General features: G+C 37.9%; 1 protein-coding gene across 2 annotated transcripts; it reads right to left on the bottom strand.

Annotated features, from left to right (window-relative positions):
• Positions 1–27,207: 27,207 nt before the first annotated feature.
• LOC141590895 (beta-amyrin synthase-like) lies at positions 27,208–56,560 on the bottom strand. 2 transcript variants are annotated; one of them, XM_074411409.1, is made up of 18 exons: positions 56,360–56,560; positions 54,796–54,981; positions 54,562–54,651; positions 54,196–54,393; positions 48,176–48,260; positions 45,567–45,733; positions 45,183–45,374; positions 44,948–45,061; positions 44,647–44,769; positions 44,351–44,473; positions 44,159–44,257; positions 43,908–43,964; positions 43,254–43,300; positions 42,602–42,745; positions 42,035–42,212; positions 28,057–28,134; positions 27,595–27,678; positions 27,208–27,479 (listed from the first exon to the last, which is right to left on the bottom strand). In XM_074411409.1, exons 1-18 carry the CDS (start codon positions 56,558–56,560, stop codon positions 27,339–27,341), a joined length of 2,307 nt encoding a protein of 768 aa, XP_074267510.1. In that variant the 3' UTR covers positions 27,208–27,338. The 2 variants fall into 2 exon arrangements, with proteins under 2 accessions (XP_074267510.1, XP_074267509.1); XM_074411408.1 differs by lacking the exon at positions 56,360–56,560 and having other exon boundaries at positions 54,796–54,987.
• Between the last annotated feature and the right edge of the window lie 755 nt (positions 56,561–57,315).

Raw genomic sequence — 57,315 nt, 5'->3', positions numbered from 1 at the left:
GGACCCGTGAGATTGCGAAAAACAACTAGTAGCGACATAATTAACTAATGGAAAGCGAGTACCTTTCTTTGAAGATGTAGACAGAACTTGATGAACACCTTGTGTGGGGTTTATTACTCGAGTAGATTTGCAGAGATAATCTTTCTTCCAGAATGGTTCAAATTTTTGTCGAGCTCCTCGACCTTCTCTCTGCTCGTCAGTTACCACTACTTCCTCACCTTGCTCCGAATTTTTTACTCATCCCGCATCGTCATCAGCTACTACAGCAACATCATAAACAACAACCCCTTCTTCTCGTTACTTAAATGACTGATCACTCCCCCTGACGTCAACACTCTCATTACGACCTCCATTAGACGGAATTTCAGCAGTTTGGTGGACTTCTTCGTCATCATAGGGTATGCCAATTTGATCGAAAGTTGCCTTGTCCATACCTTCTTATAATTCAATTTCCTCACTATTGCCCGCAAGTGAAAAAACATGTTCATAAAAAATAACATCCCTCGAGACCAAAAGTTTACGTTGTCTGAGATCATAACAACGCCATCCTTTCTTTCCGTGCAGATATCCTATAAAAATGCATCTCTTACCTCTCTCCTTTAAATTTGTCCTTTGGTCTATCTTTTTTATGAGCATAACACGGCACCCAAAAACACGAATTGCATCAAGACACGGCTTTGTACCATATATAAGTTCATAGGGAGTCCGACCATTGAGCACACGAGTGGGAGTACGATTTATTAAAAAATGCAGCGGAAAGTATACATTCTCCCCAAAATTTCAACGGAAGACCAGCTTGAAAACGCAGGGCACGTGCCTTTTCCAAAATATGCCTGTGTTTTCGTTCTACCCTTCCGTTCTGCTGAGGTGCATCGATATTGCTAGTTTGGAAAATTATTCCAGTCTCACTATAATAAGCTTTCATTTCTCCCAAGAGAAATTCAGTACCATTATCACTTTGAATAATTTTAACCTGTTTTCCGAATTGCATAAGAGCCATGTTGCAGAAGGTTGTCATCAAACTGGCTACTTCACCTCTATCCTTCATCAAATAAACCCAGACTCCCCTACTACAATCGCCAACAATAGTAAAGAAATAATGCGCCCCTGACAAAGTTGCGGTCTTATATGGTCGTACCAAGCATATAGAAATTGATTGTCATTTTATACGCAAAAAAAAAAACTCCTAGATAATACAGTTGCTACATCGCATGTTAAGAGTAAGGAGCAAATTGCGGACTTGTTTACTAGGGCGCTCGATAGCGAAGCATACAAGTTTTTTTTTTTTTTTTCCCCGGATACAGGACCCCACCCTGCTAGGCGCCTGTACCATGTGAGTTCTTTCCCGCGGGGATTATTCCCTCTCCGGGCGTCAGGTCCCCAGGGAAAGTGTTCATCTAGGGAATCGAACCCAGGACCTCGCAATTCCTCCTTAGGAGGTTTTGAGGTTACCCTGGAATTCCACTAGACTCACACATCTTGGGTAGCATACAAGTGTTTACAGGTTAAGTTGGACATCGGTTTGCCTAGTGCTACAACTTAAGGGGGAGTGTGAGAATATAATATTGTAGGCATAAAATATCTAACATATTATATTGTATTTACGTAAATATCTTAGTTACCTAATTTATATGGAGTTGTGAGAATATAATATGTTACTCCCTCCCATCCAAGCCAAAGGTTACATTTCACTTTATTACGCTTGCCGAGACGCGTTTTGCAACGTGAATATCTTTAGTTGCACATTATTAAAAATTATAAAAACTTTATATTCTTTTAGCATTTATGACGAGAATCAAACAAGATCTCGCATGACTATGTTTTCTATTATACATTACTAATAATACCAAAGATTCTCTACAATCATGACTAGTGCCAAAAAGTCAAATGTAACCTTTGGTTTGGATGTAAGGTAGTAGATATTTTATGCCTACAATATTATATTCTCACACCTATACATTCCTTGTTTTTTACTCCCTCTCATCCACTCCAAAGATAACATGGACCCATTTTTCCTCTCACAAAAAGTAGGTTCATGTTATTTTTAGACTGAATGAGAGGGAGTATAAAGTAAGAAAATTAAATTAATCCGCTAGGATAGCCACCAACATATCTCCATATTTTGGATGAGTGAGGTAAGTTGAAGCCATCGACTTTCAAACCAGCTCGATAGAGTTCGACATGAATGCCCAATACATGGTATAAAGTGAGCGACTTTGTTGATTTCACGAAAATAATGTTTAATTATCATTTCCTTGAAGAAATAAAAGTATAATATTACATCTTTGCAAATACTTGAAATTTTCCAAGAAATATGTCAAGTTGTACGAATAGAGTTAATAACACATAAATTATAAACATCAACACTATTAGCTTTGAAATTTCCTTTCTTGCTATTCTTGGCCCCGATGGTGGGTATAGCTGCTCGGGTATCCATGGTGATCATAACTTGAAACCGGATTATTTTGATAGTCCCGCATTTGGGATGTCTGAGGGAATGAATACCAAGGAGGTAGGTGCATGTTATGGAGGCTACTTTTCAAGGTAATTCAGGATCTTCGGGATTGCCCGATTAATTATGATGATGATGAGAATATGAGAGATAATGATGGTGATAGTGAAAATGTTGGCGATGATGAAGAGGTTGACTATGATGATGATGATGATGATTACTATGACTAAGTAGCTTTTGTTTACTTATCTTGATTTGGAGTACTGGTCAAAAATTTCTAAAATAACTCCCTTATGAAAACCATATTTCTAAAATAACTCCCTTATGAAAACTTTTTAATAATTTACTCCCATAAAATATACTTAGGTCAAAAATTGCACCCAAATTGACACTCCGGTGTAAGATTCCGTCAATTTTTGAATTTTCTGATTTTAAGTCTAATTTTTGGACGAAAATGCCCTTATTACTCTTTTATATACTTAGTTTTCTCTCTCCCTTATACATCAATTCAATTCATTCATTCTTATATTTTTCCAATTGGTAAAATTGTCCATCTAATTTTCAGTAATTAGAGGTTACAACCCAGAAATTAAAGTTCCTAACCCAAAAATGTTGATCCTATAATCTATTATCTTTTGAAAAATTAATGCATTCTCACTATTGTCATTGGTGGATTAATTTACAAGATAGAGTGATGGCAGCTTTTGCTCACTAGGAACCTGCAGAGCAAATGCTAAGATCGTATGAGAAGCCAACGCTCATCCAGTTACATGAAACAAAGAGATGAAATAACACACGAAATCTGGGCAAAGCTTAACAAGATAGAGACAGCTATCAAGAACCAATCATAGATACACATGCATTTGAAACAATTTCTCGAACATAATCCTGAACCATTTCTTCACCCTGAAACACTACGACACTGAACCTATCTAGGAATACCAGAATTAATAATGCACGTGCAACAGCTATTGTTGAAGTTACAGTAAGAATGAAATGGTCTTGAGACTCTTGACTGTGAGGAACCTTGTCGAAACAATTACTGTGACTTGATAAGGTTTCATACATCACAGAAGCACAGAAATTCCACTGTCAGTCGGAAGCTTAGACACATCCCAATACACTCTTGTGACTGATCCTTCCAAATGTTGTAGAATATTTGATACACCGGATTTAGAAATCTAAATGAAAAGCGGCAGTGAAAAAATATTCACGAAGAAATACGTTCTCCACAAGTTGCACGGTACGAAATTCTAATTCGTATCGCGTTCATGTGAAGATAACATAAACCAGTGCCTAACATCTAGAATAAAATCGTAAATGTTGACTGCCAAAGAATTTATTTTGATGAATTGGATCAAAGAATTTATTTTGATGAAGAATAGATTGGATTATATCTGGGTTCATTGATTCAGCATCATCATCATTCATCATCACACACCACAACCAATTGGAAGAACCCAGAAAGCGATGTCCCAATCATCAATTGGAAGCTTGTTTTACAAATCAATTGGAAGCTTGTTTTACAAATGGGGAAGAAGATATGAAATTCATATGAGCCTCAACCAACATCAAATCAACTGTTTTCTCTTCTATTTTTCTACCCAAAAACACTCGAGCGATTTCACTGACCACCAACCAAATTGGGGTTATATATGAACCCAGAAATTATGAACCCAGAAATTGGGATTAAAAACCCATAAATTGGGGTTAATGAACCCAAAAATTGGGATTAAAACCCCAGAAATTAGGGTTAATTTCGAACCCAGAAATTGATTGCGCTTTTGGCGAATTTGGTCTCCATTTGTCTTTGCGATTTTGCTTTGAATTAGTAGTGCTGGGTGGTACCAGGTGATTTGGTTCAAAATTGGACCAAAAATGGTGATTGATCTTCATTTTTGAGAGCTCAATTTGAAAAAAAAAGAAAAGAAGAATGGAAAAGGCAGGGGCAAAACGGTCACAAAAGATGATTTTCACCGGAATTTTCAAATGGGGTGCAATTTTTTACCGGAGTACATTTTATGGGAGTAAATTATTAAAAAGTTTTCATAAGGGAGTTATTTTAGAAATGTGGTTTATAGAAGGGAGTAATTATTAATTTACTCTTTCTATTATACATTTTTTTTATTCACTTTAATAGCATTTGTATTGTAGTTGGTTGGACCTTGCGCCACAAAATCATTAAGGTGTGCATTGTAGACAATATAGGTCTATGTTAGTTAGTAGTTTAATAGGCTTATAACTAACTTGTAACTAACCACTAACTAAGTCGGTTAGTCAGTTAGAAGTCTAAGTATATAAGCTAAGCTCCTTCATGTAATTAGACTACTTTTACTCATAATATTAAATCAATAATATTCAATGCATTTTATCTCTTTATAATCCTCTCTCTAAATTCTCTCAACAACTTAACTACAATAACAATCATCTTCATCCTCTCCTTCATCAATGGAGGTTTGATGGTTTATATGGTATCAGATTATTAAGATCCTATTATCTTACGCTTCCGCACAATAAAATCTTCTATTTTTTCTTCTTTTTTCAATTTCTCATAAACTTTCTTTAATCTTGCCTGAAGATACATGGTACTCGCCATTAGACGATCCTCTGTTTCTTTCTCAGACTGATCAACCAAGCTTGATTCTATCGTCTTTTCTCTTTGATGGCTCGAATTTCATTCAATGGCAGCGAGAGATCATCTATGCTCTTCTTTCCAAGAACAAAGTTAGGTTTATTACTGGAGAATGTTCTTGCCCTCCTCCCACTGATAAGAAGCACAATTCCTGGGTAAGGTGTGATACTCTCGTCTCTCGTTGGATTAAGAATTCTATTGCAAAGCCATTAGTTAACAATTTGCAGTATGCTTCGTCTGCTCAATCTCTATGGTCTGATATTCTTGAACGATATGGTCAGTTAAATGTCTTGGATTTATATGCTCTTAAAAAGGATTTGAGTAATATTTCTTAGGATACTTCTTCTCTTCTTGATTACTATGGTAAAATCAAGAATTTGTGGGAGAACATTGACACAATGGATCCAATTCCTCAGTGTACATGTGGTGCCATGAAAAACTGCACATGTCAATTGCTTAAAAGACTGTTAGATAAAGAGACACAGACCAAGTTAATACAGTTGTTAATGGGGTTGAATTTTGGGTTTGAACAGTTGCAAACTCATATTCTTACCTTAGATCGTTTACCACCCATAAATAAGGCATTAGGGATGCTTCAAAAGATTTAATTAATGATGTAACTTCTGATGTTGCTGTGGAGTCAGATGCAGCTAAGAAGAGGACTCAGTCTTATTCCTCCAAAGAAGAGGCTAGCAAGAAACGTATTAAAGATGATGCTTCTGCTGGTCCTGAAGATGGGAAGTATTTTGAGTTCTGTGGGAGGTCTGATCATACAATTGATGAGTGTTGGAGACGTAAGACCTGCACTTTTTGCAATACTAAAGGGCATATTAAGGAAATGTGCTATAAATTTAAAGCTTTTAATGCTAAGAAGGGTAACCCCAATATGGAGGCAGGCTCTTCTAAAGCTGCTAATAATGCTGAGTTGGTTTATTCTGATCAAGATTATCACTACTAGGATGTAGCTCCTTTTTCTGTTGCACAACCATTGATGCATGAGTATGCTGCTGGGAATTCTTCTTTGGGACACTCTGGGAATAATCAGGTGTCTACTAATGCTCATGTCTCACCAGATTTTGTTCAAGGGATAGTCAATTATGTTATAATGACAAAGGTCTTACAAGCACTTAATGAAAAGACCGAGCCTTCTAATTCTACTTTACAGTCCTCGGTCAACTTTGCTGGTATGTACCTATCCTCACAAGCTTGTGCAGTTAATAATTCAATTTCTAAAATGGATTGGATTGTGGACACAGGTGCCTCAGACCACATGACTTCTAATTTGTCATAGCTTCATGACATAACCTATTTACCTAGACATGTTTATGTGGGCTTGCCTGATGTAAGTGTTAAAATAGTCTATAAAACTGGGACTGCTAGAGTTACTGATAAAATAATTCTGCATAATGTACTCTTCATTCCTGATTTAAACAAAATCTTTTGTTTGTGGGTAAATTGATAGCATCAATTGGCTTACGTGTGTTGTTTTTGGATGCTCATTGTATATTTCAGGACCCTACAAGTAAGGACATAGTTGCTTTGTCTAGGTGAACTGGGGACCTGTATAAGCTCAGGAGTAATAATGCTTGTAGTTCTATAATTACTTGTAGTTTTGTCAATAAGGAAGTTTCTGTAAATAGCAATAAAAATTTGAGTCAATCTCAGAATATAAGCTTACTACATGCTAGATTAGGTCATTCTTCCTTGGATAAGATGAGACATGTAAACAGTGACCAATTAAGAGGAATAAAGAAGTTTACTTGTGATACTTGTGTGCTTGCCAAACATCACATTTTGCCTTTTCCAAAGAGTAAATCCTATGCTAATGAATGTTTTAAATTGGTACACATGGATGTATGTGGTCCTTATAAAATTCCAACTCTTACTGGTGCTAGATCTTTTTTAACCATTTTGGATGACCATTCTAGGTTGACATGGACCTTTTTGATGATAATAAGACTCAGGTGCCTGGTTTAGTCAAGGGTTTTGTGTCTTATGTTGAAACACAATTTGATAAAACCATTAAAGTGATTAGATCAGATAATGGGACAGAATTCTTTCAAACATATTGCAAAGATTATTTTACTGATAAGGGCATTGTGCATCAAAGATCCATTGTTGGTAGACCACAACCGAATGGAAGAGTGGAAAGGAAACATAGATATTTATTAGATACTGTTAGAGCTCTTCAATTGCAGTCTAAGGTTCCTATTAAGTTATGGGGTGAATGTTTACTTACTGCAACTTATCTAATTAATAAAATGCCCTCTGCTGTTTGAAAGTGGAGAAATCCATATGAGGTTTTATTCAAAGAAAAGCCTAAGTATGATGAGCTTAGGATATTTGGCAGTTTGTGTTTTGCTTCTATAAAACATAGCTTCATGACATAACCTATTTACCTAGACATGTTTATGTGGGCTTGCCTGATGTAAGTGTTAAAATAGTCTATAAAACTGGGACTGCTAGAGTTACTGATAAAATAATTCTGCATAATGTACTCTTCATTCCTGATTTAAACAAAATCTTTTGTTTGTGGGTAAATTGATAGCATCAATTGGCTTACGTGTGTTGTTTTTGGATGCTCATTGTATATTTCAGGACCCTACAAGTAAGGACATAGTTGCTTTGTCTAGGTGAACTGGGGACCTGTATAAGCTCAGGAGTAATAATGCTTGTAGTTCTATAATTACTTGTAGTTTTGTCAATAAGGAAGTTTCTGTAAATAGCAATAAAAATTTGAGTCAATCTCAGAATATAAGCTTACTACATGCTAGATTAGGTCATTCTTCCTTGGATAAGATGAGACATGTAAACAGTGACCAATTAAGAGGAATAAAGAAGTTTACTTGTGATACTTGTGTGCTTGCCAAACATCACATTTTGCCTTTTCCAAAGAGTAAATCCTATGCTAATGAATGTTTTAAATTGGTACACATGGATGTATGTGGTCCTTATAAAATTCCAACTCTTACTGGTGCTAGATCTTTTTTAACCATTTTGGATGACCATTCTAGGTTGACATGGACCTTTTTGATGATAATAAGACTCAGGTGCCTGGTTTAGTCAAGGGTTTTGTGTCTTATGTTGAAACACAATTTGATAAAACCATTAAAGTGATTAGATCAGATAATGGGACAGAATTCTTTCAAACATATTGCAAAGATTATTTTACTGATAAGGGCATTGTGCATCAAAGATCCATTGTTGGTAGACCACAACCGAATGGAAGAGTGGAAAGGAAACATAGATATTTATTAGATACTGTTAGAGCTCTTCAATTGCAGTCTAAGGTTCCTATTAAGTTATGGGGTGAATGTTTACTTACTGCAACTTATCTAATTAATAAAATGCCCTCTGCTGTTTGAAAGTGGAGAAATCCATATGAGGTTTTATTCAAAGAAAAGCCTAAGTATGATGAGCTTAGGATATTTGGCAGTTTGTGTTTTGCTTCTATGCCCCCCCCCCCCCAATGGATAAGTTCCAAAAGAGAGGCAGAAGGTGCTTGTTTATTGGTTATCCTTATAACTAAAAGGGTTATAAATTGTATGATTTGGATACACATACTATTTGTTCAAGCAGGGATGTTATATTCAGGGAAGGGGTTTATCCTTTTCAAGTTTCAGTTCTGAATAAAGAGCCTAATACCTCACCTGCAGATTGTGTTATACCTAATGATTTTCTGCAGTCCATAAACACAGAGGTTCCTTCTACATCTTCTATTTCATCAGGGGTATTAAAGGATCGTAGTGTTGCAATAGAAACTACTGAGGTTATTAATGATATAGTTAGACCAACTAAGCCACCTGTTACTGAGACTACTGTAACAGTTCAGGCATCTGATAATGCTGTTAATACTGGTCCTGTAGCTATTATCATCAACCATATAAAGATGACAAATGGGTTCTTGCTATGAATCATGAGTTGCAATCACTTGATGCTAATAACACTTGGGAATTAACTACCCTGCCTTCAAATAAAAGGGCCATGGAGAGTAAATGGTTTTATAAAACAAAGCATAAACCAGATGGTTCCATTGAGAGATATAAAGGAAGGCTGGTTACTAAGGGTCATAACCAAATCAAAGATAGAGACTACAAGTTTACCTTATCTCCTGTTGCAAAGTTTTCAACAGTCAGAATAATATTGGCGCTAGCAGCTATTAAAGGTTGGCCATTGCATCAGCTGGATATTAATAATGCATTTCTTCATGGTTTTTTGGATGAAGAAGAGTATATGAAACCTCCTTTGGTTTATACACTTGCAAAGAAGGGGCAGGTCTGTAGGATAAAAAGATCACTGTATGGCCTCAAACAAGCCTCAAGGCAATGGAATCTTGAGTTGACTAAGTATCTCATGGATTTTGGGTTCGTTCAATCTAAAATAGATTATTCTCTCTTTACAATGCCAGATACTGTCACAAAGAAGTTCTTGATTGTACTAGTTTATGTGGATGATGTATTGGTGACTGGTGAAGACACTACAACAATACAGCAGGTGAAGGATCAGTTGCATTCAAAATTTACCATCAAGGACTTGGGATTAATGAGATATTTTCTGGGATAGAAGTTGCCAGAAATCAACATGGTATTTTATTAAACCAGAGAAAGTATATAATTGATATAATACAAGATGATGGATTTGAGGAATCAAAAAAAGTTTCATTTCCTATGTAAAAAAGCCTTAAACTATCCACTGATAAAGGACAGTTACTTTTAGAACCAGATAAGTACAGAAAACTCATTGGCAAAATGCTATATCTTAGCTTGACTAGACCAGATATCTTATATGTAGTGCAGCATTTGAGTCAGTTTTTGAGTGCTCCTAGAGATGAACACTATGTTGCAGCTCAGCATTTGGTGAAGTATCTGAAAGGCACTATAAATGCAGGGCTCTTCTACTCTGCATCAGCTTCCTTGGAGTTGCAGGCCTACATAAATGCAGACTGGGCAGCATTTGCCTTTAGCAGCAGGTCCCTGAGTGGGTATTGTATCTTCTTAGACAGCTCTCTCATATCCTGGAAGACGAAAAAGCAAAAAACCGTGAGTAAGAGCTTTGCTGAAGCAGAATATAGAAGCATGAGTTATACAGAAAGTGAGTTGGTTTGGACTGCAGGCATATTACAAGAGCTGCAAATTTCCAATTCCTTTGTACTATGATAATAGAGCTGCTCAATGCATAGCTCAACATCCTGTCTTTCATGAGAGGACGAAGCACATCAATGTTGATTGCCACTTCATTCGAGACAAGCAAATGGAGGGGTTTCTAAAGACTCAACATGTTAGCACCCTCTCTAAATTGTTTTCTCCCTCCCCTCTCTTTAAAAACACAAAAAAAAACTCTAACCCTCCTTGATCTGCCGCCTCCTCTGTCTACACACTCCGCTCTTCTTCCCCTACGCGATCGCCGACGATGGATCTTTCCCAAGGCCTTTCTCCGACGATCCTTCACATCTCCTCCCCCATTTGACCCGTCTTTTGATTTCACCCTTTTTTGTTTCATTGTTCTTTCTGGCGGATCTCGGGTCGGTTTCTGTGGGTTGTCGGGCTGATCGGTTGTTGTCGCTGCTTCCTTGGGATTCCTGCCCTTTCGATTCCTTGTCCTGTCACCGGTTTCCTTACATGCAACCTAGGGGGTGATCCCTTTTTCCCCCCACCCCTGATAAGTCTCTTGTTTCCGGCTACATATCGGATTCTTTAAGTTTATTTGGGTTCGTCTTCCGGTGCTTCTCGTTTTGCACATGGTCTGGATTTGATCGGACTTTTCATTTTTTGTCGGTTTTTCCGGCGTCTTTGTCGGTCAGATTTGTGATAGTGGTGTTAGGCTGTTTTGTGTTTTGTTTGTTGGGTCGGCTAGGGACTGAGTGGTGATCCTCCCATTTCCCCCACCTTCGGTCCTTAGTTCTTACTGTGTTGGTCTATGAGCATAGCTCATCGGGTCTGTTTGGGACCGATAGGTGATCCCCCTATTTCCTCACCTTATCGGTCCCTTCTCTTGTGTGTCGTTTATGTTTATTGGTTTTTGCATATAAGGCAGTGGTCCTGGGAAGAGTCTCTTGGTGAAATAGGTGTCCTTTTTGGGTTTTCTTGGTGCTTGCTGATATGTCGCTTCTTTTCGCGGTTGTGTTTGTTGAGTCCGTTTTTTTAGGTTGGGATGAGGTCATGGAGGATGGGTCTCCCTTTTATGTGTCTGGTAGGGGATGAAATGGGTTTTTGGCTGTGTTGTTGGTCATGTCGGATGCGGGGGTTTTCGCTACTAGTTGATGTTTGTTTTTTGTTTACCTTAATTACTGTTTTTCCAAATAAAACCGTTTCCTAACTTTATCTTCCTAGATTTAGTTGGGTCAGTCTATTTCATAATTAGTTATGGGTTAATAAGGAAGTTAGTCACTTCACACCCGGTGGGTGTTATGTCCATCTCCCTCCTCCGCCCTGGTGAATTGGATTTGAGCAGTGACGTGCGGATTGGCTTCGCCAGAAGTCGCTGTTTCCTGGCTTTTTTTGACTGGCTTTTGGTTAATGAATTGCTTTGGGCCTTTCTTCTTTGCATGGTGGATTTCCTGATGTGTTGGTCTTTTGGTCAAAGGGTTCGATTTCTAAGGTGTAGGAGATTTATCTCCGCCGATGGCAGACTTCGTCGTCTCGCTCATCTCTTTTTCTTTCTTCGTTCTTTTCGTAAGAGCGGAAGTGCACCTTGTCATTGTCACTCTGCGGCTCATTGGCGTCGATGTCTTCTGGAAGTCAAGTTTGCTTTTGAAGCTGGTTCGGTTGTTCGTGGCCCTTCATCTGCCCTTTTCCATCCTATGGTCGCGGATTTAGCTTATCTTAATGTAGTAGCTTTAGTTTTATTTAATATTTATGTTTTGCTTAGGTATGACTTTGTAGTGCTAGTTATAGCTCTCGGGTTTCTGGTGCTACTTTGTCGAGTAGCTTACTTTGTTGTTGATAGAACATTTTCAGTTATTCTCCTGCTGTAAAAAAAAACATGTTAGCACCAAGTTGCTGTTAGCTGACATAATGACTAAACGTCTAGGTACCAAGTGAACATAATTTTCTGGTTGCCAAGCTTAGTCTACAACTACCTTCTTGTAGTCCATCTTGAGGAGGGAATATAGACAATATAGGTCTATGTTAGTTAGTACTTCCTCTGTTCCATATGATAGTTTACGTTTGCTTTATGCACGTATGCCAATGCTTGTTTTATTTTGCTCATATATTTAGTTACATATCATTAAAAATTATAAAAATTTGATATTCATAATGCACTCGGTAAGACGATTTAAAAAAGATCTCACATGACTATCTTTTATGTTATACATTAGAAGTTGTATTGAAGATTCTTCTCACTTATGAATAGTGCCCAAAAAGCAAACGTAAACAATTCAATGGAACGGAGGAAGTAGTCAATAGGCTTGTAACTAACTTGTAACTAACCACTAACTAAGTCGGTTAGTCAGTTAGAAGTTTAAGTATATAAGCTAAGCTCCTTAATGTAATCAGACTACTTTTACTCATAATATTGAATCAATAATATTCAATGCAATTTATCTCTTTATAATCCTCTCTCTAAATTCTCTCAACAACTTAACTACAATAACAACCATCTTCATCCTCTCCTTCATCAATGGAGCTTTGATGGTTTATACGCACCTTAACCATATTGAAGTGTCTTTTATTGTTCCCTTAACGAAAATCCAAATTAAGAAACACATTTTCCAAAAATCCTTCCACTTAAACTATTTGTTTCCTTTTAACACTTGCAAAATTGCTTTTGATTTATCCGTCGATCTGGTGATGAAGCTAGATAGGGCCGTCGTTTGTCTCATGAGTCATTGGATGTCTCTGATTGTCTTTGGCTCAGGGGTTCAAATATGGCTGGCATTTTATGTGGATTGGCATCTACGTCCCAGCTCCTTGCCAAGAATCCTATAAATTTCCTTGACTTTACCCCAAACGTACATTTCTTTGGGTTCAACTTTATTTGATATATCCTTGGTGACCTGAATGTCTCTGCAATTTTTTTGAGGTGGTCATTGTCACCCATGCTCTTGATAATGGCGTCGTCTATATACACGTTGATTTTCCTACCCTTCTGCGCTTTTAAGGCCTTTTCCACCAGTTTTTCATATGTTACTTCGACAATCTTTAGCCCAGAAGACATCATCTTGTACATTTACGTGCCAGGACTAGTAATGAAGGCCCACTTGGGCTTGTCGTGTTCCCAAAGGAACACATGGTGGTAGCCTAAGAATGCATCAAGGTGAAAGAGCATGGAGTGTTCGCTCGATGAGTTGACTAGTCGGTCGATCTTTGGTAACAGATCGTGGTACGTAGGGGCGGGCTTTTTTTAGATTCGTGAAATCCACGCACATGCGTCATACCACGACGCCTTTTTCACCATCACCTTGTTGGCCAGCAACTCGGGGTAATCGCACGCTTCAATGAACCTTGGTTTTAAAAACTTGTCAACCTCTTCATTGATCGTCATTTCCTCCCATGCGTAAACATTTCTCTTCTTTTGCTTAATTGGCCTGAAGGTAGGGTCAACATTTAGCTTATGGACGATCACATCCTTGTTCACACTAAGCGTTTCTTCTGCTAAATCTTCGTTAACTTCGCTTTGAATTCCTCGTCGAGGTCTTTACCTATGAATCTATGATCACAGGTCGGGCAGGGCTTAGCTCGATCATCATTGTCTCCACCTCCACCCTCGATAGTGATCGATTTAAGTCGGTGGGAAATCACTCCTCGGGGTCAAAGTCACTGCCTTTTGAGATATGTCCTTTCTTGGGTGAGATCACATCATATATTGAATATCGGTGTCCCACTTTTAACTTCTCGAAATGCATCGCGTTGTATGACTTGGATGACTTTTGTTCCCCTATAGATTCTCCGTCTTCCCCTCGTCTGACATGTATAATAGGGTCATTAATCTAATGGAGACCAGTGAGTGGATCTCATCCAGGGTGGCTCATCCTATTAGGCGTGGTAACCGGCATGGCGTCGACAATGAATGCAGATATGGCATGTATCCTTGGATCCCCCACTCCGAAGTAAATGGGTATGTCAATTACCCTCATGGGTGTCAGTTAATGAAGCTGTCGCAACCCTATCAAAAATAAAACCAACTGGATCTAACTTATGCAGCAGAGGTAAGTCAGGTATCGTATCCACATGGAGGCAGTCACTATCTACTCGTTATCTAGTCTGTCTACGGTCACTAAGCAGGAGGTTAGAATTGTTTAAACTAAATTAATAACAGAATTAAAAGCAGTGAAAAGATAAAGATGTGATCAAATGAGAGAAGAAAGTGCTAGGATTGTCGGTTCACCATGGTTTCCTAGGGATGCAAAACTAGAGTCAAAGGTCGGCATAAATTCGTCTACAGGGTAGTGAAAAGGTCTATTCGATCCGCTATTCGCCCTAAAACATTACTAACTTAGCTTTCACCCTCATTAGAATGCCTTAATGTTCACTGCAGGTCTTACCCCTTTCAATCTTTCGATCCAAGTCAAGGTGTACCAAAGTTAATCAGCTAAATGCGTCGACTCAAGCTACTAATTACAGTTAATTGCAATGATTAACAACACAAACCAAATTCAGCCAAAGCTAATCATCTAAACCCAATCTCCTTCATTACCATGGCTCCCCTATACCCTAGCACAAGGGATCTAGCTACGCATAATAATGAATAAAGCAATAAAGAGAGATAAAGCGAGAACAAACATAGTAAAAAGATATAAGCAAAAGAGAAATAACATAAAAGAGAGAAAAGAAATTACTGAGATCCGGATATATGAAGGACAAAGTAACGTTGAACAGGATGAGTTTTTGGTAAAAGTGTAATACTACGGATTTTATAGGCTGGTACTCGACCGAGTATGGCCTACTCGGTCGAGTAAAGTGTGTTGGGTATTCTGTTTGGCTACTGCCCAGGAATACTCGGCCATACCGAGTAGAGGATACTCGGCCTAGTATACTCTATACTCGACCGAGTATCCGGTCTGACGGGTAATATTTTCCGCGGTTGATTTAGAAAGGATTAGAGTTATATTAAGACGTGTTTTACAGTTTCTAATCATTTTACAAAACCTAAACTACACAACGTAACTCTAATCCTCTCCAAATCTCTCTCTCATTTGCGTGGATTGTTCGTGAGTCTAGCGACTCTTTCCTTGCGTCGATTATGTCGGTAAGTCTCTGATGTCATGAGTCTCATTAAGTTGTCTTTTAGGGTTTTGCCCTAATTATTGTTTTGGGTTAATTTGGGGGTTTAGGGTTTGGTCATTATATGTGTGTTGATTGTTGATTATAATTGTTGTAGGTGACGATGTGGTATTTGTTATGCAATTGTATGATTGATTGCAGCATAGCGGATTGCGAAAAGGTAGGGTTTCCCTACTCGGTCTCTGTTTGTTGATTTAAGATGTGTTTGTATTACAATTGTTGTTATCTGCTGATCATCGGAGTGATTGTGTTGTGGTGGTGGTTGTGATGTTGTGGTGTTGTGACGATTGTGATGTTGTGGTGTTGTGACGATTGAGATGTTATGGTGTAGTGACGATTGTGGATGTTATGACGATTGTGATGATTGTGGTGGAGTCACTTGCGGGAGTGGCTTCACACCCTAGTTCGCTCTTCGTGGAACCCGTCACGGGAGGGGATGTGTACATTAAGGGACAGGGTTATCGCTCGTTGACGAGCGGGATTTAGGTGGGGATTGGCTGCGGTCTCCCACTGGCGGCGAGGATTACCTGTTGCGATAGGTAATCTGGCAGGGCTACACCCTTCGGTGTGTAGTCGGTTACTGTGTGAGTTTGGGAGACCGGGGATAGTGGATGATCAACTGGTTACTTATCATATTTGTCTTATTTTAATTATGCAGTAACTGACCCCGTGTTGTTGTTTTGTAAAACCTGCGGTGATCCATTCGGGGATGGTGAGCAGATTATGACAGGTAATATAGATGTTTAGCTATGGGACAGTCATGGGGAGTCATCACTTCGAGTCTAGCTTCCGCTGTTACAAGTTTAGCTGTCTTTGATTTCAGTTGTATTGAGGTCCTTACATTTTTATTTGAGTTGGTCTGAGATAATGTAATTGTTAAACTCTTTATACTTTAATAAAGTTATTTTTGTTGGAGCTTGTATCCTCCACAGATTAGTGAGATAACATTTGTAAATCTCTTACAGGTTCACAAGGGTATACTTCGTATATTTAATCAGTTGATTAACGTTTACCTAATAACGGTTGGCTTGCTAGAGAGTTTGACGTTATTATCATACAGATGGCGGTGATCAACTGGTCCCTAAAGGTCACACCTATAGGTCGTGTTTGAGAAATGTGGTTATAGAAATATAATTACATTGATGCCCAAAATGACTAAAAAGTTAGTCAATGTGTTGATGAGATAATTATTTAATGAAAATTAAATAATATTAAGTTGAGACGAATTAACTGTCAATTCGTAAAATAAATATAATAAGTTATATTTAATTAAATATATATAATGTTAGTTTGACGAATTAATCATAATTGTAATTAAATATAATCAGTTGTATTTAATATCAACAAGCTGAATGTGTCATAGTGGTAATAGTGAGGGTACACATACCAAGAGGTCATGGGTTCGATCCTCTCTAGATGACAATTCAACACATATTATATATTTTTGGAAAGACCAAAATAAGGAAAATACACTCCTTATTTTCGGTCTGTTTGGCCGAAAATTAGGAGGTTATTTCTTTCCTAATTGATTCCAGATTTCGGTCTATATAAAAAGAAAGGTAGAGAATTATTTCTAACCTAATACTTTTTCTGACCTTGCCTCCTCTTTCTCATCACAAGAACACAAAGACAATAAAATTTTACAGAAAATTTTAGATTGATTTCTAGCATAATCAAAGGGCATATCTCAGATCGTCTTGGGTGCAACTAATAGGCGAATATCAATTCTTAGGCCAATTTTGCTAGGACCTGAGGTTAATTCTAAATCCTTTTACTTTTGTTTATGTATTTTATTTTATGACCTTAGATCATCTTTGTTAAATCGTTATAATCCTTCATGTTAAAGGGAAGTATACAGATTATTTCCCACAATTTTGGATTGTTGCTTTTGATATACTAACCTCGAGCAACCGAGATGGTAACAACCTTTCATACTAGGGTAGCCCTTGGTAAGGTACCTTGGTATGAGGGGGTGTTACAAAGTGGTATCAGAGCCGACGATTCCGGCACCTAAAACTAATTAACCCAATGAACTTAGGGAGTCTAAATAAAATGAACCCGGGGAGAGTTGTTTGGAGCTACCGCAAAGACTTGGGAACGTCCCGAAGTCGCATTAAGGCCCTTACGATCTCAAGCCGGTCACATGAGGGGGGGAACTGTTGTATGTTTGAATCATGTGTGTTAGATACCTATAGTTTGAATCTTGTGTATGGTTGGATGAAATGATGAAAGAAGTGGAATGTGATAGTAGTTGAAAGATGTATCGACGATTTGTTGACGTTAAAACTTTGAGCATGGAATATGTTGGCATGTTAAGTGTTGGAACATGGTAAAATATGAAAGGTGAATTGTGAATTCGTATACGATAGATCTTGAGCATGATGAATTGTAGTTGTACATGTATAAATGAGCATGATGATGTTAATGTTTGGTTTGTTGGTAGTAGCATGTGATTAAGGTCATGCGTCTATATATATATATATGAATGTCGTATTTAATTTTCATGTAGGTATGATAAGAGTTCAATTATATATTGGTTTCTTGAAGTATTGAGTTGTTGTTGTTGCCTTATGCATGTTCAAATTATTTTGGTTTAGAAAATTCGATTTGTATGAAGACCGATTATGGAAGGGCTGTCTTAAAACTGTCATAAGTTGAGTTCTAGAAATGATATTGCTGTAATTCCAATTGGAGCTGATATCTTGTCTTCTTACGATTCTAACGATAGGTCACACGCCCAGATTGACCAAGTAACGAGTGAGATATGACTATTTTCCGAAAACTGGACGGTGCTGAGAACTGTGCTGATACTCGACCGAGTAGACCCTACTCGACCGAGTATCTTTCATACACGACCGAGTATTCCATATTCGGCCGAGTAATCTCTCTGTGATAAGTCTGTTTAGCTTCTGGAGTCGTGACTCGGCCGAGTAGTCTCATTACTCGACCGAGTATTCTATACTCGACCAAGTACGCCATGTACTCGACCGAGTACCTCTTTGGGCAGTCACTTTGAGTCGATGGCTATGTTCTTACATTTGTTTTGAGTCATAGGGTTGGTACACATGTATGTTTTGGGTCTTAAAGCATTCCTGACGGTCTTGATACGTAAGTTACCAAATGCTATGATAGGGAGAATGCCGGCTTATGAGGGATAGGTGTTGGATATAAAGGACATGAGTTATATGTGGTTGTGAGGGATAGTGGAACAAGAAAAGAGTAGATTGATGAGCTAAATGAGGCTAGGAACATATTTTGTGAAATATGGTGAGTGTTATAGTCGTGTGTTGAGTAATATAAAAGTAAGGGTACATGGGAAGGGTAATGTAAGTATAAAGAAACGTGAGAATTAAAGATTGAGAGAAGGGATACGAATAGTGCCATATTGGGATGTGTAAGGATTTATGGAAGGAGACGTTTAGGATTATGTTGGTTAGGGATATATGTAATGAAAGGTCGTTATAGAGGGATGGAAACGAATGGTGCATAATGAGATTGAGTTATGCCGCGATGGGTAGATAGTGGTCGAGTTTGGGAATTTGGAATATCTAGAGGTGAGCCTAGTGTGTAATTCTTTGGACAATTAATGGTATGAGGAGAATTTTAGTTTCTAGAGATACGAAAGGGAGATACGACTAATTGAAGAGTAACCGTTAGTGTGTGGACTTGATGGTGACAAGGGTGTGTGAGAAGCGAGATGAGAGGGGATAAGTGAGAAGAAAGAATGAAAAGATATTGATACAAATTAATGGAATTTGAGTTGTGGAACAACAAGAAGTAATCGGGATTACTAAAGAGTTAGGTAGGAGAAGGAAGGAGATGAATTATTAATCATTATTATTGGATGGAAGTATGTTGGGAGAACATTGAACAAAGTTATGGGACATGGAAATAAGGAATCATGGAAAGGCAAGATAGCATTATGAGAGGATGTGACTTATGAGTTAATAGTTATATAGGAATTCAGGACGACATGTTATCCATCGGTTTTGAGATATTAAGGGAGTAAGAAGCTGGCAGAGTGTTTACACGATATGAGATTTTGGTGGAGAGTTAGGTGACGACGCAATAAAAGGTAGAATTGGAAATAATGTTGAGGTAAATTTTGTTGATGGATTTGATGTTCGTTATTTGGGATGATAACCAAAATAGGAAACAGATTGTTATATTAAGAAGTGATAGTAAGAGAGTAGTCTAGTGGTTAAGGATGAGGTTAAATAGGGAAGTTAGTCGTTCTAAAAAGGTTGTTTTTGTGGAGGCTTGATTGGTATGTGTGGACTTGAGGGAGTATAAGATGTGGATATATGAGGTATTCGCTGGTAGTTGGGTACTGATGATATGGCTACGTTCGCCGGGTGGTGATAATTGGGTGTAGGAGAGGATATGTTATTAAGGGCACCTGAGTTACGTCCGGATGAAAGATATTCATTATCAAGTGCTAACTTACGTGATCAGGATTGGCTAGTTAGGTTCGATTATGGGTCCATGAGGTGTGTAAAACTTTGTGTGAGGTCCTGACCTTACGAGTAATGGTATGGTGAGATAGTTATGAGTCGTTATTTGTGTGTTACGCGTCATATGTTATACTTGTATGTGTATGTATGATAACTGTAAGTAATAGCGTGAGGTTCTGGCCTCAAGAGTCATAGTATATATGGTATTCATAAGGTTATTACCTGTTATTTTGTGTAATATGCTGCGCTGTGATCTAGTAGAGCAGTTTTAAGAAAGTCCTGTGGTCAAGGAGGTTGTGCTCAGTCAGTGTTATGAGATTGTAACAGTTGTGATGGCTATCGATATGGTTGTTGTATCTCGAGTGGCGATCTAGGCACGGTAAATCATGTGGTGATCCGAGTATTTTCATGGTGTCATAGATTGTTGTTAGTTAACTGCTATTTCCTGTCAGTGTCGGTCGGGGCATATAAACCGTTGTTTTGTTTCCCGATGTTTCTTACCAGTTTCGGTATGGGTATGGCTCTATTGGTTTTTATAGAGTATGATATGAAAAGAGAGTTGGGTATGGTTCTGTTGTTGTCATGGTATAGTAATAATCTGTTATGGGACACAGTTGTGAGAGGTTGTGAAGTACTTTTGATCCTGTTTTAGATGAGGCATTGGTGAACATAGTTGTGGCAAGAGAATTGTGGAGCATGTGTGCTATGGAACTGGAAACTACAGGTGGTTTAGCACTTTGTTTTGGGACAGTGAGTACGGAGTTTTGTTAATTTGTATCATTTTAAGTTAAGGGTGAGTTTAGTGATAATAAAAGAGATGAACTTGAGAAGCTATAGTGGGTATGTGTAACAATTGTGGATTGTGAGCTAAGATCGTGGAGATGAGTGTATAAGTATATAGAAGTATGTTGTTTCGCAGTAATGTGGAAGGAATGGAGTGGTAATTGTATTGAGGATTTTATGATATATGTTATGTGAGTACAGAATAATTGGAGACACGAGAACTGTTAGAGAAAGAGACCCCTGGATATAGGATTGGTTGTAGGTCTAGAGGTTATAGTAGGTGATCGTTGACATGCGGTGGTAATGAGGATTATGGGAGGTATAGTAAAGGACCTAGTATAAGTGAGTTACGAGGACGTAACATTTATCTTAAGAGGAGTAGGATGCAACAAGAGAGTTTGATGGTCATACAGGTTGCAATTGGAAGTTTGAGTGTTGGTGTAGTATAAGGATGGATTTGTGTGATGGTCGATTTTATTACAGGTAATGGCAGTGCTCGTAGTAGTATGATGTTTAGGAGTATGAGTAAACTTCGATAGTGTTAACGGATTATGTGATGATGTTTATGTGCGTGAGTAAACTTCGAGGACGAAGTTCGTTTTAAGGGTGGTAGAATGTAACATTCCATTTTGGTGGTTGATCTTGGCTGGTAGATTGTCTTGGTATTGAGTTTGTTTGTGAACCTAATGGAGGTAAGACAGAGTTGGCAACACTTATGTTGTGGGTATCCGATAGTATTATGGAGTTAGTATAGGGAGACTATGCTGTAGTTGAGACGATATCGTGAGCCTTGTTGTGGAAGGGAGCGTGGTTGGTGGAGTTAGTGTTAGGTGTCCATGTTTTATAGGTTGGGTTGGAACTTCGGGGACGAAGTTCTTTTTAAGGGGAAGACCAATACTACGGATTTTATAGGTGGTACTCGACCGAGTATGGCCTACTCGGTCGAGTAAAGTGTGTGGGGTATTCTGTTTGGCTACTGCCCAGGAATACTCGGCCGAGTATGGGTAATACTCGACCGAGTAGAGGATACTCGGCCGAGTATACTCTAAACTCGACCGAGTATCCGGTCTGACGGGTAATATTTTCGCGGTTGATTTAGAAAGGATTAGAGTTATATTAAGACGCGTTTTACAGTTTCTAATCATTTTACAAAACCTAAACTGCACAACATAACTCTAGTCCTCTCCAAATCTCTCTCATTTGCGTGGATTGTTCGTGAGTCTAGCGACTCTTTCCTTGCGTCGATTATGTCGGTAAGTCTATGATGTCATGAGTCTCATTAAGTTGTCTTTTAGGGTTTTGCCCTAATTATTGTTTTGGGTTAATTTGGGGGTTTAGAGTTTGGTCATTATATGTGTGTTGATTGTTGATTATAATTGTTGTAGGTGACGATGTGGTATTTGTTATACAATTGTATGATTGATTGCAGCATAGCGGATTGCGAAAAGGTAGGGTTTTTCTACTCGGTCTCTGTTTGTTGATTTAAGATGTGTTTGTATTGCAATTGTTGTTATCTGCTGATCATCGGAGTGATGGTGTTGTGGTGGTGGTTGTGATGTTGTGGTGTTGTGACGATTGTGATGATTGTGGTGGAGTCACTTGCGGGAGTGGCTTCACACCCTAGTTCGCCCTTCATGGAACCCGTCACGGGAGGGGATGTGCACATTAAGGGACAGGGTTATCGCTCGTTGATGAGCGGGATTTAGGTGGGGATTGGCTGCGGTCCCCCATTGGCGGCGAGTATTACCTGTTGCGATAGGTAATCTGGTAGGGCTACACCCTTCGGTGTGTAGCCGGTTACTGTGTGAGTTTGGGAGACCGGGGATGGTGGATGATCAACTGGTTACTTATCATATTTGTCTTTTAATTATGACGTAACTAACCCCGTGTTGTTGTTTTGTAAAACCTGCGGTGATCCATTCGGGGATGGTGAGCAGATTATGACAGGTAATACAGATGTTTAGCTATGGGACAGGCATAGGGAGTCATCACTTCGAGTCTAGCTTCCGCTGTTACAAGTTTAGCTGTCTTTGATTTCAGTTGTATTGAGGTCCTTACACTTTTATTTTGAGTTGGTCTGAGATAATGTAATCGTTAAACTCTTTATACTTTAATAAAGTTGTTTTAGATTGTTGCTTTTGATATACTAACCTCGGACAACCGAGATGGTAACAGTCTTTCATACTAGGGTAGCCCTTGGTAAGGTACCTTGGTATGAGGGGGTGTTACAAAAAGAATTGATAACCTAGACCTAATGACGTCTTTCCTTTATATAGGAAAGATATTAATTATTCACCACGCAACTTAAAATAAATCTCGCGAGAAAATCTCACGTCAGATAGCAACCTACTCGATCGAGTACCACCATTTCAGCACCTCTCGATCGAACACAATAACTATTCGATCGAGGTCTTCTCATCAACACAAAGATTTTGATCGAGCATATAGGCAAGTAAAAGCTCTCGATCGATGATTCACCACTGAAGTCAGCTCCTTTGAACGTTGAATTGCTTACAAGACGACTTCACGCATCCCGAGGCAGTATTATTTCCGCTCCGAATCCACTCATATCCTAAATGCAAGCTAAAAGGACAGTTTCAGGCTCAATTCCGCTTCTTTCAGGTCCATTCCTGCAATTAAAGCCAAATGAACCAAAGTAGACTATTCGGGCATTTCGTAGCTTAAAACTACGGGAATTGCATAGAAAATACGTGCATAAGAGGCTCGAGACACTATATAAAGTGCACGTATCATCAGTCATAAATCTTGTTCCCTGCGTACTATATAAGGAAGACGTGGCTTTGGCTCCAGTACATTCAATTGATTAATTGGGATTAATCGGGCTGACCTTTGAACCATGACTGTGTTAGCCCAGAGAGTATAGTAAAAAAGACCCTACACTAAACGGTGTCTTCCAGATCGGGCATTCTCATATGGATCTTATAAGCCGGTAAATGAACGTCTAGGTCCCTAATCCCATCAAATTGGATCGTCGGCATCTTCATTTTGGCTAATGAGAGTGTCATGATCTTCCTGTCCAAAAGAATTGGGGTATGGAGTCGGCGACTTCCATTTCCTGGTGTCTTTTGTGGTCGTCTTTCCTTGCTTAGACGGTTAACACAAACTTTGGTTGTTCTTAGGTCATGGCCGTATTGGACAATAGTTCCTTAAACAGAGACTAGCTTCGACGAAGCTTGTTATTCAACAGTATAACATGTCTTATATGCCCATGTCACCAATTTCCAATTATCCACCCGAATTCGTTTTAACAGGAGCCACTTTGGATACAGAGGCTGTGAACTCTAGCACTGTGTCGAGCGTGATAACAATTTTCTTCTACGTATTGTCCACCTCGGTCATCCTGGTCGTGGACCTCAAACAACCTTCCTAGAATGACACGACTCTGCGCCCTTCCTTTGCTCCTCACTAGAGGTGCAGACAACACTTGGACTATAGGTCCCATTGTTTGAAGGGTTTGGATAATATTCATCGTGGTTTCCAGCTACTGTAGGCTAAATTGGTTCGTCGATGTGGCGGCCTCGCCTCTCCGCTTGGGTATCAAGGTGTTGGGCTCTCTCTTTACCTTTTTCTCGTGCTCCTCTATGATCGTGTGTATGTGTGGCTGCACATGTTGCTCATCCGATTAAGGCGAGCGGAACTAATTATCGGTGCGTGGGGTAGCAGGAAAGCTTCTCGAACCCTCGTCCTGGAGTTTTCCCTTGAGTCATGATTCTACGATGCGTCCCTTTTTGAAGAATACCTTTTTTGTTGAAGTATTAATATTTGTGAGTCTTTTTGTAAGAAATTCTCATAGACGATGTCAAATTGTTTCGGTGAAAAATAATCAAGTGTTGTTTAATACATATAATGACTAATTAACAATATAAACTAACCAAGTAAGGATTAAAAGTATGGGATGTAAACAATCAAGGAAAGGAACTAAGGTGTCATGGGTTCCTAGGGGATGATCAGGGAAATCCACAAATATGAGACTAAATTGAGTTGGGGTTCTAGAAAGACTATGGGTTGAGTCTTTCGGTCTAACAACCCTAACTAGATTAAGTCGGTTTAGCTCTAGTATACACCCGTTCAACCCACCAACATAGTTCAAGTTCTAACACATCCTAAGATTTTCGATCTTATAGAAGTGCATAAACGTGAAGAATCATACAAGTTGTCAAGCAAGCATTTCATCAAACATGTAAGGCTCACCTCACGGTCGCAGAGTTGCCCATTTTATCCCTACTTAAGCCCAAAAGTACAAGAAATTCTTATTAAGTTACCCTACCCTCCCCCCATTTTGACTCTCACCACCGCAACCGGCAATCATAGCTCCCATCGCTGAACCTATAACCTCTTGGCTACCACTACCATTGAAACTAGAACCTTTAATCTCTTGGCGGGGTGTGTTACGATGGTGGTGGGTCCGGTTGTTATAAATGGTATGAGAGAAACTCTGCGACCGTGTGGTGAGCCTCTGGTTAGGAGTTCCTGGTCACGCATGTAGCGGAGAAGGATTCGGAGCTAGTCTGCGGTCAGCTTTGAGGCACAACGAGGACGTTGTGTTCTTTAAGTGAAGGAGTTATTGACACTCCGTGAGATTATGAGATTAAGTTGTCCTACGTCGTGAAAAATAAGAAGCTTATGATATGTTTATAATAATTTGTATACACCACTTAGTAACAGACTTTGTGCTTTTGGGCTTAAGTAAGGACAAAACGGATCTAAGGTTAAATATCTCATCTCTAGATGGGGTGTGTTAGGACGGTAACAGGTGGGATTGTTATAGTCACACTTACCCATAATAAACCGGTACAAAATGTAAAAAGAAAAAAAAAAACAATTTGCATTCAGAATTGTCGTGAAACCTTGTATTATTACTTATTGCTAAATAATTACAATCATTTCCTAGTAAAGAGTATAAAAATTACATCATTAAATTCACACTGAAAAGACTTCCTCCAAAGGTAGAGTATTTTTTTTTCCTTTAAGATTTGTGGCTTCTCATTCGAGTTTCAACATTCTAGAGAACGTGTGTTCTGTATTCACTGATTGCCCACATGAGAAAAATATTCTTGTGCATTGGATAATGTAACATGCAAGTTTTGATTGATGTTCCCGTAATTTTCTGTTAATGTCATTTTGCATTAGACGATGTCAAATTGTTTCAGTGAAAAACAATTAAGTGTTGTTTAATACATATAATGATTAATTAACAATATAAACTAACCAAGTAAGGATTAAAAGTATGGGATGTAAATAATTAAGGAAAGGAACTAGGGTGTTATGGGTTCCTAGGGGATGATCAAGGAAATCCACAAATAAGAGACTAAATTGAGTTGGGGTTCTACAAAGACTATGGGTTGAGTCTTTCAGTCTAACAACCCTAACTAGATTAAGTCGGTTTAGCTCTCGCATACACCCGTTTAACCCACCCACATAGTGCAAGTTCTAACACATCCTAAGGTTTTCGATCTTATATAAGTGTATAAACGTGAAGAATCATACAAGTTGTCAAGCAAGCATTTCATCAAACATGTAAGGCTCACCACACGGTCGCAGAGTTGCCCATTTTATCCCTACTTAAGCCCAAAAGTACAAGAAATTCTTACTAAGTTACCCTACCCTCTCCCGACATTTTGACTCTCACCACCTCAACCGACAACCATAGCTCCCATCGCTGAACCCATAACCTATAACCTCTCGGCTACCACCACCATTGAAACTAGAACCTTTAATCAATGGTATGGAAGCAACTAGAACCTTTAATCTCTTCGTGGGGTCTGTTACGATGGTGGTGGGTCAGGTTGTTATAAATGGTATGGGAGCAACTCTGCGATCGTGTGGTGTGCCTCTGGTTAGGAGTTCTTGGGTCACCCATGTAGCGGAGAAGGATTCGGGGCTAGGCTGCGGTCTGCTTTGAGGCACAATGAGGACGCTGTGTTCCTTAAGTGAGGGAGTTATTGACACTCTATGAGGTTATGAGATTAAGTTGTCCTACATCGTGAAAAATAAGAAGCTTATGATATGTTTATAATAATTTGTATCCACCATTTAGTAACAGACCTTGTGCTTTTGGGCTTAAGTAAGGACAAAACGGATCTAAAGTTGAACATCTCATCTCTATGTGGGGTGTGTTTAGACCTGGCAAAACGGGTCAACGGGTCGGGTTCAGGTCGGGTTAATTCGGGTCAATTCGGGTTTCTCATTGATTTCGGGTTAACTCGGGTCGGGTTTGTTGTCAGGTCAGTTCCGGGTCAAGCGGGTCGGGTTGTTTTGGGTCGGGTCATTTTCGGGTCAATGAATAATAGAGAAATTGTCATTTCAAGTCTTTTCGGTTCAAATAGAGGTATATTTTGTCGGGTCATTTTCGGGTTTGGTGGTTTCGGATCGGGTCATTTTCGGGTCAGGCCAGTTCGGGTCAAGAAAGCTCGGGTCATGTTCGGGTCGGGTCGGGTCAATTCGGGTTTTCGGGTCACATTCGGTTGATGTAGTTCGGGTCACTTCGGGTCTCGGGTCAGCTTTTTTGGGTCGGGTTGCTTTTGCCAGGTCTAGGTGTGTTACGACGGTAACAGGTGGGATTAATTATTATAGTCACACTTATCCATAATAAACCTGTACAAAATGTAAAAAGAAAAAAGAAAAAACAATTTGCATTCAGAATTGTCGTGAAACCTTGTGTTTATTACTTATTGCTAAATAATTACAATCATTATGTAGTAAAGAGTATAAAAATTACATCATTAAATTCACACTGAAAAGACTTCCTCAGAAGGTAGAGTATTTTTTTTCCTTTAAGATTTGTGGCTTCTCATTCGAGTTTCAACATTCAAAAGAACGTGTGTTCTGTATTCACTGATTGCCCACATGGGGAAAATATTCTTGTGCATTGGATAATGTAACATGCAAGTTTTGATTGATGTTCCTGTAATTTCCTGTTAATGTCATTTTGCATTAGGATTTTAGGAATAATACTCGTAAAATTTACTAGTTTTAACTAAGAAATAATAAAGGAATGTAGCTTTGAACTGAATAAGTATCTTAGTTTACCTGTTGAGGAAAATCGCCATTTTCTAATTGTGCATTGATTAACAGTTTTGCTGCACGATGTAATGGAATTGGATCCCTTTCCATCTGATTAATAGTAAATTCGAATTATGAGATTATAATAGTTAAAGATAAACAAATAATCAAATTATGAGATTATAATAGTTAAAGATAAACAAATAATCAAATTATGAGATTATAATAGAACTTGAGATAATAGTCTTATGTTAGGTTAATTAAATTCCTCTCAAAATTTTCAATTATGGATCAGAATTATCATACTATTTATTAAGTTGATTTAATTGTTATTTTCTTCAATTTGGATGTTTAGAAAGACAGATTTTTTTTTGTTAATGAATTGTAAGGGAAAGAGGAGATGTGTGCGGTTTGATTGAAAAATGAGAGTAGTTAATTGGAAAGTAAATACTTCGTACAAAAAAAGGAGTAATAGCCTAATTACAATACCTGTTCGGTGTGAATGAGACCCATCAATGCCCATGCGGTTTGTGTTATTTGGGATCCGCCATCTAGTGGCACAAAGTCCTGTGTATGGTAAATTAAATAAACGTAAAAATCTGGGTATTTTATTATTCATTCATGAGCGAACATCATCAAGTACATATGTTTGATATTTTTTTGAAAACAATATTTAGTAAAGAGTATTCATGAAATAGTATCAGCAAATGTATCTTCGAAATAAAGCCGTGTAGACCACAATGTCCCTAAAACATAGATTTGGAACAAATACACCATATCGTATTGGCGTGCTTTGCCCTCCTGCCCTTTGGTGGTCATCAAAGCATTGTTTCTTGTTGTTAGAGCCATCAAAGCATTTGTGTGGTTCTATCAATCTATGCATAAAATTTGTTGCTCTCTTTTAACGATTTTAAGTTACAACGAAATAAATGTGCCAATTTTATAATTAAAGTGATTATCTTTTTTCTTATAAAAAAGTACCCATCTACTTATTATTAGAAAGTGGCCATTTAAGTCATCACTTTATCATGAAAGATCACTTTTTATCGAAAAATGGTCACATCTATCTCGTCATAACTTACAACGGTAATAAATAAGAATTTGCACATGTCCTCCCAAACCATAGGCTTAAACTAAACTTGTAAGACTCGTCAAACTTGAGATCTTAGGGCCATCAGACTTTAATACAGAATATATCTTGACCAAACTTTCAAATAATGGTTAAAACTCAATCAATAGTTCTTGTTAGACTATATAAATAGATTAAGGGTAGAGATCTTGATGAAAGATGAAGACAAAAACCGTGAGGTTGAAAGTTTTACACGAGGAATGCACTAATTATGAAACAGTGTTGCCCGTGGAAAAGTAATAAGATGACAAACAAACAAAAGAAAAATAAAGAATAAAAGAATTTACATGATTCACTATCAATTTAATCGCTAGGTCCATAGTCTTAAGAAAATCATTAATTTCACTACGTAGGGAGAGTATTACAAATTACTACAAAAGATGGCTTTTAAATTAAACCTTGCCTTCTCAAGTTTTCTCTCTTTCCCACTACATCAAAGGCTGCACCTATTGTTTTTATATATTTATTCTACTCTATAAACTTACTAGGGGATGTGAACACACTAATTGACGACTTTAACAACCATAGATTGTTTCTTTTAAGTTAAAACTTTTAGGAAATAAGACAATTAAAAATCGATAGATTTATAAACAAAACCTTCATCTTCGATCAAACTCTCACGTATCCTAATGTACTCAAAGAGTCACATGTCTAATAATTTTTACCTTGACTCGAACAATCACAATTCCAAACCAATTTAATTTATAGACCATATCAGCTCCATCTTAGCAAAGATGACACGAACACCATAGCTAGAACATGGCCCGCGTAGGAGTCTAATGCCTACTATGAGGCATGGACACCTCCATCGGGGCCCTTCTCCTATGTTCGCGCTAGAACACTCACACACTCATCATGGTAATTTCACGATTTCATTATAACGCCCTAGTTAAGTGGTGAATCCATATATGATCGCGTCTCGATCAAACATCTTCTTGCTTAGACTTGTTGCTTGAGACACAACAACTAACATCAAGTACACAAGGCACGGAATCTCCAAACCATATCATAACTTCTCTAAATCACCACGCCTACTGTGACTCACATGTCTACCACCTCAATGGTTAGACAGTGACATTCTCCTAATCAATGTCTTACCTTGAAAACGATACAAGTTACTGACACTTGACATTACACTATGAAACGACGTATGTGAGTCCTTGTAGATAAACAATAATCTACCAACTCCTTGAAATCAAAACGCCCCGCGGTCTAACATTCGTAGAGAAATAAGATTACTCTTAAGTTGAGAAACGTGATTTAGACCCTTGTAAAATCTAACCTTTCTATAATACATCGAAAACTTCACAGAGCCTACTAAAGCGCCTCACATACGGCTAGAGGCGATCAAAATGGCCCAAGTCCATTGGCCCAGCTCAATCCAACTCGCTTTTTCGCGAGGCTTCGGCGTTTTATATAGGCCTAAAACAACCATAGGCCAGTGCAAAAGAGCCCAAAGTAACTTTGCTCCTGGTTTGGGCCTTAATTTTGGTCTGACCCAACCCAACGCCCATTTATTAAGTAGGAGATATTTAAAAATAACAAATCTTTATTTATGTGTTTTTATGACGAAAATACCCCTTGATTTCTTTAATTTTCCTATAAATCCTGAACTCCATCTCGATTGCTCACCCTTTAACCACCTTCCATCACTGGTGTCCACCACCAATTACCACAATCCCTCGCCCAAACTCAAGCACGAAACTCGTCGTAATTCAATGCCTTATTGCATTACTAATTTGTCCCCAATAATTTTCTTCCATAATGATATTTGCTGCAGCCTTATTGCTTCCCTAATCACAGCCTTCATGAGAATGGGGGAATGGAATCTGATAATTTTCATTACTAATTTGTCCCCAATAATTTTCTTCCATAAAGATTTTGTGAGGTGTCTTGTTAGAACACACTTGGTTGATGATGCCAAGTTTCATTATGATTTAATTGTTTACCTCTTAGTAAGTTTTAGCAAATTGAAGCATCCCATGGTTGCTTAAAGAAGTTCAAGATGATCAAGATAAAGGACAAGTCAAGCATGCCCATAGTCTAGAAGAAATGTTGTAAACGAGGTAGTTCAACATATTTCTTTTACGCATAAGTTATGGCAAAACCATGCAACAGTTCATGAGACTGTTGCACCATGGTTTCTGGTACCAACGTATGGAGAATTTTCGGGAAAATTCACAAGTGTTTGAAACTCTTTAAAAAGCTTTTCTATGTTTAAAACAAACACTATTTTAAACTGAAGAACAAAAGGAATATGTTTGCACAATATCCAATCCCATGCGTGCAAGTTGATTTCTTTATGCTAAAAACAAGACTTATGTTTTCTTTTACTTTATAGGGAACACTCCCTTGTCTTGAAAGAAATGCAGCCATCTTGAGTCTCTCAAATATGTTTGCTCTTTATATTTCTAAAATGAAAACACACGCTGCAAACTTATGGGTGTTAGATTAAAGTAGTAATAAGACACTTCTCTTACATACTACCTTTATCTATAAATAGCCAACTCATGTTTTCATTTATGGTAAGACTTGGAAAGAGCATTCACTGTAAACACTTTGCAAAACTTTTCAAAGATTAAAGGCTTTGCTCTTCAATCATTTGCAAAACTGTTTTCTGTTTTTCAAAAGTCTTCACTGTTTTTCAAAGCCGTAATAATCTCCAAAGTACCGTTAAAAATCACATTGCATAAACGAATATGTTCAATGATTCTCGTGTTTAGGTCTTAATTGTAATCTCCATGTTCTTAAGTGAACCACCGAGATTCGACTCGTAAACCGTTGAGATAGAACCTTAAGTCTTGAAGCGGAGTAGCCTCGAGCAAAGAGAAAGTCTTGAAGCGGAGTAGCTTTAAGCATTGCAACCGGAGTAGGTTGGCGAGTTATTTCATTGTAATGGTTTAGTTAAGTTTGAGTAAATTTCTAAACAAGCAATAAAATAACGGTTGGACGTAGGCTCCGGAGTAGGAGCTGAACCAATTTTTTAAACACTGTATTGTTCGTCTATTTACTTTCGTGTTCTCTTATCACTCCTCTTTTACACGTTGATCTCACTCTCAGTGCCGTGCAACAGTCTCTCATACTGTTGCATAGACCTGCTGTACCGTTTGTAAACTTACAATCCATTAAGTTTCTCAAACTCGTATTAACAGATCCTACTTGTGTTAGTCATTAACCAAGTAAGGGAGAAAATTTTTAAAAGGTACACCTAATTCACCCCCTCCCCCTCTTAGGTGTTTATCGTTCTTAACTCTTCAATTGGTATCAGAGCCTCGGCTCTTGATATTGGTTAAAACCAAAGAGTTGATCCCCTAGTTATGGACGATTCAAAACATACTAAGTATCCCATCTTTAAGGGAGAAAACTATGCCTGGTGGAAACATCGCATGGAACACTATGTTAAAAGTACGGACTACGAGTGTTGGTTGATCATTCAAAATGGTCCCTTCAAAATTGAGGTGACTAATGCCGATGGCACTAAGTCTATCAAAAGCGAGGACAAATATGTTGAGGCCGATTATAGAAAGGTCGAGAAAAACTCTAAAGCCATGCCCATCCTTCAATATGGCATCGGTGAACAAGAGATCAACCGGATATCCGGTTGTGACTCGGCAAAGGAAATTTGGGACACCCTAAACCTTGCTTATGAGGGAACGTCACAAGTCAAAAAATATCGTGTTGAGCTTCTCATGCAACAATATGAGATGTTCAACATGGGTAAAGATGAGTCAATTAATAATTTCTCTTCTCGTTTCTCTAGTATTGTTAATGACCTCAAGAGTCTAGGTAGAAACTTTGAATCCGAGGATGTAGTACGTAAAATTCTTCGTAGCCTATCTGAGAAATGGCAACCAAAGGTTACGGCTATTGAGGAAGCTAAAGACCTCTCTTTGCTATCCCTTGATGAACTTATGGGCTCACTCATGGCTCATGAGTTAACTCTCATGAAGCGATCCGGTGAAAGCTCTAAAGGGAAAGGACTTGCTCTTTATGCTCTCTCAAGTGATGAGGAGGATGAAGATGATGAGTTTGCAATGTTCACCAAAAACATTGTTGGCATGATAAATGGTCGAAACTCACAAAGGCCTAATAACTATACTAACAAGCGACGCTTTCCCAAAAGAAAGTCTACCTCCACTGTTGGTTGCTTCAAATGTGGTGACAAAGGTCACCAAATCAAAGAATGCCCAAAGTGGAATGACATTAAGTCTAAAGAAAAGCGTGAGTTTGCTAAAAGAGAATACAAAAGCAAAGTAATGACTGCCATTTGGGGAATGTCTGATTCTCGAGGAGGACGATGTCCTTGAGGAAGAATTGGATGCCAAACTTAGCATCTCGTCTCAATCAAGCAATGATGTTCCAAAGTCAACAAAGAAAGAAAATGTCAAATGTCTTATGGCTCATTCAAAGGACTCGTTTCGATTCGACCTTGAGGTAAATAAACTCAAGAAAAAGGTTCGATCTTTCTCTAAAGACAAGATCTGTCATCTCTTAGATCAATTCATTGATAAGTGTCGTATCCAAAGCAATAAATTAGAGGCTATGCAAACTGAAATTGAGGATATAGCTGAAGAAAACGTTGTTTAAAAGAATGTCTAAATGAGGTAGATCAACCTAGTTCATCATTGAGTCTTGAAAAGGAGATTAGAAAACTCCGAAAACAGAATCTGTTTCTTGCTAAAAAGGTTGATGAAATACATATAACAAATCAGTACAAAGCTGCATTTGGGTCTAACAAGGGAGAAGACTCTCTTGACAAAACTGTGTCCTCACTAACCAAAGAACGTGACCAACTCTTGATTGATCTTGCAACATGTCAAAATGAAAACAAAGATCTTGTCAAAATATCTGAAATGCTAAATGATGAGTCAAGTCATGCTAAAAGTGCCTTAGATCGAGTACAAAATTCAAATGATGATCTTCTAGTTCAAATTGAAACTTTGAAAAGGGTTGAACAAATCCATGCAACAAATGATGAAACTGTTGCATCTGAGTCTATGAAGGAAATTGAGACTCTCACAAAACATGTGTCTTCACTAACTAAAGAACGTGACTCCATGTTAGCTGACCTCACCTTGTGCAAAAGAGATAACAAGCAACTTGAGCAAATTGGATTATTGCTTAGTGATGAAGTAAAGCATGCTAAACATGCGTTCGACAAAGTAGGTAAACTAAATCTTGATCATCTTGCTAAAATTGACAAACTAACTAAAGAGCTAGATGAAGCTAAGATGTTCTATTTGAAATGGGAAGGAAGTCAGAATGTCTTGGAGTTTCTTCTAAAACAATCTCAAGAATATGAAAACCGTGCAAAAAATGGTGGACTTGGTTTCAAGTGTAACAGTTCTACGCACTGTTGCACTCGGAATCAAGACCCAAGCATAACTGATTTTCGAAGAAGAAAGTATGCTGGCCTTCCTGAGTACATTATCTGCAATTACTGTGGAAAAACTGGTCACGAGTTCAATGGTTGTGAAAAGAGAGTCCTCGACCTAGAAAGAAGTACTAAAGTGGTTAAAAATGTTTATACTAGAAGGAAAGAAGTCAAGAAAGGTGTCGTCAAGAAGGAACCCAAACTTGTTTGGGTTCCTAAACTAACTGTTTAATTTCTTGTAGGCATTAGCGAAAGGCAGCAGCAATTGGTACTTAGATAGTGGATGTTCTCGTCACATGACGGGAGATGAAAACCAATTCCTTTCGCTAGAAGCCTACGATGGTGGCATGGTGACCTTCGGTGACAACAAACGAGGTGAAATCATTGGTATTGGAAAAGTTGGTAAGTCAAGGTCACTATGTGTCGACAAAGTGTTGCTTGTCAAAGGTTTGAAACACAATCTTCTAAGCATATCACAATTGTGTGATCGAGGTAACATCGTTGAATTTCTTGCTAGTGAATGCAGAATAATTGATGGAAAAACAAAAGAACTCATTCTTCAAGGTAAACGTGTCAAAGATGTTTACATGACTAACTTATACTCATTGTCAAGTCAAACACTATCATGCATGAGTGTCCAAAAGAATGACCCTTGGCTTTGGCATAAACGACTTGGTCATGTAAATGCTAAAACACTTAACACCCTTAAGAGGCTTGATTTAGTTGATGGCATCCCTAACATCAAATTTGAATTCAAATCACTTTGTGACGATTGTGTTAAAGGCAAACAAGTAAAATGCTCCTTTAAATCCAAAAAGATTGTTAGCACTTCCTTACCTCTTGAACTTATTCACATAGACTTATGTGGACCAATGCGTATTGTTAGTAAAGGTGGAAGTCGCTATATTTGTGTCATTGTTGATGATTTTACAAGATTTGTTTGGCTTCTTTTCTTAAGCTCTAAAGATCAAACTTTCGATGAATTCTTAATTTGGGTTAAAAAGGTCCAAAACAAATTTGGTTATAAACTTGTCTCCTTGAGATCCGACCATGGAACCGAATTTGAGAATTTATCATTTGAGTCCTATTGCAATGAGTACGGTATTAGCCACAATTTCTCGGCCGCAAGAACTCCTCAACAAAATGGGGTTGTGGAACGAATGAATCGAACTCTTGAAAATATGGCTAGGACAATGCTCATTAGCTCTAAAGTACCAAGAAATTTTTGGGCAGAGGCTGTGAACACATCTTGTTACATCTATAATCGAGTCATGATTAGAAAAATCATCGAGAAAACTCCTTATGAATTACTACGAGGAAGAAAACCTAACATCTCACATTTAAAATGCTTTGGTAGTAAATGCTTTGTGCACAATAATGGAAAAGATAACCTAGGCAAATTTGATGCTCGTAGCGATGAAGGTGTTTTTGTTGGTTACTCTGATCATAGTAAAGCTTACAAAGTTTATAACAAGAGAACCATGAAAATGGAAGAAAGCGTTCATATAATATTTGACGAATCTAGTCTCTTTGTTTCAAATACACAGGTTAATAATGAAGAGGATGATGAGGAAGACGATGACTTCGAAATTGGAATGATACGTCATGACATGGATCAAGTAGTGGAAGAAGGCGAACAACAGCTTGGAGCCACCAGCATCGCATGATGAGGAGGCTGACCAAAATTCAGGGGGAATTAACCCTCCCCCATCTCAAAATGAAGCTAGCTCATCCAGGGGGAATGAGGAGTGTAGTGAACCAAACACTAACCAAATTGAAACCAATCCACAAACACACTCACACAATATTCCCCATGCAACAGTTACTGACACTGTTGCATCAGAACCAACCGAAACAAATGAGGCCTCTAACATCCTTGTTCCAAAGAAATGGAAGCATCAAGGCTCCCATCCTCTATCAAACTTAACCAGTGACCTTACCTCAGGAATGAAAACCAGATCATCACTCCAAAATCACTGTGCTTTTGAAGCATTCATTTCACAAATTGAACCCACAAATATCACAATGGCACTAACCGATGAATATTGGGTCATGGCTATGCAAGAGGAATTGGAGCAATTTGAGAGAAACAAGGTATGGCATCTGGTCCCTAGACCATCTCAACGTACTGTAATTGGTACGAGATGGGTCTATCGCAACAAGCTTGATGATGTTGGAGAAATCTTAAGAAATAAAGCTAGACTAGTGGTACAAGGGTTTAATCAACAAGAAGGGATTGATTACGATGAAACCTTTGCACCAGTAGCTAGGCTTGAAGCCATACGAATGCTCGTAGCTTTTGCATCTCATATTGGCATAAAACTTTTTCAAATGGATGTTAAAACTGCTTTCTTAAATGGCTATCTTGAAGAAGAAGTTTTTGTCGAACAACCCTCGGGCTTTTTAAACAATGAGTTCCCTAATCACGTATTTAAACTTGACAAAGCACTTTATGGTTTAAAACAGGCTCCCCGAGCCTGGTATGATAGGCTTTCCAAATTTCTATTAGAAAATGGCTTTGTACGTGGTTCGGTTGATAAGACATTGTTTATCAAGTCACATCGGAGAGAACTGTTGCTTGTGCAAGTATATGTCGATGACATTATTTTCGGTGCAACTAACAACATTCTTTACAAGTACTTTTCGGATCTTATGAATTCTGAATTTGAAATGAGCATGATGGGAGAACTTGGATTTTTCCTTGGTCTTCAAATTAAGCAAAATGAAAAAGGGACTATGATTCACCAACAAAAGTACTTAAAAGAAATGATAAGTAAGTTTGGGTTAACTAGCTCGAATCCTATGCCTACACCTATGATTGCCAAGCTTAATCTGGACAAAGACGAAAATGGTAAGAGTGTTAGTGAAAGGGTATATCGAGGTATGATCGGTTCATTGCTTTATTTAACCGCTAGTCGACCCGACATACAATTTAGTGTATGTGTGTGTGCTCGTTTCCAATTAAATCCTAAAGAATCACACTTCAAAGCCGTCAAACGGATTTTTAGGTATTTGATTGGAACACAAGGTTTATACCTTTGGTACCCAACTCATTATGACATTGATCTTGTAGGATTTTCAGATGCAGATTATGCCGGGAGTTCATTGGATAGAAAAAGCACCTCGGGTATTGCCACCTTCTTAGGACCGTGCCTTATCTCATGGGCATCCAAGAAGCAAAATACCGTTGCTCTATCCACGGCCGAAAGTGAGTACGTAAGTGCCGCTCTTTGTTGTGCTCAAATTCTTTGGGTACGACAACAATTGCGTGATTACGGTCTTATTTTCGAAACTACTCCTATATTTTGTGATAATACAAGTGCCATTAACATCTCGAAAAATCCAATACAACATTCTAGGACTAAGCACATTGATATAAGGCATCACTTTTTACGTGATCAAGTGGAAAAAGGAAATATATGTCTAAACTTTTGTAGAACGGAAAATCAAATTGCGGAATTTTTACAAAACCGTTAGAAAGGGAACAATTCGTAAAACTTCGGTTGGAAATTGGTTTGTTAGGCGACATGTGACATAAAATAAAATTATCTTTCCTATATGATTGACTAGAGATTAAATGATGCATATGTGTTCTCAAGTTTAAAATGTCTAAATTGCCTTATAACAAGTGTGCCGAAAAACAATTGCATTGGAACTCTATATTTTGCATTAGAATTATTGTGCATTGAGTCTTGCGCCTACTACTTTATGTCTAATCCAAAGCACATCCTACACTATGCTTCCACCTATGCCATCCTTGTCCCCACTTTTACTCCACCTCAACTCTTACCCACTTCCTCTTTATTACTTCAACCGTCCATCAAACTAAATCCCACTTTCCCATTTACCCACAACTCAGTTCAACACTCAAAGATTCCCTCAAACTCTTTCATCTCCCAAAACCGTCAAAACCATCACCCACATAAATGGCTCCCAAAAATTCAAAAAGAAGAGAACTTCAAAACCTTCGAAATACCTTCAACCCCAAATACATTGCCCAGCAAAAAATGGCCACACAGTCCGCTGCAAGTACTGAAAAATCCGACAAACCTACCCCGTCTCCTACCAAACCGCCAACAGTCAAAACAAGTGTTGCACGGAAAAAATCCATGGCTGTCAAAGGAAGAGGCCGTGGTAGAGGAGGCCGTGGTGGATTAAAAAGAAGTCCACCAATCTCCTTAATGTTGGACTCCAATGTTGATGTTGATTCCGAGGAAGACGAGGAGGTAATGGTTACTACTGTTGTTGAAGAAGAGAAAGAAAAAGAAGTTGTTGATGCTGTTGAAGAGAAAAATGATGATAAGGAAGAAAAAGATGAGGAAAGAAAGAAAGAAATTGAAAAAGAAAAGGAAACAATGAGCGAAAACAATGCTGAAAAAATTGATCCCCAAAATCAAAATTCTGAAAAGGAAGTCATTCATGAGAAAGAGGCCACTCCCAACATTGAAAACATCAATGAACCCCCAAATGAAGACACTGTTGATGATGAATTCGACCCTCTTTTTCCCAAAAACCCCAAAACAAAATCCCAAATCAAAATCACCGAACTGTTTGGTAATGATGACGATACTATCAATGAAACCCCCACCCAGTCAAAGACAAAATCCACAGTCGGTTCCAAAAGAAAGAAGGAACCTAAGTCACGAACGGCTAAAAAGCCGAGGTACCAACGGAGGAAGGAGGTGATCCTTCCAATGGAAGATGATGATGTCATTGAGAATAAAATTCCTCTCAATACATGCACAGAGTTGACGGTCACCACTCATGATGAGGCATTCAAAAACGAGGTCCTTGCTCATCTCAGCTCTCTTGACCTTCCTGATGACACCCTCAGGCTCTGTCTCGGCATACTTACATGTTGCTTCCACAGTGGGAGACGCTACAAGAAAACATGGTATGATTCTTCCCCGGCTTTTGCATTCTTCAAAACTGCTATTATTGGTCAAGGGTGGTTTAATCTCCTCGACAAACACTCTCCGGTTTACCTGTCGGAGTTAATTCAGTTCTATGCAACTGTCAAAGTTGATGTTGCATCTGGTAATCTCTCGGCATTTATCAACCAAACACCCTTTGTCTTGACCATTGACCAACTTGCCTCTTACCTTGAGGTTAAAGCCGAGGGTCTTACCACTTTTCCTAAGACCACCTGGGGTGATATTGATGAAACCATGGCTAGTGAGGTTATGAGAACCCTTCGACCCGACAATGGCAGTGGCACCACCAACATATACGCCTATGAACTTCAAGCCCCTCACCGTTTCACCTTTAACCTTGTTCACCGAGCCATCTTACCAAGTAATAACAGTAGGGGACGATGTTCTCTCCTTGAGATGCTTCTTATTCACCACATTATCAAACATCGTCCCATCAACCTACCCCAACTAATCCTTCACTGCATCAATGAGATTGCCCCCGACCTCCAAAAAGGGAAATTTGACAAGAAAACCGTGATTCCATACGGTATGTGGTTGTCCATTGTCTTCATGAAAATGAAGACAGTCATGAAAGGTAGCCCCGGTATTGAAAAACTCAGTGATGACATGACCATGGGTTTGCTTTCTCAAATGACTTTGGCAATCAACAATGGAAAGTTAACCCGCAAGTTCTCGGGCAGAGGTAAAATTGGTGCAACAGTTAGCTCAACTGGTGAAATGGGTGTTGTTCTCGGTAAGTTAGACAAACTTATGAACATGGTGTCCAAATTGGTGGTGGACAATGAGAGTCTTAAGGAAGATGTTGCTGAGCTCAAAACCTTGAATGAAGATCTTATTGAGCGTGTGCAAGCTCTTGGTGGTCATGTGTCCGAGGATGAATGAGGCATCCTTACCTACCCTTGCCTTCCTATGCTTTTGGCTCTCTGTTCTTAATTCTTATGCAAACTTTGGGCTGTTCCTTTTCTCTTATTTTGCACATTTGTTGTTGGTTTAATTAAGTACTACTTGAACATGTTTCCGTCCTTCTCTTGATGATGTCAAGAGGGGGAAGTAGTTAAATTATGTGTTTATGTGTTAACTAACAACTCTTCGGCTAACGTTCACCGTAACTCTATCTTAGCTATGATGATTAAACGTTCTACTTAGGCCAAGCATGTTGACCCTCACTCACCTTGATCATGTTTAATTGTCATTCTTACTATTTGGCTCAAAGACCGACTCACCATGGGCTTAGGGGGAACTTCACATATTTAAAACTTGCCATCATCAAAGGGGGAATTTGTTAGAACACACTTGGTTGATGATGCCAAGTTTCATTATGATTTAATTGTTTACCTCTTAGTAAGTTTTAGCAAATTGAAGCATCCCATGGTTGCTTAAAGAAGTTCAAGATGATCAAGATAAAGGACAAGTCAAGCATGCCCATAGTCTAGAAGAAATGTTGTAAACGAGGTAGTTCAACATATTTCTTTTACGCATAAGTTATGGCAAAACCATGCAACAGTTCATGAGACTGTTGCACCATGGTTTCTGGTACCAACGTATGGAGAATTTTCGGGAAAATTCACAAGTGTTTGAAACTCTTTAAAAAGCTTTTCTATGTTTAAAACAAACACTATTTTAAACTGAAGAACAAAAGGAATATGTTTGCACAATATCCAATCCCATGTGTGCAAGTTGATTTCTTTATGCTAAAAACAAGACTTATGTTTTCTTTTACTTTATAGGGAACACTCCCTTGTCTTGAAAGAAATGCAGCCATTTTGAGTCTCTCAAATATGTTTGCTCTTTATATTTCTAAAATGAAAACACACGCTGCAAACTTATGGGTGTTAGATTAAAGTAGTAATAAGACACTTCTCTTACATACTACCTTTATCTATAAATAGCCAACTCATGTTTTCATTTATGGTAAGACTTAGAAAGAGCATTCACTGTAAACACTTTGCAAAACTTTTCAGCATTAAAGGCTTTGCTCTTCAATCATTTGCAAAACTGTTTTCTGTTTTTCAAAAGTCTTCAACTGTTTTTCAAAGCCGTAATAATCTCCAAAGTACCAGTTCGCTTAACTGTTGCATAAACGAATATGTTCAATGATTCTCGTGTTTAGGTCTTAATTGTAATCTCCATGTTCTTAAGTGAACCACTGAGATTCGACTCAGAACCGTTGAGATAGAACCTTAAGTCTTGAAGCGGAGTAGCCTCGAGCAAAGAGAAAGTCTTGAAGCGGAGTAGCTTTAAGCATTGCAACCGGAGTAGGTTGGCGAGTTATTTCATTGTAATGGTTTAGTTAAGTTTGAGTAAATTTCTAAACAAGCAATAAAATAACGGTTGGACGTAGGCTCCGGAGTAGGAGCTGAACCAATTTTTTAAACACTGTATTGTTCGTCTATTTACTTTCGTGTTCTCTTATCACTCCTCTTTTACACGTTGATCTCACTCTCGGTCTTGGTGCAATGATCTCTCATCTTGTTGCATAGACATCTTGTCTCGCTTTGTAAACTTACAATCCATTAAGTTTCTCAAACTCGATAATGATCCTACTTGTGTTAGTCATTAACCAAGTAAGGGAGAAAATTTTTAAAAGGTACACCTAATTCACCCCCTCCCCCTCTTAGGTGTTTATCGTTCTTAACTCTTCATGTCTTCTATGTGTGCGTGGGGTGTATATTTTGTGTGGTCCAAAATTACCCATTTCTATTGCCTTGATCTTTGTGGCAAATGAAATAGATAACTATTAATCGGAACGAAAGGAGTACAAATTTTTAAACAAAACTTTTATCTGTAACCAAATTCCTACTAATCATAATGCGATCTCACAAGTTTTAAAAGGTAAAGAATCGCCACCATCAATAGGGTGTCTCCGTGTCTAAGTCAAAAAAACAGGCCACCGACAATGACCACGTGTCTAATCCGTATTTCAGATTTTCTAATTCTACATGAATACCATTTGGAGGAATAAGCTTGATTTCGAAGCAAATTGACAATTTCTTACGCATATTTAAAAAAATAAAATCCATAAAAACTTACCTTTTTAAGACATGAGAGATAACTCTCTCCCCACCCACCATCCTCTTTCTGAGATTTAAGTAGAAATTCAACCGCCTTTCTTACAGAATTACAGTTTGAGTATGTTTTGCCAGCTGCCTTTAGTCCTCCAAGTGCAAACCATGCTCCATATGTGAAGCAAATTCCCCAGTTTCCATACCTATATTTATCCATGAACTTTGTTACTTCATCCTTGATTAAATAATCGATACATTTTATAAAAAATAAATAAAAAAATAACTGGTTAATTAGTTCGTACGACAATATATGCCTATTTTAAAAAGGGCTTAATTAGTTCCTTAAAACGGGCGTCTGAAACAATAAGACGGTATTTTGAGACCATTTTACATCCAAATTTGACAATTTTTTGAAAAAAAAAAAAAAAAATTCTCAAATGTTATAACACTACTTGGACCATTACATTTGATCAGAAAGTGATTACAAAATCTCATCTTACCGTTTCAGATGAAAATACACATCTGAAACAAGAACTTGCGGAAAATCTACATTTAAATGTAATTGGGAAGTAAAATTCATGTAAAAGTTTACCATGAACCATTGGGATGTTGGATATACTCGATGTACTTGGACGCCTTGACAATGAAGTGTTCAATTTCGTCCTTCCTATGCTTAGGGTATAACTTTTTGAACAACACCAAAGCCTCAACTGCTGTACTAGTACATTCCACATACCTACAATGAATTCAATCCGATCACCCAAATTATCATTAAAAATACAAAATATAATAAAATATTTCGACAGTATGTTCAGTAATAAAAAAAAAACATACTTATGTTTATATTACAATATATGTATAGCAGTATAGGTCGTATAAAGTCATTTTTTTCTTTGTAATTCTAACTAGCCGCGCAAATAGGTTAGATCGTGACGTGTGCATGTCAATCTAAATTTCGGGGAAGCTTTAAATAAAAATACAATTTTCAATTAACTAGGTGTGTAAACCAAATCCAAATGGGTTTGGTGTGGTGGTTTCTCACTTCTCATCCTTTAACCATGAGGTCAGGGGTTCAATCCCTGCCCATGGAATGGAGGGAGCAAACTCTTTAGCCAACCGCTTACCTCTTTGTAAGAGCACCTGTAACGAGGGGATTATACATTGTTATCGGCGGTGAACACCCCGATTTACACCAAAAAAAAATTAACTGGGTGTGTAGCTAAATTCATAATATGTACACTTACTCGCGTTCGATGACAATGTCCTCAAACAATTCCGTTGGATTGAGGAACTGAAGATTGCATTGCATGTAAAGGAAAACGGAAAAACAAAGTCAATTTCGAGTTAGTATTATGATTGAAAAAAATTGCAGTGTGTTTGTTATAAATCTTTTCTCTTATCATCTTATGATTCAAAAATGTAGTCAATCTTGATCATATATTCAAACATCAATTTTTGTTTAAAATCGTCTTAATTATTTAAGATCTGACTCCCGAGCCTAATTAAAATAGAGGTGAATATGAAAGTTGGTTTAAAGTTGTCTTAAGTTTATGGTCCTAAGCAAGAGAAAATTGATGCTCATAATATGTATGGAAATAGAAATAATGATTCACAATAATATATTTTCCAAAATATATTCTATACTCCCTCATATTCATCATTTTCTTTCCTATTTCCTTATTCGGATTAATCGGATTTTCTTCCCTATTTCCTTTTTTGGGTTGATTTGTGTGGTCCAAATTAAATTCCATGAGAGGTAGTGTGTTTTGTGTGATCCAAAATCGGTTTCTTATCCCTTGTGCAAAAAGGAAAGGGGAAGAATATAATGAATAGGATATAATATATTTTATTAAATTGCTAAAAATTAAAAACAAAATGTGGAGTTATTATTGAATTACCTCCAACCATGCTGGGCCGCGAGCGGGCTCCCATGCGGTTACTCCTCCATTTTCGCTCTTCATTATTATTTATGAGAATTATAATTAAAGTAAATAAAATAACTCAAAAAAAAATAGGACTTCTTTCGTCTCAGTCATTTATTTACCTTTAATTAAAATACCACTCACAATGAATATAAAAGATAAATAAATGAGTGAGACGAAAAAATAATAAGTACTGTTACGTAAAGGGAATATACGTGTAATTGTACCTGAAGAGAAAGCAAGACATTGACAGAATTATACAGTAGCTCAGGATCCATCTTTTCTCCAACAATTTCTGGATCCATTGTTGATAACATCAAGCAACACTTGACAAATAACAGATTAAACAAACAATTAATCACTTATTATTTGACACATTTAAAATTAATTATCTCCTAAACACTAGGTGGTTGTTCTACCTTAAGGCCTTCTGCAGTACCGTCAGAGATCTGCCATCCCTGATCTTGATCGGAAAAGGTCCATGATCCCTTGGATATGTGACGATACATGCTCGTAAAATCACCCGATGGATTCTCTTTCACCTATATTATTCACATTATTAATATAACGATGACATAGTAATATGAATATCCAAGGTCGTATAATATTATAGGTAATTATTCAAGTGTCGGGTTGGATACGTACCAGGTGTCAGAGTCAATTTTGCTAAGTCTAACCATAAACATTATTGAATTGCAATGATAATTAATAATACCTGTGACTCCTTAATGAAGAAGTGTGCTTTCTTAAGAACAGGTCCAATGTAATCAAGACTTAAATTTGTAGCCAACAAAGCTTGGACGGCAAAAGCACAATCCCATTGCTGACTTCCAAAACTCTGCATATAATAATATCTTTATTTATTACGGTGATTATTGGGTGACACGATCTCATACGAGGAGTCAGTCCCATTATATAAAAATACAATGTATTTATTAAAAATGAATGGTTATTTTATAAAAGTGGACTGTGAACGAGACCGTCTTATTCTATAATTTATGATCCAACTAAATTACCTGCATTTTAAGTCCATCCTCTGCAATCCATATAAAATCAGGGATTCTGGCAAGATGTTTCTTATAAGAAACGCCATTTGGATCTTCAACCCAACATGCTAACATACACAATACCTACATGCAATAATAGAGAATTTTATCATTTCAACAATTGTAATTTGTAATAGGGTTTGCAAAAATGAAATTAATTTTATTCAGAGACGGATTATCTTTTTTAAGTAATAAGACGGATTACCTTCTCAATAGATGCAATGGTTATGTATCGACTGTTCTCATCTTCATAATGTATATGATTCATGGCCAATTGTAACGCTCTCTTTCGAACTAACTTGTTGAAGGGCCAACGCGTTAGAAGAGGTTCAGTCGATATGTAAAGAGTATCCCATATTAAATCTTTAATTGACGATTGAGGGCAATAAACATCCTCCTGCATCAATTAAGATTAAATTTATTTATGACTCCGTACATTGTAAACCTTCTGAAAAATATAATAATACTATTCGCTCTGATGTCCCGGTTATTTGTTTACTTTTAATGTTAGCACAAAGACCATAAAAAAAAAGCGGCTTATTTGTTGGTATTCGAGTGTACCTAAAAAAGGTTTGATGGAATAACATACCGGTGCACATAAATGACGAACTTTTTTCCAGTTGATTTTCTCAAAGGGTTCATTGAAGAGTTCCTCTCTAAGTTGCATGATAAGAGGTGTTATTGGACCAACGAACCTCTTTCCGTACAAGTATGACATTGGTAGGTATACCATTCGACAATAGCACCACATTTTCGCTGCACAATTTCAACATTACAACATTTCACTACTGAAAAGGAAAAAAAATAAAATTTGTATAACTAGGCTGAAATCCGGTACGTTGTACGAGTAATATTCATTGCCTCATTGGTGTAGATTTTTCGAAATTTTGTGAGTAAGGGGTCGTTTGGTTCATGGGGGAATTTATTTCATGTGGGAAGTAGAAATTCACATGAATTGAGTTCCTACATGTAATTCATGGGAAATGCTCAAAACTTGTTTGGTTGCCATCCAGGAATTGACACTTCCCATGAAATAAATTCTTGTATGTTGTTTGGTTGGATAACTCAATTCCTATGATTTTTTGTTGTAAATACTATTTTACCCTTTTGCTAAAATTTATTACTTCACCCTTAATTCATATATATGACATACAAAATTTGATCTTAGCTTACAAGATTTAACAACATGAAAAAAATGATTGTCCGGATGTTCCCATTTATTATCAGAAAATCTAATAAAAATAAATTAAAGTAGCATAAATTATAAAAAACTATGTTCCAAATAGTATCCGTCATGCTTTGACGGATATCGCCAAATCACAAAAAGAGATTTTATGAATTAAACAAGGAGGAAAAAAAATTTGTGTGAAGAAGATGACGGCTGATAGAAGAGTTAAATAGTTGTGTTTTTAATAGGGGTAGAATAGTAAAATATTACTTTAGAAAACACAGAAATTGGGAATGACCAAGGGGGGGCTTGGTCAGCCACTTCCTACATGATGTAGGAATTAGAGTTCCTATGGAACTCTAGATTCCTCCATTTTGAAAAAAAATGGGTAACCAAACAAGAGCCTTAAATCCCAATTCATGGGATTTTGGAATTCCTGTGTTTTTCTGAGGCAACCAAACAACCCCTAAGTCTACTTATAAGTAACCCCATGATCTATGTAACTATTTTCTTTTAATATCAAAGTGTTCTTAATCTAGTGTTTATAATGTATCTACTCTATATATAAAGTCGAAGTGAAATTGTTCATTAACATTACCAAATAAATTCTTACAAATCTGTTTGTAAGTGGAGGTTACATTATGGTACATTGTCATAGAAAATGAATAACTAGTGCTTTATTTAAATAATTTATTTGATCAAAATTTTAGATAACTTATTTGTGTGCAATTGTTTGGCAATTAGCTTGTTTAACTAAATAAGTCCACCTAAACTCAAGTGCTACATAGGATAACATGTGATAAATAAGTTTTCGTGATCTTTTTTATTTTTCTTTTTTACTCTTTCAATAATTATGTCATTTTATGTCTTTTTACCAAAAATAAACTAACTTTTCATCTAGTTTGCCACACAATTTATATGCAATCAACTTACCTTATCAATTCCTAACTTTGAGCTTTCCCATGTTTCAATTACCTTTTCACTTTTCAAGTACTTTTTTACATTTCAGCTATAATTACCAAGTAGACCATAAGATCTTGCCTTGAAATAAACCTACCCAATTTTTCTCTCTTAGACCTGGCAAAATAGGTCTGAATGAACCGACTTCACACCGGAACTACAGACCTGGCATGACCTATAACCGAAATTGTCCCGAAGCAATATGACCTAACCCGAGTCGTTATTGTTGCAAACTGAATATTATTCATAAAGAACTTAATAATAATAAACCCGAAAATAATCCTAACTCATCCAAAATTCTTGCAAACTCGAATATAACTCAACCCAAACTAACGTGACCTGATTGACCCTTTTGCTGGGTTTACTTTCCTTCCATCACACTACACACCCCTACTGCCATCTAGACATGGCAAACGTGAATTTTTTGGAAAAGGCACAATATCACTCCGAAATTACTACTGCCACTCATGTTTGTGAGATGCTGAATAATAACCATCCTTAGATTTAATTTGTATTTTTGTGACGACAATAAAAAATGTAATTGCATCATCAGTGCCCGTTTTTTAACATCTTATCATTGTTAACACAATATTGATTTTTTTTTTTTTTGGTGTTGACCAGGAGTATCCCCTACCGACAGTTGGGGCAATTTCCTTCGGGATACTGAAGGCAATTTAATGGGTTGACCCCTCCCAAGTTTGACTTTTTCATTCGCAAGAATCAGGAATCGAACCCCTGACCACTTGTTTAAGAGATGAGAGCCCTTACCACTCACACCAGCCAACTTTGGTATTGTTAACACAATATTGATGATGACTAGTCTTTTAAGAAAACACGCAATTCTCAATTGCGCACGTCTAGAGCAAAATGATTTTTTCAAACGCATATATTGTAATAGATTTTCCGCAAGTTATTGATCTTGACTTAGTGGAACTTGATTTGGCTTAATGAAATTTCTCCTCCTTGACTCAAAATAAAATAAAATAATAAATAAGTATCATAATTAGCAACGTCAGGATTTTTCAGTCTTATTTTGACCAAAAAGTTGACAAATTCTTTTGATTAAGAACCTGGAGATACGGGCATGAAAGAAGGAAGCATCCAGAACTCAGGTGGCATTGGGATTGTTGCGGACCAATCAAATAAACCAAGTATCTACAAGCATACATATATAGAATAATGAGCCAAGTCGTACATAAGTAATGTCTTGTAAAACTATAATACTCATTTGTTAACCTTTTTATTTTATGGTTATTTCAGTCAATTATTTACCATTTTATTTTAAAAAGGATAATAATAGGGTGATATTGGGTGTTACACAATCTCGGTAACACCCTATTAAAATAATAAAAAAAATAACAAATATAGAAGTTAGTTTAGATTTTGGCAAGATTTAAGGAAGGGCAGAAAAGTAATGTATTTTGCTTTCACTGTGATGTTACTGTTTGAGAAGGAAAAAAATCCACATGGTTCTTGTTAAACATGTTAAAAGGATTATATTGCTTGCCTATTGCTTTGCTTCTCAACACATATATATACAATCTGATTACCAACAAACTTTAGTCTAAGGCCTTGATTTAGGCTAAGTGCCTTGATTTAGGCTAAGTGCCTTGATTTAGGCCTTATGTTAAGTAGTGCCTTGATTTAGGCTGAGTGCCTTGATTTAGGCCTTTTTGGTATTTAGATATTATACTAATACCCCCCCTCAAGCTGGAGCATGTAAATCAAGAATGCCCAAATTTGCCGAGAAGAGCGAGAAATTGCGATGCCCCAAGAGCCTTAGTGAGGATATCAGCCAACTGATCAGTGGTGGAAACGTGGGAGGCTACTATCAAACCTTCAGTAATAGCGTCACGCACAAAATGGCAATCAATCTCAATATGTTTCGTGCGTTCGTGGAACACGGGATTATGACCGAGCTGGAGAGCGGATTCACTGTCTGAAAAAACTGACATGGGCTGAGAAAAAGTGACTCCCAAATCCAAAAAAAGACTTTTCAACCATTTTAACTCACACACAAGGTTTGCCATAGCCCGATATTCGGCTTCAGCAGAAGACAAAGACACTGTGTGTTGTTTACGTGTTTTCCACGAGATGGGTGATCCGCCAAGAAAAATGTACCAACCGGTGACGGAGCGACGAGAGTCAGAACATGTACCCCAATCAGAATCACACCAACCGGTGATAGAGAGAGCTATCAGCTCGTAAAAGCAGACCTTGACCCGGGCTCCCTTTGAGATACCGAACAACCCGAAGTGCGGCGGTCATGTGCTCATTGCGTGGCTGGTGCAAGAAACGAGACAAGATGTGGACGGCATAAGAGAGGTCAGGCCGAGTGACAGATAGATAAACAAGCCGACCCACTAACCGCCTATATGACTCAATATCGGAGAGAATATCACCAGTAGCTTCGGCCAGCCTATGATTTTGCTCGATGGGAGTAGTAGCGGGCTTGGACCCAAGTAATCCGCTTCGAAATGATGTCAAGTGCATATTTGCGCTGGGAAATATAAATGCCTTCGCCACTCCGAGAGACTTCAAGGCCCGAAAATATTTCAAGGGACCTAAATCAGTCATATGGAAACAGTTCCCTAAATATTCTTTAAATTTGGCAACAGCGGAAGAATCATTACCAGCGATGACTAAGTCATCCACATAAATAAGAATAAAAAGACGAACTTGGTCATGCGAGTAAGAAAATAATGAATAATCCGAGTAAGACTGTTTGAAACCATATACCTTGAGAGCGGAAGTGAGCTTAGCAAACCAACACCTCGGAGCTTGCCGGAGACCATATAATGATTTTTTGAGACGACATACTTTACCTTCCTTCCCACGACTGAAACCGGGAGGGAGGCGCATATAGACTTCTTCGGCAAGATCGCCATGTAAAAAAGCATTATTGACATCCATTTGGTGTAGCTCCCATTTTTAATAAGCGGCAACAGAGGAGAGCACGAATTGTACCCATTTTGACAACCGGAGCAAAGGTCTCTCCATAGTCAAGTCCTTCGACTTGGTGATTTCCGAAGACTACAAGGCGGGCTTTGAGACGTTCAACAGTACCATCGGACTTATACTTAATTTTGTACACCCATCGACACCCAAGTGCTTTTTTATCAGATGGAAGGTCAACCAAATCCCATGTACCATTTCGCTCAAGAGCAACAATCTCTTGTTGCATTGCACCACACCATTTAGGATCACGAATGGCGTCTTTAAAAGACGGGGGTTCTATTCCTAAGTTATTATAAGCGGCAAGAGAAAATCACGTTGCTTGACAGAAAAAATGTTGCAATTGACATAATTAGCAAGGTTATAGGGTGTACCTGAGGATGACGTTGGAGAGCTAGGTGTGCTGGAGGAAGGAGACGGACTGTTTGCGGTGTCAAGCACATAACCCGAGAGTCGAGAATTAGGGAATTTCAATCGCCGACCTTTACCCATTTCAGGTTCGGATGGAAGGACAGGGACTGTTGGGTCCGTGGTAGAGGAGGAAGGGCCTGGTGCGTCCTGTTCAGTGGGAGATGATGCTGCTGTTGGGTTGTCTACAGCCGGGTTCGTGGCAGGCCTCGAACCAGCAGCAGTGAGGGTATCATGTGGCTCGACCACGGTCTGAAATGGCTCATCAGCTATGGGCATATCATCGGGTGTAAGAGGCGAAGTAGCTGTAGTAGTGGGAGCGACAAATGGAAAAACGGACTCATGAAAAATAACATCACGAGACACAAAGAAAGTTTCGGTTTCCATATCGTAAAGTTTCCATCCTTTTTTATTACTAGGATATCCAACAAAAATACTACGACGACTTCGCTTCTCAAATTTGTCCCCATTAGTATTTTGATTATGGGCATAGGATAAACAACCAAACACCCGCAAATTCTCATAAGACGGTGCAACCCCATAAAGACACTCATATGGAGTCGAATTGTGAAGCAATGGTGAAGGTGTTCGGTTAATTAAGTAAACAGCGGACAATATACATTCACCCCAAAAAGTTTTTGGCAAATTGGCTTGAAAACGGAGAGCTCGGGCGACATTCAAAATATGGCGGTGTTTACGCTCAACTCTCCCGTTTTGTTGTGGAGTACCCACACAAGAGGTCTCAAATTTGATACCATTCTGGAAAAAATATCCAGCCATAGCATTAAATTCGTTTCCATTATCACTTCTCACATTTTTTATAGTCTTAGAGAACTGAGTTTGAACCATATGAATAAAACTCATAAACATATCCGTGACCTCAGTTTTGTCAAGCAACAGATAAACCCAAGTGGCACGGGAATAATCATCCAAAATAGTTAAAAAATATTTCGCACCACAAGAAGAGACAAAGATCGATAAGGACCCCAAAGATCGCAATGAATTAACTCAAATAAATCTGAGGCACGCTTATGGTTTGTAAGAAAACTGTCACGGTGGTGTTTTGCTAAATGACAAGCATCACACACATTGTCTTTAATTGAAAATAAATTACTAAAGAAGGGTATAGTCTTGACCACTTTAGCCGACGGATGCCCAAGACGCCTATGCCAAAGGTCGAATTTCCCTTGTCCAGATCCACCGTGTGCACCGTCAATGGTCTTGTCCCCGCAACAATCCAAAACAGTCCGTCCCTCGCTTCACTGCTCCAATCGTCTTCCTCAAAGAAGGGTCCTGAATAAGACAAGTATTTTTAGTAAACTCAAAAGAATAAGTATGATCAGTGGTAAGTTGTGAAACTGAGATCAAATTGCACGTCAAAGTAGGAACAAATAATACGTTTCGGAGAGTAATAGAGTCATTAATATAGACGGATCCCATTACGGAAGCCACAATTTGTTGGCCATTCGGAAGACCAACAATGACGACTAGGTATTTGAGTTTGATCCTCCAAACACGATAAAGTTCCCCGTGACGTGATTAGAAGCACCCGTATCAATAATCCATTTATACATACCATTAAACGATCCGAGTCCAACAGGGGAGTTTGTCAAGGTGTTCGTTATTACCGCATTGGCACGAACGAGCAGGGGTCCGAAGCAATTTTTCTGCTGCTGCTCGAACCTGCCCCACCCGCACCAGTCCACGACTTGAAGAACGAGCCCCGTAAACACGGTACTCGGAATAGTGCGAGGCCTTGCACCCCACCAATCAGGAAAGCGATTAGTTTTGAAGAAGCATTTAGCCGCGTCATGGCCACGGGTTTCACAAAGGAGAACAGAGAGAAGTTTTAGTTTTTCACTTCTCTCCTTATCACGAAGGAGCCTCCAATCGGTATACCGGAGGGAGGAGTTGCAAATATAGCAACTTCGGTGGTGGTGGATTGGGTTTGGCGCAGAACGCTCCTCTTGAAGGACAATATTATAAGCGCGAGTAAGAGAAGGCAACGGCTCCAATTGAAATTGAGAAGATCGGATATTACCGTAAAGAGTATGATCGAGTCCCATAAAAAATTGATGCAACCGTTCATTGTCTTGACGCTTGACGGCCTTCTCCGTGATCCCGCACTCGCATTTGCCACAACGACAAGCAAATGGCGGTTCATGCTTAACAATCGAGTCCCATAGAGACTTAAGCTTCCCGAAATAGGAAGTCACATCCATTCCTTTTGTTTGCTTGCAGTTGTGCAACTGTGTCTTGAGGCCGTGAATCATCGTGCCGTCGATAACTGCATATTGCCCTTTAATGTCGGACCACAAAACAGAGGCATCATCAGGATAGTCAATATAATCGAGTAAACTCGGATCAATCATATTGCGTATCCATTGAACAATTGTACAGTTAACGACAACCCAATTCTCGAGGTCGAATTCCTTTGTGGGTTTTTCTATGGTCCCATCAACGAATCCGAATTTACGACGAGATTTGAGAGAAAAAGTCATGGACCGTTGCCAAGCGTCGTAGTTATCACGACGTAAAATAACGTTTGATATTTTTGCCCCCGGAACATCATGTGAACCGAGATAATATGGGCTGAGAGGATCGATTTTTTGAGGAGGGTCAGTGGAGATGAGACTCCCTGTCATGGCTGCGGAGGAAATAATTTTCGTGGTGGATGATTTAGGGTGTTTGTGTGATACCTGGAATTCCTGATACCATGTTAAACATGTTAAAAGGATTATATTGCTTGCCTATTGCTTTGCTTCTCAACACATATATATACAATCTGATTACCAACAAACTTTAGTCTAAGGCCTTGATTTAGGCTAAGTGCCTTGATTTAGGCTAAGTGCCTTGATTTAGGCTAAGTGCCTTGATTTAGGCCTTATGTTAAGTAGTGCCTTGATTTAGGCTGAGTGCCTTGATTTAGGCCTTTTTGGTATTTAGATATTATACTAATAGTTCTACATGGTTACCGCCTTCTTCTTTCAACTTCATATACAACAAGTTTTACATGGCTTTATGGCTATACCTTATACCCGAGCAGCCATGGGTTTAAATCTCGATTACGAAAGGAGCTTGCTTATAATCAGCTAATACAAGCAAATAATTCTTCACTCACGAATTTATTGGAATCCGTTTTGCCAACAGCCGTCACATTGTAATCGTTATATCCATCTCCGATGTTTTGCCGACAACCATCGATCACTTGATTTCCGTGAGATGTTTTATTAGCACATTTCGGTTAAAAAGTTGAGTCTATGTTGCATCGTTTCACTCATCTATGGGAAAAGAGTGCGTATTATTATTAGCTTACAGTGGTGACGGGTGACACACCGGAGATGGATATGACGATTGGCGAGAAGCAAGCTTAACTTTGAAGGATCCGATCATTAACATGCATAAGAAGTAAGAACGTAATAATATTCCATTTTTGCCCTTGGCTAAATTATTTGACTAATCTTATAAAAAATATTAAAATGTCATTAAATTTACAAAATTACCCCCGGTGTTACTCAAAATCGGTAACACCGGGTGTCGCCATCTCATTTTCCTTTTAAAAATGATGTGCAATTTGATCATATACACACAATTTGGTCCACTCTTATCATCGAATAATTGACTAATTTCTTTATTCTTGATATTTGTGGCAAACCAGAGGTTAACAAATGATAAGGATGGAGGGAGTATATCGAAACTTTGTAATAGTCATATATAAGACACTTACAGAAAGCCAAGTCTTTCCCCAAGAGGGAATGTGAGTAACGCTACCATGGTCGAGAATCCATTTACGAGCTCTAGGACATGCCTTGTCGTCTCCTTCGTCAGGACCAACTCCTAGCATTCGCAAACTTATATAGTTTAGCGTTGTACAAAACATGGTGCTGGGACCTTCTATGTGCAATCCCCACCCGCCATCTTTATTCTGTTAAATTCGCACCCCAAAAAAAAAAATCTTCATTTGTTAAATGTTAAATGGAAAAAGTCATGATAACCAATAATAACAAATTTCAAAATATAAAATTAAACAAAGTTAGAGAAACTAAAAATAAAATATGTAAATGAATGAATGTGGAGAGTATCTAATATGAACCTGATGATAGTAAATGTTGCGAAGAATTTCTTGGCGGTGGTGTATCGAGAACACAGAGTTGAGATGTCCTGTGACGTATAGGCAAAAAACCTAAATGGCAATTGCATATATACAATTAAATTCAAGAATAAAGGAAACTTCAGTAAAACGACTTATAAAGCGAAATGAATGGAATAATTAAGATATAATTTATTTTTTAATTGAATAAATCAATTGAACTGAAGGCTAGCTAACCAAGGGAGGAAGGTAGAATTGAGGGCCAGCAATTTCCGCAGGCCAATGGCCGTCGTCAGCCTGCAGGGCAGTGATGAAATTCACGGCTCTTTTTAATGTTGTCGTGACGGTTTCGTTGGTGATCTCCTCTCCATCTCCCACCTTCACTTGTGGTATTGTTTGCTTGAAGTTTTTTTCTCTTAAGAACTGCATTTTAATAAGGTTAAATGAGTTAGCGGTATTTGGTAGTAAGCAATTGTTTTGAGGAAAATAGGATAACACCACCCCGGTGATACTAATTCGTATCACCGAGGATATTTTTTAACGATTACTTACTAATTTTTTTTAAAATATGTCAATTGCTTGAATATTTTTATCAAATATGCGTCAAGAGATCAAATTAGACTTTTTATGGGTTATGCTTTTTCATGGACGAGTTTTACTCAATCATGGACATAAAATGAGTAAATGACCAATTTACCAACCACAGCGTCACCCTGACTCACTGCGACCACCAGAACACCACTCAGATCTACCACCCTCAAACAACCGATGCCAGCATGGCCTACCAACGACGCTCTACCGACTAGACGACCACTCCCTTCGCCACCATCACCCCTCTCGATCCCCCCCCCCCATCAACCTTACTTTTCATAAACCCTAATTTTATTTCCCATAATTTTATTTAGGTCTATCTAATTTGATACCAAAAAATGTTATGTAATTAGAAGTTGGAATGAGATTATTACTTAATTGAATTCAAATAAATTAATCCAAACACATCAATTTCTAATCAAAAGGGTTACCAAGGAGAAATTTTGGGTAAAATGTTCTTTTATTTTTATGAGTTTTTACTTCTAGCTATTCTTTAGCATTGTCACATTGAAACGATTTAAATTTTCATTCGAATTGAGCATGAATAAGAGTAAAATCGTTTAAATATGGAGAAAACTTGTGACTTTGATTAATTTATGATTGAATGTCATCGATATGTTTGGTCATTTGTGAATTGTGGCTCTTCATTCAATTACTCTAAATTATGTGTGTTGTATTTTGTAACTTTTGTTAAGATTCCGTTGATCAAATATGGAGCTTATTGATTGGATTAAATCAAGACCTCTGTATATTACATAATGGACTAGCATTGATAACCAATAGAGAAAGATTTGCTGAAAAAGATTGATTATGAAAGTTTGATTGAAATATTTGCTTCAAGCTAGAGAAGCTCAGAAAAGGGTACTTTTTAACTACTAACAAAGGCGAGAGATGCAATTGAAATATTTTTAATGAAAACATGATAATATCAAATTTTATTCTATGTTTTTGTTGTTGAGCAAATAAATAATCGACAATGTATTTATTGACTATATATGGTTTAAAATGTAATTTTTGGGGGGCCCATTTGTTGCGGAGCACCGGGCGTCTACTAGTGTTAAGACGACCCCTATACAAGTGTTGGTAAAAAGAAAATAACTACTCCGTACTAGTTTGGCATGTCACCCAAATAAGATGGACGATCCGATCACGTAAATAGGGAGAACATAAGCTAGGGCCGGAACGGAAAAAGAAACACAATTACACAAACCTGGAGACGCCATAAAAGATCACGGCAAGGCTTGATTTTGAACCGGTTTTGGTAGAAGTTAAGACGAGCTTCTTCAACTTCTCGTATAGCCTCAGGAGTACCATAATCAGGATCAAACACCCATGTTTGACGTCCTACAAAGTTATTAGTACTCCATAAGTAAGGATCATTTGCTCCTTCTCCTATCTTTAACCTCCACATTTTCGACTTATTAATTAAGACACTTAATTAAAGCTTCACAACCTAAAGTGATAGATGAAACAAATATAAAGGCAGTCGTGTATATATATATATATACGTAGAGTGAAATGGCGATATGTATGTATGTGTTGGATGTATTCCTTTCTCATGGGGAATTATACAATCGTTATTCTTGCTTGTGACGAAAAGTTATAACTTGTAATATTTAGCAAACACTAATATTTTACAAGTACCTTTACTAAGAGGCGGTCTCTCATTAAATTTATTGAAAAATCGATTACAAATTGATGAAAAGATGGTAGGAAAAGAAATAAATTGGGTACGTATACTAACAAATGAGGTACTAATAAATATGGTTACAATGTATGATTAAATAGGTACGTCTGTTACGAAATTATATATCAAATGAAATATACATTTTAAGCCACAATCAATAACAAAAGGGGTACCATCCATCAAATTCGGGGCTTCCATCGATAACCAATCAATGGTAAGCCCCAAAAATGCTTCCTCTATTAATCAATAGTATGCCCCATAGATCATCTAGTTAATAAAAATCTCTCTTTTTGGGAGAATCGTTTTTCTGTCCTTTATATCGGGATTTTCAAGTTAATCCTAGGTGTAGTTTCAATCTTAATATAGATAAGGGTAGTTCATTGATAATTCATAGCACAATACTTTCAATGGATACAACTTATATGTCAACGTTCTTCGGAACCAGTAAGAGGTATTTTTCTTTTTACATAAATCGAAGG

This window comes from Silene latifolia, chromosome 7 (genome assembly GCF_048544455.1).
Source record: "Silene latifolia isolate original U9 population chromosome 7, ASM4854445v1, whole genome shotgun sequence".
Classification (NCBI taxonomy): Eukaryota; Viridiplantae; Streptophyta; class Magnoliopsida; order Caryophyllales; family Caryophyllaceae; genus Silene; species Silene latifolia.
Note: the sequence above shows the minus strand (reverse complement) of the source record. Positions and strands in the feature narration are given on the sequence as shown.

Bases quoted from the DNA above. Each gene is read 5' to 3' on its own strand.
- LOC141590895 (XM_074411409.1), bottom strand. From the start codon at position 56,560: ATGTGGAGGTTAAAGATAGGAGAAGGAGCAAATGATCCTTACTTATGG. The intron at 54,394-54,561 runs GTTCATATTAGA...CGAATTTAACAG, and splicing joins GCAACATTTACTATCATCAG to AATAAAGATGGCGGGTGGGG. The intron at 42,746-43,253 runs GTAAGTGTACAT...AATTCATTGTAG, and splicing joins GACATTGTCATCGAACGCGA to GTATGTGGAATGTACTAGTA.